At 51.7% G+C, this 69924-nt stretch overlaps 2 protein-coding genes and 1 long non-coding RNA gene across 6 annotated transcripts in view; 1 reads left to right on the top strand and 2 right to left on the bottom strand.

Annotated features, from left to right (window-relative positions):
* Nucleotides 1-6118: 6118 nt before the first annotated feature.
* LOC142069726 (uncharacterized) lies at nt 6119-13105 on the top strand. The gene is made up of 3 exons (XR_012665663.1): nt 6119-6256; nt 6573-6781; nt 10548-13105. It is a non-coding gene; the product is annotated as an uncharacterized LOC142069726 (long non-coding RNA).
* Nucleotides 13005-44052, bottom strand: LOC125627550 (gametocyte-specific factor 1). 3 transcript variants are annotated; one of them, XM_075121828.1, is made up of 9 exons: nt 43898-44052; nt 43502-43536; nt 38663-38771; nt 32747-32847; nt 29447-29573; nt 27990-28076; nt 27467-27530; nt 22640-22734; nt 13005-17374 (listed from the first exon to the last, which is right to left on the bottom strand). In XM_075121828.1, exons 3-9 carry the CDS (start codon nt 38682-38684, stop codon nt 17361-17363), a joined length of 510 nt encoding a protein of 169 aa, XP_074977929.1. In that variant the 5' UTR covers nt 38685-38771; nt 43502-43536; nt 43898-44052; the 3' UTR covers nt 13005-17360. The 3 variants fall into 3 exon arrangements, with proteins under 3 accessions (XP_074977929.1, XP_074977931.1, XP_074977930.1); XM_075121830.1 differs by lacking the exon at nt 43898-44052 and adding an exon at nt 43706-43826; XM_075121829.1 differs by lacking the exon at nt 43898-44052 and having other exon boundaries at nt 43502-43825.
* A 19376-nt stretch (nt 44053-63428) lies between these two features.
* Nucleotides 63429-69924, bottom strand: part of LOC125629868 (syntaxin-binding protein 2-like) — a 19826-nt gene continuing 13330 nt past the window's right edge. Inside the window, exons 14-20 of one of the 2 annotated variants that reach the window (XM_075121634.1) lie at nt 69536-69616; nt 69064-69202; nt 67636-67742; nt 67023-67112; nt 64698-64783; nt 64135-64292; nt 63429-63598 (exon numbers count right to left, since the gene is read on the bottom strand). In XM_075121634.1, coding sequence (XP_074977735.1) covers nt 63519-63598; nt 64135-64292; nt 64698-64783; nt 67023-67112; nt 67636-67742; nt 69064-69202; nt 69536-69616 — 741 coding nt within the window. In that variant the 3' untranslated portion in view covers nt 63429-63518. Of the gene's footprint in view, nt 63599-64134; nt 64293-64697; nt 64784-67022; nt 67113-67635; nt 67743-69063; nt 69203-69535; nt 69617-69924 lie in introns of those variants that run through there. The other variant, XM_075121635.1, reaches the window with a different exon arrangement.

Below are 69924 nucleotides of genomic sequence, written 5' to 3' on the forward strand. Positions count from 1 at the left end.
GCTGAGACAAACACCCACCCCCTTGGCACTCGCTGGGTGGGCTGGCAAAGGGGATGCAGCAGGACAGCTGCAGCCCCTAGTTTGAACAGGCTGCAACCCCAGCACCTTTCACCAGCCCCAACCCCCAAAACAAAGGCCCCTCCCAGCACCAGCAGCTCCCTCCTGGAGTGTCCAGCCTGGAGCGCCCCCCAGAAGGTCCTGGGAACAGCTCAGTAAAGAGTCCCCTGTTTGCCTTCTCTGTCTGCCCCCTGCATCAGCCCCCTACCCCAGGCCCGTCCCCCCAGCTCCAGGGAATCACACCCGTCAGCGACCTCCCTTTTTCCACCATGTGCTTTTCATTTTAGTCTGACTTGAGAAACTGGAAGAAGTGGGGGGGCAGGGTGAGGCAGTGGGATGGGGGCAGGGGGTAAGGAGGTGGGGTGGGGGACATGAGGGGTGAGGAGGGGGTGGAACTGCAGTTGTGGGTGGGGGGCATGAAGAGTAAGGGGAGAGTGGGGCTGTGGTTGGGGCAAGGAGGCATGTGGGTCAGTAGGGTGGGGCAGGGAGGAGGAGATGCGTTGGTCAGTGGGATGGGCGCAGGGAGGAAGCATGTGGGTCCAGGAGGAGGAAGCGTGTGGATCAGTACAGTGGATCAGTGGGGTGGGTGCAGGGAGGAAGCGTGTGGGTCAGTTGTTCCATGTCAGTCAGTGAATCATTCCCCCCCGCCCCTGTGTACTGCATCCCTATCGAGGACCCCCCACCCGCCAGGTGACCAGGCCATTGAACAAGCTGCAAGAGGAGCCAGTGAGTGCCCCAGCTGGCGCCAGGTGCCAGGGCGAGGGAGAAGCTCGGAGCTCTGCTCTGGCTGCATTTCTGTGCCCTCTGGCTCTGCTGGGGGTGGGGGATGTCTGTGCTGTCAGCCCTGTGCTGCGGGGAACTGGGCTGAGACCAGCTCGCCTCTGCGTCTTTTGGGCCACACCTCAGAGGCCCTCACCCCCGGAAGCTGAGTGAGTCAGCTGGGGGAGGACAGAGCTGGTGAGAGAACCCAGGAGTCCTGATGCCCAGCCCCCCTGCTCTAACCTCCAGACCCTGCTCCCCTCCCAGAGCCGGGACAGAACTAGGTTTGCCAGGTGTCCGGTTTGCAACCAGAACTCCCGGTCGAAAAGGGACCCTGGCGGCACCGGTCAGCACTGCTGACTGGGACACTAAAAGTCCGGTCAGCAGCACAGCAGGGCTAAGGCAGGCTCCCTACCTGCCCTGGCTTCGCGTGGATCCTGGGAAGCGGCCGGCATGTCCAGCTCCTAGGCACAGGGGCAGCCAAAGGGTCTCTGTGCACTGCCCCCACCCCGAGCACCAGCTCCATAGCTCCCATTGGCCGGGAATGGTGGCCAATAGGAGCTGTGGGGGCGGAGCCTGCAGCCGGGGCCAGTGCACAAAGCTGCCTGGCCACACTTCCATCTAGGAGCTGCAGGAACATGCCGGCCGCTTCCAGGAGCTGCCTGAGGTAAGCACTGCCCACACACACCCCCCGCACCCCAAACCCCTGCCCTAGCCCTATGCTGTCCTCTGAACCCCTTGGCCCCAGTCCGAGCCCCATCCTGCACCCTGAACCCCTCATCCCCAGTCCCACCCCAAAGGCTGCACCGCCAACCGGAGCCCTCACCCCTGCCCCACAACCCTCTGCCCCGGCCTGGTGAAAGTGAGTAAGAGTGGGGGAGAGCGAGTGATGGTGTCAATCAATTAAGGTGCTGGGGTATGACTAGTTAAAGAATTGTTTTCATAGAATCATAGAATATCAGGGTTGGAAGGGACCTCAGGAGGTCATCTAGTCCAACCCCCTGCTCAAAGCAGGGCCAATCCCCAATTTTTGCCCCAGATCCCTAAATGGCCCCCTCAAGGATTGAACTCACAACCCTGGGTTTAGCAGGCCAATGCTCAAACCACTGAGCTATCCCTCCCCCCCCACTGAGCTATCCCTCCCCCCAATTTTGCAATGTGCTAGGATTAGTTAGAAAATTGTTTTGTAATATTTTAGTAAAATGATGGTTAAGGTAGAGCTAAGCAAGACTCAAGTTTCACTATGTAAAGGTGGGTCCAAAAGGAAGTTCTTTGGAACCAACTCCAGGACACAGCCCCAAGGTGAGAGCTGCCAGACCTCAACACCTGCCAATCACATCGTGCGGAAGCTGGAGTCCCCCAGATGACCTGACCCTGGCTGGCAATCAAGGAAAGGTCAGCTGCCTTATTGGGAGTGGTGAGTGGTGAGCATTGTATGCGGAGCGGGTGCATTCTGTTTTGGTGACTGTCAATAAATAGAGGTTAAGGGTATTCCTGTGAAAGGCTCTTTCACTGGTAACAGACCCCACAAACCTGCAGAGTGTGAGGTTATGTCCAGAGCCCACGGAAGGGTAACGGTGGGTGCCCTAGAGCGTGAGGTTATGCCTGAGCCCTAGGAACTGGGTACAGGTTGGTGCTCCTAGAGTGTGTGAGTAACGGAGAATTGTGTGCGTAACAGTTCTTCTCACACAGAACTGGAGTCAGGATTGTCACACCCATTTAACAACAGAGGAAACTGAGGCACAGGCTAGTGAACGCTCTTAGAGCCAGCCCAGGCCTGAGCTCTGGTCCTCCACAGGGTTAGCTCTGGTCTCAGGCCAAAGAGCGCCATGCCCCTGCACCCTGCCTGTCAGGGCTGGCTGGGGCTGGGGGGACAGACCTGGTGGGGCGGGTTGACCCCTTGGCGCCAGCATGGGCAGCGTGGCCATGGGGCATGAGGCAGCCTGGACGTGGGGCACGTGGCCTGGGGGAGTGGGGAGCTGATGGGCCGGAAGCTGGAGGCCGCTGTTCTGTTTCCTCAGAGTCACTTCCACTGGCTGCAGGCTCAGGGCGTGATTCACCCTGTGACAGCCATCAGGAGCTGGCCGGGATGGGAGCAGCAGGCACGGTGCTGGGGCCCTGAGAGGCAGCCGCTGGAGATCACTGATGCTGTGTCACCCTCCAGGAGAGAGAGGTCCCTCTGCACCAGCCAGCCCCATCTGCAGGCGGGTGGGGCACAGGGTACAGCTGTGGCAGGGCTCGGTTTAGCCTGGGGAACCCTCAAGTTCATCTCCTTACTGAGGCATTGTTTGGGCCAAACATGGCTCCAGAGTCCCCCCCCCCCTCCCCCGGATTACCCCCCCTCCATGAGCTGCCCCTCCGCCCCCAGGGGTGCAGAATCCCCCCTGCCCAGGCCGCTGGCTGCTCTGGCTGGCTGCAGAGGGGATTGTTCCCCCGTGCAGTGCACAGGCCCTGCCCACAGAGCCACGTGCAGCTCCCAGGTGCTGCGCTGCCTCCTGCTGGCTGCACAGGGGTCCTGCCCATTCAGGGAGCCATGGGACTCACCTGGCCAGTGCAGATACAAGAACCTGCCCCAAAGCTTCGCTGGTGAGTCCACGGGGCAGGGAGAAACTTGTCCCTGCTGAGTTCTGTGCAGGCCCTGGGGAGCCGTGCCCTGGCACTGCCCTTCAGGCCAGGCTTCCACAGGTATGTAGGTGCTGAACTCCTGGGGTTCAGTGGGACTTTGGTGCCTAAATCCAGCCCTTAGTTTCCTGTGCCTCAGTTTCCCTCACATGATGAGGGTAGTGGCCCTGCAGTTGGGGGAGGATTGTGAGGATAAAGGCACTGAAGCCCCTGAGGGGCCCAGGCACTGGAGGTATGGGGGCCACCTTACCCAAAACTGGCAGGATGGGAGTGGTGCTGGGTTTGGGTGCGCCCTACAGCAGGGCTCAAAGAGCCACCTCTGCCTTCCTCCCCAGAGCCCACAAGCTGACTGTTGTCGCTGTGGGTTTTATCCAGTTCAATGCACCATCCTGGCATCACCGTGCAGCAAAACAACCCGCCCACTCCCTGGTGCACAGCTGAGCTAGGTGTGCTGCGGGGACCTGCCCTTTGCAGCCGGCGGGGCGTGGCCCGGTGCCAACTGCAACTTGGGGCAGCTCTGCCTGTCTGTGCTGGGGCAGCAGCGCCACTGGGCTACTGAGGCCTGAAACTGCCAGCGCAGAAAGGCCTGTGTGCCCCTTTCCTACGACAGACACCCCAGGACCCTGCGCTAGCAGGGAGCCCCGGGGTCATGGCGAGACGGGCAGAGCCACAGCCATGGGGAGAAGGAGCCGCGGCCTGTGGCCATGATAGCAGAGTGTGGGGAACGGGGTCACTCTCCGCTGGGGCAGGGTCGCCGCTGCCCTTCCCCCTGGGAAGCTGTTTGGGTCACAATCTGAATCTGGGCCTGGCGCTCTGCTCAGCTTTGAGTGACACCTCGGCCCCAGGGCACTGGGCTGGGGGGGGCAGCCCCTGGGGGGATCAGCGCCTGTGCCAGTGGGGAGGCACCTCTCTGCTCTTAAGCCACCTCCTGCACTCAGATGCCCTGTGAGTGGGGCTTGCAGGCAGGCCATGGAGGGGTCAGCCTGGGAGGGATGCTGGGGGGCTACAGAGGGTCTGGCTGGGCTGAGCTGGGAGGATGCTGGGGGGTGACGGAGGGTCTGGCTGGGCTGAGCTGGGAGGATGCTGGGGGGTGACGGAGGGTCTGGCTGGGCTGAGCTGGGAGGATGCTGGGGGGTGACGGAGGGTCTGGCTGGGCTGAGCTGGGAGGATGCTGGGGGGTAACGGAGGGTCTGGCTGGGCTGAGCTGGGAGGATGCTGGGGGGTAACGGAGGGTCTGGCTGGGCTGAGCTGGGAGGATGCTGGGGGGTGACGGAGGGTCTGGCTGGGCTAAGCTGGGAGGATGCTGGGGGGTGACGGAGGGTCTGGCTGGGCTGAGCTGGGAGGATGCTGGGAGGGTGGTGGAGGGTCAGGCTGGGAGGGATGGTGGGGGGGTGATGGAGGGTCAGACTGGGCTGAGCTGGGAGGGATGGGAGGTGACGGAGGATTGGGCTGGGCTGAAGTGGGAGGAATGGTGGGGGGGTGATGGAGGGTAGGTCTGGGCTGAGCTGGGAGGGATGCTGGGTGGGTGATGGAGGGTAGGTCTGGGCTGAGCTGGGAGGATGCTGCGAGGGTGATGGAGGGTCGGGCTGGGAGGGATGCTGGGACGGTGATGGAGGGTCGGGCTGGGCTGAGCTGGGAGGGTGATGGAGGGTCGGGCTGGGCTGAGCTGGGAGGGATGCTGGGACGGTGATGGAGGGTCGGGCTGGGCTGAGCTGGGAGGGATGCTGGGAGGGTGATGGAGGGTCGGGCTGGGCTGAGCTGGGAGGGATGCTGAGGGGTGATGAAGGGTCGGGCTGGGCTGAGCTGGGAGGGATAGTCGGGGGGTGACGGACGGTTGGGCTGAGCTGGGAGGATGCTGGGAGGGTGATGGAGGGTCGTGCTGCGGGGGATGGTGGGGGCAACAGAGGGTTGGGCTGGGCTGAGCTGGGAGGGATGCTCGGTTGTAGTAGAGCTACAAAGCTGGGGGTTGTAGTAGAGGAGAGAGGTTGTCTTCACCGTGTTGCTCAAGGATTGTCTTGTAGCCAGTTGGTGTTGTGGGCTTGTGTGGAAGAATGAGGTGGGCAGTAGAGGTGACTGGGTTGGCAGTACCAAGCTACCTGCCTCCATGGTGCTGCAACCAGCTTGGCTAGGGAAGCACAGGGCTGAACTTACAGCTGATGTCCCCAGTCCAGGCCAGGTAGGTGCATGGTGCAGTGGAACCCAATGGGTGGGGGGAGACTACCTCTCCCCCCATGGCACCCTCACAGACAGCCAATGGGCAAGGGGCAGCTGTCTATGCCCAGGGGTCTTAGTGTTTGCAGTGTAGCTGTAGCCAAGTGGGTCCCAGCATACAGGGGGGGGGGGCAGGGGGGGATCTCTTTCATTGGACCGACTTCTGCTGGAGAGAGAGAGCTTCAGAGCCACACCAAGCCCTTCTTCAGGTGTGAAGTTCTCCCAGCTCACAGCAATGGGCAAGTGCACAGATTGTTCAGCGTAAGGAGTTAGCACATGTTGTAAGTGACCATGTGAGGTGTGGTGGTGCGTTAACACCGCTGCAGGGGCAGGAGAACAAGGGGGCTGGTGGGTTACAGGTGGTTGTAATAAGTCGGAGAGCCAGTGTCTGATCAGCCCATGATTTTCAGTGTCTAGCCGTTAGGAATTGAGCCTTAACCACTAGCCCCCCCTCTTTGTCCTATGTTAACAGGCCACTTTACCTCTCCTGGCCCCTTCCACCATTTGCTAACTGTGACGGTGCACTCATATGATGTTATGAAAATATGCTAATGAGCGTGACTGTGATGTAACTGGAATATGCTTCATTCAAAAGGTCTCTTGTAAGGTATCATTACAAATCTTATAATCTACTGTGTGTGTTCATCCAATGTGTATAAATGTATCATTCTTGTATCTGAAACTAGAAATATGAAATATAACTCTGAGGTCCTATTTGTAATTACGCAAAGTGTGGGCCATTAACGGTGGCTTGGAATCTTGATGGCTCCCATTAACCAGGACAATTGGTTGTAAATGGCTCTGTTTACTTGTAAGTCTTCCTGTGTACGTGTGCTAGCAAGTGGGTAATGAAATCTTACAGTGACATGTGATCATGTCACCTGAACTGGAATCCATCTTTAACCTGGTGCTTTTCCATTTAGGACGGGTGGGAACCCAGAGAGGGACAAAGGATTCCCGCCTTGTGCAAAAGATGTATAAGGGGGTGGAACAGAACAAAGGAGGCTGCAGTCATGAGAAATCCCCTAGCTGCCACCTGAGCTGAAACAAGTACTGTACCAGGGGAAAGGATTGTGCCCAGACTAGGAAGGTGTCCAGTCTGTGAAAGAAGCTTATTGAAACATCTCTGAGGGTGAGATTTTATCTATATTCAGTTTTCTACTGTATTAGGCTTAGACTTACGTTTTATTTTATTTTGCTTGGGAATTTACTTTGTTCTGTCTGTTACTACTTGGAACCACTTAAATCCTACTTTTTTTATTTAATAGAATCACTTTTTACTTATTAACCCAGAGTAAGTATTCATACCTGGGGAGCAAACAGCTGAGCGTATCTCTCTATCAGTGTTCTAGAGGGCGAACAATTTATGAGTTTACCCTGTATAAGCTTTATACAGGGTAAAACTGATTTATTTGGGGTTTGGACCCCATTGGGAGCTGGGTGTCTGAGTGCTGGAGACAGGAGCACTTCTTAAGCGGTTTTTAGTTAAGTCTGCAGCTTGTGGGGGATGGGCTCCCACCTCATCTTTAGGGGATCAGTATAGCTGTAGTGACTGGCAGCTCCAGGGCACTGGGACAGGGACAGCCCCCTTCCCACTCCCCCCAGGAGATAGCAGCCTCCAAGCATCCTCTGGGGCAGGTGTTTATGTGACTGCTCTACCCCAGAGAAAGCCCCCAGCCCTGCCCTCCCACATGCTTCACCAAAGCCCAGCCACTGGGAGGGGGTCCCCTGGGCTGCCTGCCTCACAATGGCCCAGACCTGCAGGGCTGGGAGAGACCCTGAGCGATGCCAAGGGAACCCCCCTCTCCCTCTCCAGCAGGATGCCCAGCCCCATGGCCTGCAGCCTGGAGAAAACTCCTTAGAGCCACCCCCATCGGGAGCCAGCCGAGGACGTGGGCTCGTCCCGGAGTCACTGCTGCACTGCAGCCCCTCCACCCTGCTACTGCTACCCCCAACCCACTGCTGCCCCCTTGCACTGCCAGCCCCATTCCCTGTGCTACCCTGCCAAAGCAGGATGGCGGTGGGGGCAGAACAAGGCAGGGGCTGGGTCAGTGCAGGTCCCATTTCATCCATCTCCTCTCTGAGTCAGCCAGTTTTTCCAGCCTCTCCCAGCTGGCCTGGGTGCCATCACTTGCTGGCATGTTCCGAGGCTCCTGGCCCAGGGAGAGTTAGGTTTCCAGGCATGCCTGGCACCTGGAAATGCAGGTTCTGGTGGTGGTGGGGGGGGGCACTGGGGAATGGAGCCCCCCTGAGCCTGGCAGACAATCCCTCGGGCACCCGTTCCAGGGTGGCGGTGATGGGGTGCTCAGTGCACTCTGTAGAGCCATGTAGTTATTGATGTGGGAAGCCGTGTTCACCTCCCCAGGCAACAGAGCCAGGAAATAGAACCCAGGAGTCCTGGCTCTCAGCCCCTCCCCCTTCCTGCTGTAATCACTAGACCCCACTTCCACCCCAGAGTTGGGAACAGAGTCCTGGAGACCTGATTCGCTGTCCCTCTGCTCTAATCACTTGACCACCTGCCCTCCCACCCCTGAAGAAGGCAAGGGAGACTTGACAAAGGGATTCCCTATACCAGCTCTCCAGCGCCATCTGCTGCCCCAGCAGCCCGGTTTGTTTTACAGAGGCCCTGGCTTAAGCATTTATTTTCAAGATGAAAATTTTTTGATGAAACACAAGAACAAAATCAAAACAAGTGTTTATATTAAAACAGAAAGAAAAGGAGGACTTGTGGCACCTTAGAGACTAACCAATTTATTTGAGCATGAGCTTTCGTGAGCTACAGCTCACTTCATTGGATGCATACCGTGGAAACTGCAGCAGACTTTATATACACACAGAGAATATGAAACAATACCTCCTCCCACCCCACTGTCCTGCTGGTAATAGCTTATCTAAAGTGATCATCAGGTTGGGCCATTTCCAGCACAAATCCAGGTTTTCTCACCCTCCACCCCCCCCCCCACACACAAATTCACTCTCCTGCTGGTGATAGCCCATCCAAAGTGACAATTGTTAGTCTGTATTCGCAAAAAGATGGATGGGCTATCACCAGCAGGAGAGTGAATTTGTGTGTGGGGGGGTGGAGGGTGAGAAAACCTGGATTTGTGCTGGAAATGGCCCAACCTGATGATCACTTTAGATAAGCTATTACCAGCAGGACAGTGGGGTGGGAGGAGGTATTGTTTCATATTCTCTGTGTGTATATAAAGTCTGCTGCAGTTTCCACGGTATGCATCCGATGAAGTGAGCTGTAGCTCACGAAAGCTCATGCTCAAATAAATTGGTTAGTCTCTAAGGTGCCACAAGTACTCCTTTTCTTTTTGCGAATACAGACTAACACGGCTGTTACTCTGAAACCTGTCATATTAAAACAGAGTCATTCTGCAAAACAAATGGCATTATAACTTATTGTAGCCTTTTTTGGAGGCAAAATGTTTGAGTCTTATTTTGATGAACATCATGGAATCGTAGGACTGGAAGGGACCTTGAGAGGTCGTCTAGTCCAGTCCCCTGCACTCATGGCAGGACTAAATATTATCTAGACCATCCCTGACAGGGGTTTGTCCAACCTGCTCTTAAAAATCCCCAATGATGGAGATTCCACCACCTCCCTAGGCAATTCATTCCAGTGCTTCACCACCCTGACAGGTAGGAAGTTTTTCCTAACGTCTAACCTAAACCTCCCTTGCTGCAATTTAAGCCCATGGCTTCTTGTCCCATCCTCCGAGGTTAAGATGAACTACGCCACCATCCTCCTGGTTTCCAGAAAGGCTCAGCTGGCGCGGGGCCCTGCTACTCGGCAGAAGAGGGTGAGGGCTGGTCTACACGGGCACTTTCCAGCACGGCAACTTGCTCACTCCGGGGTGTGAAAAAACACCCCCCTGAGCACAGCAAGTGTCAGCGCTGCAAAGTGCCCGTGTAGACAAGGCCCCAGCGCTGGGAGCTGTTCCCCTCGTGGAGGTGGGTTTTTTTAGAGCGCTGGGAGCCCCACCGCTGTGCCGTGACCACACAAGCCACGTTAAAGCACTGCCACAGCAGTGCCAGTGTAGACTAGCCCTGAGACTGGGGGGGGAGGAAGAGCAGGGGGCTCTTTGTCTTCTCCCCTCCCCCCTCTCCTGGCCATGCCAGACTGCGCTGTCCTTGGGGCAAGGACCATGGCTGGTGTTAAAGGGCTGGGGTGGGACAGGCTGCACAGTGCCTGAGGCCGAGGAGCCAGGCCATTTCGTCAGGAGTCAGAGGTGCTTTGCCCTGAGGGAGGCTGCTGCGCAGGGGCACGCAGATCCCAGCTCCCCCTCACGCCCACAGGGTGGGCTGCGCTCTGCCGTGGCTGGGGAGGGGTCACTGGTGCAAGGGGCAGGCTCAAACCCTCCCTCCAGAGGTCACTCCTGTCCTGTCTCCCACAATGCCACAGGGCCATGCCTACCAGGACAGCATCTTGAGGGGTAATTGCCACCTCGCCGCCCTCCCAAGCCAAAGTGAATGGGGAGTCCCCCAGGGACCCAGAAACAAACCAGGCACTCTAAAACTCATCCTGCCATCCCCAAACCTAGTGACTCCAGCCAGCCACCCAGCCTTGGAATCTGACCTTGGCTCAGCTCACTGGGCAACATCCACCCCAGAGCTTAAACTGTTCCCCCCAGCTCGTTGTATCCGCAGTAACAGGATAAGGCCCCTAGCTTGCCCTTCTGCCATCAGCTGCAGCTTACCTCAGGAACAGGCCTGCCCTAGCGCTCGCTGATTACAGATAAAATGCCAAATTAACAGTTGGGTCGATACTTTATTTTTGCAATTAAGAAGTATACCTGCCACCCTCCCCGTACCTGCAGCCTGCAGGGCTTCGTGGGGATTATTCGCTCCACAGTGGAGTGGGTAGTGGCTAAATGCTTTTATCCTCTCAGGCTGAAACACAGACATGAGGCTGAGAAAAGCAGGTCTGCAAAGAACCCAATTTAAACAAGTCTGGAAGCAAAGCCCAGAAGGAGATTGCACAGCCAAAGCCTCAACTGCAGCCTTCCAGCCACACAGCGCCTCGGAAAGCGTGGAAAGAAAGAAAAGCAACTCTTGGCCCCATGGGGTGCCCGCCGCATGTGAGAGGAGCGAATGCAAGGGCTGCAAACGCTGCCTGCCCTTCAAAGCTCCCAGCGTTGACATTCTGAAATAAGGTTTCCATCAGGCGGTCTGTATTTCACAGCCAAACATGAAATAGACAATTTGCTGAAGCTATTGACAGAAATATGCCTCTTCTTAAGGTGCCATAAAAGGGTCAACAGTGTTTGAGATGCTTCTCCAGCCTGGTGGGATGGATGCTCAGCTTCCAGGCTGCTCTAAATGCTCCGCACATAAATAAAGGGGATTTCAAACTCCTGTCTGACAAGCACAGCTGCAGGCCTTGGAGCCATTTGTGCTTTAAAAAATGTAGTCACAGGCAGCAAAGATAAACAAGGAGTCACACACGTTATGAGAACCCCAGCTCTGCAGGGACCTGGGAGGGGTTATTTAAAAGTTTATTCCCCCACCTCCCCAAATCAGACATTTTTACCTGGATTAATTCTGGCAGGTGCTTGAAGTGTTTGTTTCCCTTTGCAATACCCAAAACACAATGTTGAAACTATTTTAAACTGATAGCTAAAAAATGTGATCAAAGCAAAGACAGCAGAGCTAATGCACCGCAGCACCAGGGAACTTAACACTTTCTTAAAGAACCTTCCCAAAGCGGAATTGTCCTAGGGACTATTCAAACTCGCTTCAGCTCAAGTTCTAAGGGCACAGCACCAAACAGCAACAGAACAAACCGATCCCAACGTAAAAGTTCTCTGCTTCTGAAAGCCAAACTCGTGTGACATGCACGGCTGACTTGTAAGCCTGCATCCTGCAAACATGTATTTAATGCTATGTGCAGAGTCCCATTCAATGGGACCACACGTGACTACAGAGAAGCACATTTAGATAAGCCTTTGCACAGCCAGGTTTAAGTTACCTTCTTTGTTAGCTCTCGGCCACAGCTGGCTGCTGACATAGATTGCCATCGCTCCAATGTAGAGTTCTGACAGTTTCCCCTAGCTGATGATGTCCTTCTGTTTTAAATTGTGTGTCACAGGCTTCAAAATTATGGGGATTTTTTTTCATTCATAAAAGATTTTAGAAATAGCTTCCAAAAGAAAAGTGTGAAGAATTACAGACAAGTGTTCAAGGAATAATCTCTGTTTAAACTAAACTGGTAACAGGTTCATATTTTCAATAACTGACTTAGGATGGTGAACTCCTTTGATTTTCACTGAGCTTAGACTCAAGTTTCTCATTCACTTTTGAAAATGGGATTTAGGTCTTGGCTATCAAGGGAATACCATGAAACTGACTGATGTGCTTTGCAGACTGCCAAGGCTGAAGATTAGGTTAGTCATTGTGATTGGTATTTTGTTTACATGTAAGGTCAGTGTCTGTGTTATTACTTTACCATAAGTTATACAAACTGAGGAAGATACTGACAGATGCAGTAGCTAGTGCACTTCCGACTCAACATCACGTTCATTAGAATTGGTAATTTGGTTCAAGCTAAGGCTCAGGGGGTGGGGTTGGTTTTGTGACAGAATAAATTAGGAGTCTTGCTGTTTTATGAGACAATGGAATTTATGTTTAAATCTTAATTTTGTATTTCCTAATATTGTTTGCATTGGAAACTGAGAAATGAGTGATGGGCATGACTGGAACTCGGGTCAATGCAGCTGTTTGGGAATAGTGATGCCAGTGGTGTAACCCCCCTGCAGGGGCACTCTTATTCCAGTAGAAGAGTGGGTTACTGGGGGTGGTTTAGCTTAAACCCCTTCCTCAATTGATATAAACCAAACCAAGGCCCTTTGGATACTGAACTCAATGTCCACGAGCATCAGACCCATGCAGCTAGAAAGTCTGAATTTTAACCATTCACTTAAACCAAAAAATATTTTCCCACACCAACAAGGCCAAAGGCTCTTAAGTAATTTAAGCACTGGAAATGTTACCTACAGCCTAAAATCTATTTGTGCTGTTCTAGGTGCCACTACTGGGGGCTCATTTTCCTCTTGCTAGACTGGATCAATTACCTCCTTAAATCAGATTTATTCTTCAATGCACCACCTTGTTAAAGGCATACACAGCTCAATCACACCAATCTCACTACAATCTAGAATTCACCAGTCGGTGCTGGAGGTAATGTAATCTACCATTCTGAGACGATGGAATTCTTGAGAGCAGACAGGGCTGCTTATAGGATTAGAGAGATGCTATACACAGGTTATTTTTCTCTTCATTTTTGTTGAAAGACAAAGGAAAAGGAAATAAAATGGCCTGCTAAAGTGGTGTAAGATGACAAGGCAGTGTGAGCAATCCAAAAAGCAGGTTTTATTGAAATACGAACAAAAGTACAGCCATGGACAGCTTTTAGGAACAGCATTTCCAAAACATGGGAAACAAAACAAAAGCTCAAACTCAGGTTATTTTCACCCCTGAGAAATCAACTAAACTCTTAACTGTGTCTCTTTTCTCTACATGCCTCATTGTTTTAGCTTTATGCAGTGTAACATTACTGCGCTGTGCAACGCGCAAACAAACGCACAGTGATGTCCCCAAAAGCACTTAAAGTGCAACCAAAGCAGCTCCTTCCACAATGCTGGTTTGACCGTGTTTGGCCAGGTTTCCCGGTAGCCTCCATTCTTCTTCAGGGGAGCTCCTGGGTAATCTTGAAAATCTGCTACCAAGTTGTGGGACCCCATTTTCAGAAGTGCATAACCAGCGCAGGAATGGTGGCCCAATGGCTATTAGCTAGTACCACTGTTGCTAATCACCCTATGTACCCATAATCAGACTAGCAAGCTGTAGGTTTTCAGCCCATCCTGAACACTTCCACAAATAAAACTATAGCTCAATGCACTTGTTTTTGTTTTTTTTTTTTCCAATAAAGGAAACCAGAGAGTAACTTTTGACAACGGGCTTCTCAAACTTCCCCTTGTTTCTAACCCTGGAGGAGCATCAAGTTGCTGGGTGGTCAGGTGAAGCTTTCTTGTAAGGAAGACCACCACTGATTTATCCTGCATACAGACATTCTGCCCCAGCTCACTGCTGTCCTGTGCCTTGAGACAGTCACTCCCACCACCGTGAAGCTGCTGCGACATGCTACCACAAGTGCAAGGGCACCAAGGAACTGGGCCCCGTCTCTCTCTGCAGGAGGCACTCTCCAAACACCAGATCTGGCTCCGATTTTGGAAAAGGGCTGTATTTCTACACAAGGTGCTGGGCAGACTCTGACAGCATAGCCCTGGTTTCCAGCTCAGGTACAAGTGCCTTTGGTGGGTCTTAACTAATCCTAACTAACCCAGGATAACTAACATGGAGAGAGGGTTGAAAAGAATCAATAGGATTGATTCCTCACAATCCAAACCCACAAATGAAAAACCTGCGGGTGTTAGAGCAGCAGAGAGCTTGTAACCTCAAGAGACAAGAGCAGCTGAGTGCAGAGTTCAGGAGCGCTTTGCCTAACTCTGCCAGAGCAGAGGGGACATCAGAGTAGGTCTCCTTTTCTCTAAGATGTCCCCTTGCAGTTGCAGTACCTTATCTGCAACCTACTAGATAAAAGGTTATAAACAGCTTGCTTCTATTTCAGTTAGGCTCCCCCAAACTGCCAGACCCCTTTTGGATATGCTTTGAAGGGGGGGTGTGTGTGTGTGTTGGTTATTTATTGCATGGGTCTTTTAGATCAAAACTCAACCCAGCTTCTGATAACAAGTTAGCTGTAAGGTCACATGTACATGTTGTTAACGCCCTACTAAGGTGGGGCAGGCAGGGTAAGGTCAGAGCTTGTCAGTATGAGTGCTGCAGGTGACAGGCTGGGACAAGACACAGCATTGACTGACAACAGGGGATTATTTCCATGATCCCATAGTGGGGGAAGGGGTACTCTGCCCTAAACCCAGCTGAGAATTTTCTTGCCCTTTAATACTGGAGAGTGGGAGTTTGAGACACATGCAGCTTTGGCCTAACTGCTCCACTGAAGCCAGCGCCTTCCACTAGTGTCACCAGGAGCAGTCAGGGTCTCTACACACGGAAGTCTCCCAGAATAGCAACATCTGTCTCAGGCCCCATGCAGTCATACTCTTCTAGAATACGAGTGCCTTTTTCTTATTTAGCTTAATCCACTTTGGAGGTGGATTAAGTTTTAAACTAAATTAGAAAACGATACTCTTATTCAGCAGTAAATGTCCACACAGGGAGTTAATCCAGAACAGCTATTTCAATAACTTTCCCACTGTAGACAAGCTTGAAGGCCAACACCAAGCCCTTTGGGAAATCCCAGAGGTAGCTCCACGCAACGCTGTTTCAATTCCTGCCCTGGTGCTGATGGGCACGCTCAGTGTCTGAGGTCTGTGCACCTTCCTGCCTCCACAAATCTTTGAGGCAATGCATCAGAATAGCTAGCCTAAAAGAAGTCCCATGACATCTGTCCTCTGGAGGTGAACATGCTGACCTAACAGCACACGCAGAATGTATTCTCTGGAGGCGCTGCAGACTGCGCCAATCTGGAGTGCGGAGGTTAGTGACATGCTGCCACTATGTACAATTGTTAGGGAGAGTTATTCTGCATACACTGGGATCTTCACAGACTAGTTTTAATGGCCAAACTAAAGATGTATAGTTTGCTTTGCTGCTAAGAAGTTGACTACTTAACTCTGCCCTCAAGAGAAATATGTTCAAGTTGCAAAGACTTAAAAAAACTACGCAACAAGTTTTATAACAGAGCTGCTGCTAATGGAGGGGAAGGTGCTACTTACCCATTTTCACAAGTTTTTAGACATTTCTCTCATCGGGTTTGCAAGTGGGACCTACTAAACCACAATGCCAGGAGTGGAACACTGAAATCCCTCCCAAGAGAGTATCTCGTGGATGCAACAATGGGTGTATGAAGAGCTCACTAACCAGAGCACATATTTATTTCTTGTCAGAATGACAGGGTGGCGAAAACGGATTTTGCTACACTTGCCTTCTGACCAAACACACTTCACTCCCTCAAAGGGCCAGCCCTATAGTTGTTTCCACGGTGACAAGCGGATGTCAAGTGCAGGATTATTCTTCCTGTACAGGATCAACCAGTGATGCTAGGCTAAGAGCAAGGAGGGGCCTTTGCTCTTTACTCAGAATATCAAATCTTCTCTTTTGTGCGGTGGAGGGAACAGGACAAGACAGGTTTGACTAGAATGTGATGGCCAGATCCTATGTCTGGCTGACATGCAGATGCTGGAGCCAGCCGGGGATAGAAATATCTTCTAGTGTAATTAATGTAAGCTAAGGACTACTTGAAACTATGCTGACTACCACAGTTCTCCCGAGACTGCTCTTTGGGCCAAGAATGGCTGGAGTGTCTGATGCTTTAGGGAGGCCCACTCCAGCACTTCTCTGCCCCAGGAGAAGGGAGCAGGTAGCATGAAACTCGTTATGCCAGCTTAATGTCAGGGAAATTCCTGGCTGCCCTCTGTTCCCTTTGCTCTGCTGGACAGACACAGATGGGACGGAGCTACAGACCAGGATCTGGCTGGATATTCTCACGCTTTAATGTTATCCAGATCACATGACACCAGGTGTTAGACTGGGGGGATGTTCCAGGATGCGTAACGTTCCTGCCACCCCAGCCCTGTCCTTACAACAATTAACGTTCCCTCACCTTCTCCATGAAGCACAAGGACACCCACACATGCCCCTGCTCAGAACTAAATGGCACTCCCTGTGACGGAGTACAAAAATCATTTGCAAGTCCCCACAGCCCAAGAGAGTCTGAGTGACACTAGAGAGGGGCACCAGGCCAGAGGTGCTCAAGCAGCAGCATGCACTGGGCATCACATATGAGAAGTGTGGTGTTAGGGCTGCCACGGTGGGAGGGCACAGTGCAACTGTTTTATTGATAAGGCAGCCACTTTTCAGCAGAATCCCACATCCCAGCTCCCTTACAGATGAACTTTTAGGCCTAATCGAAACAGCAATGAGAATATTTTGTTTTAAAGACTTTTTGCTTTGACCCCCATACACCATCTACAGTCTGAATGGCAGCTCCTTTTTCACATCTAGGTGGGTGCGCATAACAGGCAGGCCTTAGAGCTGCAGCTGATCTGACCCTGGGACACACAAACACATTTAAGGTCTCTGGAGGGAAACAGAGGGGAACCAAACATTCAGGTGCCTAACTCCCCATCGGGGAGAGATGTACCACCGAGAGCTTACCCCCAGTGTGGGCTCACATGGACCAATGGTCTGACCTGGCACAGCAATCCCTATGAGAGGGACGTACCATCAGCACCATGCAGTGGTAAACAGCTGCAACACATTTAAATCCAAAGACATGCAGGGCTTGAGCAATGATTTACGCAAACCCCCTACAGGAGGTAACTTGTAGAGCATGCTGATCCAGACAGTTTGAACTCTGCTAGCTCCTTGGCATCAGCGTGTGTGGAGTTAGTTTTTGAGGGTTTGATCTCTGATATCAAGGGTTAACAGCATTCTGTCTAATTACCTTGGTCGGGATAATTTCGGGACAGCAGCTGATACGTGAAGGACAGTTCTGCAGGAAGGTTAGGGCTGCGAGTGCTTAGCCAACACAGAGGGAATTTATAAGTCTGAGTCTCCTAACCAGCACCTCACATTTCTAAAGGAAACAGATGAGGAGCACTCAATAGCAGCCTCTTCTCTGGTCTTCAGTTACCGGCTCCTGCAATTAGATGGAAAAGCAAGAGATTTTAGATAATCAACAATAGCAGCTCTATCATCATCCCCCAGTTGTAAGCATCAGGCAAGCTGCTTTGGACTTAGTCTAGGTCCACAAGCTGCCCCCTCAGCAAAGTCAATCACTGTGTTGAAACGCAGACACTTGACTGTTCTTCCACACTCGTGCTCACAGGCAGGCAGTTTGCGGTCTCCCCAAAGCAGCGACGCAGCACTCCTCATGCTACCATCCCCAGAGCACAAGCAACACCTGTACAAGCACAGGGGAGCTAGTGTTTTGCTCCTTGGTCAGCATACCAGGGAGTAGGGGAATGGGACTGGAGGCCTGGATAAGGGCTATGGGGCCCTTTCATAAACACAGAGAAGGGGGGAGTTTATTAGACAAACTGTTCTCTGTTTACAAGCAACATGCAGGAAAAGCTCCTTAACTGGGGGAAGCAGATGTCTCACTGCTCTATATAGAGTCCCAATGTATGGTGGGATGCCGTTATTCCTGCCCCTTTGGCTGTGCTCATGCAAGATCACGACTAGTGCCCAACCTGAGCCCAGAGCTCAGCATTAGTTCCTTCCCAAAAATAGACCCAGCCTGTCTGGCTGGAGCTCCAACACCTTCAGTGGAATGAAAACCAAGCAACCGTCCTTACTGCTGTGACTTTGGGAGCCGACCCAGCAGAACAAGGCTGATCCCGTGCATCAGCCCATAGTGCAATGTTCATTAAGAAAGATCAAATATGAAGCACAGGTACATTCTGTAGGTCTCCAGGAAGCCCTGCTAGACTGGATCCTCACCACACCTTGGCTAGAAAGCTGGCTAAAGCTTTATATGACCAACTGCTCTATTTGGGCACATTAAGGGTCCTTACCACACACTTGGAGTAAGTCGTTCTGCTTTAGCTCACTCTCAACCAATCCAAATGTACACAGACACATCTGAACTCATCTCCAGTGTGTGTTTATCAATGCTGTGACCTTCAGGCACTGAGCTAAGCCATTCCCCCTTTCACCCAAGTATCCTCCTTAGAAAACCTCATCTCACAAGATTAATGTACTAGAAAATCTAATCAGATACAGGTGCACACAATTCCAAGGTGGCCTGCCCATACAGTGACAAGACTGACTGCAGGTTTTGTCTGTGAAATGTTCCAGTACCTGTCCAATGATACATGTGGACTCTCCACCTGAAATCAGGACACCTACTGTCCAGCATCTGGAAATGGTCGACTATTCCATACCACAGCCAGCCAGCCCATAGTGATGACCGTAGCAAAAGCTGATGAGCAGTCATTTTTCAAGTACCAATTTCCCATCCATGCACCTCAGCATAAAAAAAAGCAGAGGGCTGCTGACAATGCACCCTGTACTCCGTAGACACATGCACCCAGCAGATTTTATTGTGAAATTGATACAACATCCTGGGCTGCCTGGCTTTTTAATCATGGGAGGTGATAAAGCATCTGGTTGTACCTAACAGGTCTGCTTAAAAAGGAGTCCAAAAAAGGTGTTCTGAAGGCAAAATGCAAGCTTCACTGCCGCTCTAAGTACTGGAACATTTTTAAAGTTTAGTTCTGGCTTGAAAAGCGAGGATATTAGACAGTTCCCTTTACTCTGACCTGCCACTTCTGTGCATTTGTTTGTTATCTTTCTGCTTACTTTACTGACCAAACTACTTCTGCTAGCCCTGCAAAGCCAGCAAAGCTGAGAGGGAGAGCTGGCTTGTGTATAGCCAGATTAGTCAAACTGAGTTCCAGCTGCAAAATCTCTAATTCTTGGCAATGCACAAGCCAGCGTGACTTTCAGATTCTTACTTGGATTCTAAGCTCTTTGGGGAAGGGACTGTCTTTTTGTTCTCTGTTTGTACAGCCCTTAGCACCATGAGATCCTGGTTGTAACAACGATATAAATAATATCATCATGAATTTTCTGGCCTAACACCTGAGGAAAACTTGGGAATTAATCACCTCTCTCTTGTTCCCCCGCCCATGTGTTTTATGTAAGGCTGCTTTTGACAGGAGAACTGCACTTAAAGGGTAAAAAAAAATACCCTGCTTGGTACAAAGAAGGAGTCGATTAGCATGGTGTGTTACAATTTTCCGATTTTTCTTAAATCGGATTACAACCAGACTATTAGACGTTATGCTTTTGAAACGTATTCATCACTCAGCACCTCAGAGTTATAGTTACATGAATCCTGACCTACTAGCTCAAAATACAGTGATAAAAATAAACTACAGAAATAAGCTTCACACCAAGCCCCCATTTATGTGGAGTGTGTTTTGCACTGCAAATAACTGTGTCCATGATGCTGCATTCTCAGTTCATTCACACTTTCGCCTGGCAATTTACAGCAGGCGTCAAGTAACGTGTGTATTTCAATGGGGATCTCCTGCAAAAGCGGAGGCCTTTTTTTTTAAACTGGCAAATTCCTACCCAAAGTGTAAACCGTAATAATGCTATTTTGTGCTTCTCCATCACCTTTCATCTGAGGATGCTTTATAAGTTGCATGTTTATCTTCTCAGATAATTAGTAATACTTATCTTGCAGGGTAAGTATTACTATCCCTCCATTCTGTAGATGGGGAAACTGAGGCACGGGGAGCTTAAGTAACTTGCCCAAGATCAAGGAGACAGTCTCTGTAGCAAGTGGGGCTCACACTGGGAACAGATGCTCAGATCACAGAAACTCTGTCATATACTCAGAAGTAAAAGACCATAATCCTCCCTAATGTTTAAACTAATGGCTACTTCAAAGGAATTCTCTTGCAAAATCTTGCTTTCTTTCAAGCCACAGGCATCCCCGGAACAGGACAGCTTTATGGCCAGTCCGTCACGGCTACAGTTTGACAAGGGGACCAAGAAAAACGCCCAATGGGTCACACCTCCTTCCAGTTAATGCTTGTTGCTGTTTAAGGGGTACAAGATTTTCAATTAAGTATAGTGTAAGTACATGAAACTCCCTCCCTAGGATCCAAATGGCATGGAATACCACCAGGCTGTTTAATAATAGTTACCCTGAACTCAGTGCTTTGGGAATCGGGCTCTTGGGACACTGGGCAACTGAATCAGTTTTTAAAGAACAAAACCTTGTGAAAAGTCATATGTGGCAAGAGCTCGTAAGAGCTGCAATACTGGGTCAGATCATATTCCATCTTGCTCAGTATCCTGTCTCCAACAGTGGCCCCTACCAGAGCTTCAAGGGGAGTAAACACAACAGAGCAATTATGGAGTGATCCACCCCTCTCTTCCACTCCCAACTTCTAGCAGTTACAGATTGAGAGTCACCTAAAGCATGGGGTAACATCCCGTATCATCTTGGCTAATAGCTATTGATTGAGCTATCCTCCATGAACTTATCCAATTCTTGCTTAAGCCCAGTTACACTTTTGGTCACCTCAACATCCCATGTCAATGAGTTCCACAGGTTAGTTGTGCACAGTGTGAAAAAGTACTTCCTTTTGTTTGTATTAAACCTACTGCCTATTCATTTGATCAGGTGACCCCCTGGTTTTTGTATTGTGTGAAATGGTAAATAATGCTTCTCTATTCACTTTTTCTACAACAATCATGATTTTATAGGCCTCTATCACATCCCACTTAGTCATCTCTTTAGTCTCTCCTTGTATGGAAGCCATTCCAGACCCTGGGTAATTTTTGCTTCTCTTTTCTGAGCCGTTTCCAGTCCCCACAGCCTGACATCTGCGGTCAGAGATCCTCGTCCCCTCCACTAGCAGGACATGTGGTGGACAGGAAAGCACGGCAGCCATGCAACAAAGGGCTGAGACAGGGCATTCAGAGTAAGGCATGGAGCTGAAGCTCAGGATCTGACTTTGGGAGGGATAACAGCCATTTCAGCTCATCAGGGATGGATTCAGATGACTGAGAAAAAATGCCAAGTCTTGAGCCCACACTTCCCAACAACTACAATAGACTCATCCATAGACACCATTGGGAACAGACCCAGGCTTGTATATAGGGGAAAATTACCAACATTTACTCCAGGGGGAATTTTGTGCCACAACACAGTGCAGAATTTGCACATAATTTCATTCCCCCCCCACCTCCTCCCAGAGCAGAATTAGTGCTGCAAAGCTGCTGGCTGTCAGTAGCAGATGCGGGACCTAGCAGAGCCTGGCTCTCCAGCTTGCAAATACATGTCACTGCTAGGGGGAGGGGGAGCTGGACTTTTCCATGCAGGTGCAGGTCTCAGCATGTCCTGAAGGAAGGAAGTGGCATGCAGGAAACTCTGTACAAGCCTGGGACCCAGCATCAGGCTGTTTCTCCCTCTGGATCCCTGGGTTCTGGGTTGTAGGGGGTGCAGGTGTCTGGGGAACTAAGACAGCTGGACTCTGGGAAGGTACGGGGTGTGGATGTCTAAGACTGGAGGAACAGAGATTTCTCCCAAGATGGGCCCAGCTGATGTGTGTGACACACTCAGACAGGTGCCCAACAAAAGCATATCAGAGAAACAGGAACTGGGTTGTTGTAGGAGTTTCTTTGACTCTCTACTCCTGGGGGAATCTTTTTTGCGGTCTGTATTGTTACAGACATACTGGCTGACAGGTATTTTGAAATAAGATACCAAAATAATTGAAACTGGTGTGATTATATTATTATTTTGACAAATAAAATATACAGAATTTTAAAATATTGTGTAAAGAACGTTTAATTTTTTAGTGCAGAATTCCCTCAGGAATACACATTACTACACCACTATGTGGGTGACTTCCTACATGAACACTTATTCCAAACAATGGCCTTTTTAGTTTAGATTACATCCCCTTGGAAAAACCAAACCAAATGCTACAGCTGCTACACACGTGTACAGCTTCCACTGACTTCAGTAGCAGCTATACCCGAAGAGCTACAACTGTGTTGAGCTCCACTGTGCCAAACTCAGACCTGTTTGTAAGCCTCGACTTTTGTTCAACCAATAGCGGTGAATAAGTTAAATGTCAGATGCTACAGTAATGGGGGCAATACGTGGAGCCTGACAACCTTTGACACAATGCTACCTACAGCAAAATAAAACCTGGATACAGAAGACACTACAGAAATGCAGCTGCTTCTAGGGAGGATTGTGTTACAGAGCTCTCCATCTCCACTTGCTGATGGTGGTAATAAAAGCATTTCAGTTTATGGAGGAGAATGCTGACACACGGAATAAAAATACAGAGAAAAGTTATCCCGTTCCACTTTGAGCTAACATGTAGGTCCCAGCTTACAGCACGAGGAGACCACCAGCCGTTGTACTTACTGCTTTTCCAGGATAGGCTATATGGCAAGGACTTGGGTGCTCTCATGCCTGACATTAGGTTACTCTTTTGTTCCATTACCACGCTGGACCCAGGGCTGAAAGAGATCAAATACGAATTATCCTACACATGTGTACTTCTTTTAGTCAAGTACCTTTTACTATAAATATTGAAGTATTTTTCTAAAACTGAAGACAACAGAGTATGTTAATTTAAACAAATCTTCATGCAATCAGAACAGTTACTTCTCCTCGCAAAGGCTAGAGAAAAGTGAACAACATGTTGATGCCATCTACTTTGACTAAAATCCCCAGAATCAGTCATCCAGACAAGAAAGAAATAAGCTAAAGACAGCAAGAAAAACCAGAGTTAAAGCTTGATTATCAGTATTGCGCTGCCCTCAACTGTAAATGGCATCTCAGCACACATGCCCTAGTCATCTCTATACATGCAGACGTCTAACAGTGAATACCAGCGAAAATGAGATAGGGTCAGAGGCTAAAATAGGGAAAGAAAAAGTTAAAAATTACTTAGACAAGTTAGATGTCTTCAAGTCAGCAGGGCCTGGTGAAATACATCCTAAAATATTCAAGGTGCTGACTGAGGAGATATCTGAGCCATAAGCAATTATCTTTGAAAAGTCACAGAAGACAGGAGATTCCAGAGGACTGGAAAAGAGGCAAATATAGCGCCAAATCTATAAAAAGGGGAATAAGGACAACCTGGGGAATTACAGACCAGTCAGCTTAACATCAGTACCCGAGAAGATAATGGAGCAAATAATTAAGCAATCAAATTGCCGAATCCTAGAAATAGGGCAATAAGGAACAATCAGCATGGATTTGTCAAGAACAAATCGTGGCAAAACCAACCTAATAGCTTTCTTTGACAGTGTAACAAGCCTTGTGGATGGGGGAGGGTAATGGTAGATGTGGTGTATCTTAAGTTTAATAAGGCTTTTGATATGGTCTCGCATGACCTCCTCATAAACAAACTAGGGAAATACAACCTAGATGGACTCCTACAAGGTGGGTGAATAACTGGTTGGAAAATCGTTCCCAGAGAGTAGGTGGCTCACAGTCAAGCTGGAAGGGCATACTGAGTGGGGTCCCACAGGGATCAGTTCTGGGTTCGGTTCTGTTCAGTATCTTCATCAGCAATTTAGATAATGGCATAGAGAGCACATTTATAAAGTTTGCAGACAATACCAAGCTGCAAGGGGTTACAAGTACTTTGGGGGATAGGATTAAAATTCAAAATGATCTGGACAAACTGGAGAAATGGTCTGAAGTAAATAGGATGTGCAACACTCCATAGTCGTCATAGTATTATTATTAGGATGATTATGGCATAATTATGATGTTTTGTACAAGATCGGTCATGTAAGGTGTCACTGGAAAAATTATGATTTGCTGAATATGATTATCCTATTTGTATGCATGTATCATTTTTGTATCTGAAGTTATGAATATTGACTAGGTATCTGTATTTCAAAGGGGCTTACTCTGGAAAACACCCACAGCCAGCCTTTCAGGTACAACAATGAAGAAGCCAAACAGTGCTAATGGCTCATCAACAAAGACAATGGGCTGTGGAATAACTTAGCCTTCCTGTGGAAGGCCAGTCTGTAAGTTATGGCTGCTATGACTCTGCAAGGGCATGTGACCAGACCATGCTTCTGGACTCCATTTGGGGTACCTGAATTTTTCCACAAACTGGTCTGGGAACCAAGTTTGAAACAGAGCTCCTGCCATATGAAAAAGCTATATAAGGCAAGGATTGACATCGTTGGTTGTTCTTCACTTCCCCACAACTCAGAGAGAAGCTCTAAAAGAAAGAGTCTTGGAACAGGGTAGGAGATCCCAAGCTGCAAAACAAATGCAGCTTGTCCCTTAAGAATCTGCAAGCCTGACTGTATCATCAACCAGGGTGAGAATTTGTTAATTCAGATCCAATCTTTCTAGTATTTTCGGCTTATAGTTTGCAGTTCTGTTTATTTACTAGGTAATCTGCTTTGGTCTGTTTTCTACCACTTATAATCTCTCTTTTGTAGTTAAACTTTTTTGCTTTATCTAAACTGGAATGGCTGTGATCAAAGTGTCTGGGGAAAAATCTCAGCCTGGTTAACACAAGTATGCATTGTCCTCTCCACATTGAGGGAATGGCGAACTGGGTAATAAATTCATACTGATTGGGGTTTTGATCAGGGCGGGATGGTACAGCTCTGGGGTCCCAGACTGGGGGTTATTTTGGCTGTAGCCTCTCTATTGCTGGATCATGCAGTGGCTGTCCAAAGCCTGCATGAAACTGCAGCTGGGTGTGTCCCTGCCTGTGTGAATGCTGCTGGGAGTGTAGGTCTAGGAGCAGTCTATAGCCTGTGACAGCAGCACAGTGCTGAGAGGGAGCCCAGGCTGGTGAGTCAGTGGGCTCAGTGGAACCCCAGTCCCAGGTGGCACCCCTGGGGGAACCCGTCACAGGATGAAATTCAATAAGAACAAATTCAGAGTACTCCACTATCAGTTGCACACATACAAAATGGGAAATGACTTGCCTAGGATGGAGTACTGAAGAAAAGGATCTGAGGGTCAAACTGGATCACAAGCTAAATAGGAGTCATTCTGAGATGCATTAGCAGGAGTGTTGTAAGCAAGACGCGAGAAGTAATTCTACTGCTCTAGTCCATGCTGATTAAATGTCATCTGGAAAGGGGCGGGGTGGGAAAACCTGGATTTGTGCTGGAAATGGCCCAACTTGATTATCATGCACATTGTAAGGAGAGCGATCACTTTGGATAAGCTATTACCAGCAGGAGAGTGGGGTGGGAGGAGGTATTGTTTCATGGTCTCTGTGTATATAATGTCTTCTGCAGTTTCCACAGTATGCATCCGATGAAGTGAGCTGCAGCTCACGAAAGCTTATGCTCAAATAAATTGGTTAGTCTCTAAGGTGCCACAAGTACTCCTTTTCTTTTTGCGAATACAGACTAACACGGCTGTTACTCTGAAATCTGGAGGATTGTGTCCAATGATTGGTGCCACATTTCAGGAAAGATGTGGACAAATTGAAGGAAGTTCAGAGAAGAGCAACAAAACTGATTAAAGGTCTAGAAAACATGACCTATGGGGGAAGATTGAAAAAAATTGGGTTTGTTTAGCCTGGAGAAGAGAAGACTGAGGAAGGACATAATGGTTTTCAAGTAGATAAAAGGTTGCTACAAGGAAAAGGGAGAAAAACTGTTCTCTTTAACCACTGAGAATAGGACAAGAAACAATGGGCTTAAATTTCAGCAAGGGCGGTTTAGGTTTGACAGGAAGTTTTTCCTTTTGTCCAAGTGGTTGAGCACTGGAATAAATTGCTTAGGGAGGTTGCAGAATCTCCATCACTGGAGATTTTTAAGAGCAGGTTAGACAGACAGCTGTGAGGGATGGTCTAGATCAGTGGTTTTCAAACTTTTTTTCTGGTGACCCAGTTGAAAAAAATTGTTGATGCCCGTGATCCAAAGGAGCTGGGGATGAGGAGTCTGGGGTGTGGGCTGCGGCCAGGAATGAGGGGCTCAGAGTGTGGGAGGGGGTCAGGGCTCTGGGCTGGGGCTGCAGGAGGGGGCTCTGGGTTTGGGGGGTTCAGAGCTGGGGCAGGGGTGTGGTGTTACCTGGGGAGGCTCCTGGTCAGCGGTGCAGCTGGGGTGCAGAGGCAGGCTTCCTGCCTTTCCTGGCACCGCGGACAACTCTGCACCCCGGAAGCGGCCAGCAGCATGTCCGGCTCCTAGGCGCAGGGGTGCAAGCAGCTCCACATGGCTCTCGCCCACAGGCATTGCCCCACCCAGCTCCCACTGGCCGGGAACTGGCCAATGGGAGTGCAGAGCCAGTGCTCTGGGCGGGGGCAGCGCATGGAGCCCTGGGACTCACCCCCCACCTAGGAGCTGGACCTGCTTCTGGTCGCTGCCGGTCGCTGCCAGGGCACAGTGCAGTGTTGGAACAGCCTGGGACTAGCCTGCCTTAGCTGGGCAGCACCACCGACGGGACTTTTAACGGCCCGGTCAGCAGTGCTGACGAGAGCCGCCGCGGCCCAGTGCCTTTCATTCCGCAACCCAGTTCTGGGTCACAACCCGCAGTTTGAAAACCACTGGTCTAGATAATACTTAGTCCTGCCATGAGTGCATGGGACTGGACTAGAGGACCTCGAGGTCCCTTCAGTCCTACAATTCTATGTCACTGTTACAGGCTGTAGAAGTTCATATGTTGATGACCTCTGATTAGACAGGTAAGGCACAGTACAATGATTTGGGTGTTCAGGGGTGAAACAGAGATAATGACCAGACACATTATGCTTCATTTTCCAATCCTGCATTGTGATTACACAAACAACAAAATGATTATTTCTGACTCAGGTCATGAGAGATTAGATTAGCTGTCAGAAGTTTAAGCCTAAATTGCTTAACAGCTGACATCAGTCTGCATTTCTATCAAGCCCAGCAGAACAGTTTAGTGTTTAATAACCCCCCCAACAAATATAGAACCAGTGGGGATTGAACCCAGGACCATCAGCACTAATAGTACTACAGTAGAACTAGAGGAGTAACCATTATCTGGTAGCAACAGTATGTTCTTATACTCTCCTATGGATCTGCCACTGAAAGGAGACAGGAAACATTGACCCAGGGGCACAGGAATGTTGAGTCACGCCAGTGGGAACGCCCCCACCAACACCCCAAAAATAGGATTCATAAAGTAAATTGCATCTTCCCAACAACACAGCAGCATGAGTTCAAAGTAGTTTGAAAGCACATCTTTTATGGAAATCACTGTCACAAGAAATACACCTTTTGCTACCTGTTGTTTATGCCACTACTGAACGTGCCCCAAACGAAAGTAGAATTTGATTGCTCCTGTAGATCTGCCAAAAGGAAACAGACATCATTGTGGCTCAGTACCGAGTAACTTCTGCAAGCGTCATAGCAACATCAAATAAGAAATATGGCAGAGACGCTGCTAGGTTTACAAAACGGAATGAGAATTTTCTAAGGCTTGGCATAAGTGACAGCAAAGCAGACATTTAACTGAGAAATATAAAGTGTAAAGGTTATCATCAATTTCCATTTTCATCAAAGCACAGATGGTGCAACAGACTATATGGAAAATAACAGAAGTTTTGTAGAGAATAGAAGGCATGTGGAAGAGCCTGTGAAGCAGGAGAACTTCATTTGTTCAGGGACAGTACAATTGGGTGTCCCACACATGATCTGTGCAGAAGGATCTATGGGACCTCTCTCTCCTAGTCCATGTGACTTCTTCGGGGACAAGAAGAAGGGAACAGCAGGCGCTGACAGCCCATGTCATCAACCTACTTCCTTACCTCTATCCCAATCTTCGTCACATGGGGGCGGCTGCCACATGCTGACAATGTTCATCTTCTCTCCCTGGCAGTTATTTGACTGACTCACTTAAAGCAAAGAAGAGTCTTAGTGAGAAAATCTTTTTGGACAAAATAAAATCCTATTTTAGGTACATTAATCATTTTTTGACCTAGCTGCAGAATAGCTCTAGGCCTTGGCGAGGAGCAGCATACACTGGAAGCTGATCAGGTACTCCCCTAGTCTTAGGAGCAAAACTCTTGAGGCCAGGGATGGGCATCTTGAAGGTAGCAAAGGGATACAAAATCCATGAGAACCCTTTGGTGGGCCATAGAGGCTATATATTGTCTAACTCAGAAAGGTTTGCTACAACACCGAATGTTTGGCAAGCCAAATCAAATGATCTGGCAGGGTGGATGTGGCCCCCATTTGCCAATGCCTGTTTTAGGCCTTTTCTAAAGCTAAACAATTCTGCACACATTTTTCAGCAATGGTGCAACTGCTCCAACATACGAATTGGGAGAGGGTTCAGGTGTGTTTCTACTGTCATGTCACAAAAATCTTCTCAGGGTTTTTTCACTACTGTCATGCTCTAAGCCCTGTCTACATTAACATGCACATCATTGTTATCTTCCGTACAACTCTACATTTGCCAGAGAATAGGTACGTTTTCCAGTGTAGTGATAGCCATATAGATATCAGTGGGGGGAAGAACTGGAACACGACCCACATAACCAAGTGATTTAGGTGCTGGGCTGACAGACCTGGATAGTGAACTCCTCATCACAGAGCAGACAGCATGGGCAGTGGTAGGGAAGCTTCTCCATAGTCCCCTCCCCAACTTGCCCCACTCTGAACTGGAGGAACCCAACTTCTGTTGGGAAAGTTGTTCAGCCTCCCTGGCTCAATCATGGCTTTTCTGCTAAGATAGTCAAGTAGGATGTAACAGAAGTGAGGATTGTTATGGTCTAGACACTTGTCCATTAAGAACTGGACTGAGACCAATTTATTTCACATATGCCACTAGACAGGCTATAAAGATTTTTGGTCACTATCAGGTCAGATCTGCACTGGAGACCCACCCCTCTCATGGCCACTATCTGTCCTCTCTAAGCCATCCAGATTCCCAACTAGATCTCATTCAACACACACAGTTTATGGCATAATGCACAGTTCCCATTTTAATGCTAAAATCTCTGGCAGATAACACATGTAATGCAAGCCAGTTGCCTCTCAGATGCTTAGGAGAATTTGCATGGACACAGAATGAATGAAACTCAAGCCTTAAAGGATTCCTACTGCTTCAGGATCATGAAGCACTATAGGTAAAGGGTTGCTTATGGAATAATAGAGCATTAAAACAATCTAACATTAACAGCAGAAGTTACGTTAGAACTCTGTTAGCCCAAGAGTTCCCAAAGTGAGTTTACAGAGCCAAAGGAGTCTAATATTTTCTCACCAATGTCTTCCTCAATGCAGCTTTTGTCATCACAGCTTGATATATGATGGCTGATCTCAGCTCTGGGAACCTGATGGCGGGCATTAAAGGGGCATGTGGCTAGCTGCTTTGCAATTTCAGGGTGGTTCTAGAGAAACAGAAAAAGCATGCGCTATCTCACTGAATTCACCCAAACCCTTGTGTTTTCTAATCACTAGAGAAGGGTTTGTGCAATCTGCATCCTGAAATAGGTTGAAAAAATTAAAACAAGGAAAGTCAAACTTAGTTCAGGTCCTGAGCACAAAAGCAGTGGAAAAACAGCAAAGCATATGCATCCTTTATGATACAGCCTATGTTTGTTTATTTTCACATTTAAACTACGCCCTGCATTTATCTGATTGAAGATCAGCCCCAGAACAAGCACAGTGAAACACATGCTGCAGTGTCATCACTGGCATGGTTCAGTGCACAGATGAAATTGCCCTAAAAACCCTACATGGGGAGTAAGTGCTTTGAAACCCTAAATAATTCAGCCACTTTATTTTTAAATTAAGTAAGCGACAAACTAGAGAACAAGAAGAAAGTCAAGGAAAGTGTGAATGATGGAGGCAACCTAGTGACAGAGGATGTGGAAAAAGCTAATGTACTTTTTTTGCCTCCGTCTTCACGAACAAGGTCAGCTCCCAGACTACTGCACTGGGCAGCACAGCATGCGGAGGAGGTGACCAGCCCTCTGTGGAGAAAGAAGTGGTTCGGGACTATTTAGAAAAGCTGGATGAGCACAAGTCCATGGGGCCGGATGCGCTGCATCCGAGAATGCTAAAGGAGTTGGCAGATACGACTACAGAGTCATTGGCCATTATCTTTGAAAACTCATGGCGATCGGGGGAGGTCCCAGATGACTGGAAAAAGGCTAATGTAGTGCCCATCTTTAAAAAAGGAAAGGAGGAGGATCCAGGGAACTACAGGCCAGTCAGCCTCACCTCAGTCCCTGGAAAAATCATGGAGCAGGTCCTCAAGGAATCAATTCTGAAGCACTTAGAGGAGAGGAAAGTGATCAGGAACAGTCAGCATGGATTCACCAAGGGCAAGACATGCCTGACTAATCTAATTTCCTTCTATGATGAGATAACTGGTTCTGTGGATGAAGGGAAAGCAGTGGACGTGTTATTCCTTGACTTTAGCAAAGCTTTTGACATGGTCTCCCACAGTATTCTTGCCAGCAAGTTAAAGAAGTATGGGCTGGATGAATGAACTATAAGGTAGATAGAAAGCTGTTTAGATTGTCGGGCTCAACGGGTAGTGATCAATGGCTCCATGTCTAGTTAGCAGCTGGTATCAAGTGGAGTGCCCCAAGGGTCGGTCCTGGGGCTGGTTTTGTTGAGTATCTTCATTAAGGATCTGGAGGATGGTGTGGATTGCACCCTCAGCAAGTTTGCAGATGACACTAAACTGGGAGGAGAGGTAGATACACTGGAGGGTAGGGATAGGATACAGAGGGACCTAGACAAGTTGGAAGATTGTGCCAAAAGAAATCTGATGAGGTTCAACAAGGACAAGTGCAGAGTCCTGCACTTAGGACGGAAGAATCCCATGCACCGCTACAGACTAGGGACCGAATGGCTCAGCAACAGTTCTGCAGAAAAGGACCTAGGGGTGACAGTGGACGAGAAGCTGGATATGAGTCAACAGTGTGCCCTTGTTGCCAAGAAGGCCAATGACATTTTGGGATGTATAAGTAGGGGCATTGCCAGCAGAGCTAGGGACGTGATCATTCCCCTCTACTCGACATTGGTGAGGCCTCATCTGTGTCCAGTTTTGGGCCCCACTCTACAAGAAGGATGTGAAAAAAATTGGAAAACGTCCAGCGGAGGGCAACAAGAATGATTAGGGGACTGGAACACGTGACTTATGAGGAGAAACTGAGGGAACAGGGATTGTTTAGTCTGCGGCAGAGAAGGAGGAGGGGGGGATTTGATAGCTGCTTTCAACTACCTGAAAGGGGGTTCCAAAGAGGATGGATCTAGACTGTTCTCAGTGGTACCAGATGACAGAACGAGGAGTAATGGTCTCAAGTTGCAGTGGGGGAGGTTTAGGTTGGATATTAGGATTAAAAGTTATTAAAAGTTGGATAACTTTTTCACTAAGAGGGTGGTGAAGCACTGGAATGCGTTACCTAAGGTGGTGGTGGAATCTTCTTCCTTAGAAGTTTTTAAGGTCAGCCTTGACAAAGCCCTGGCTGGGATGATTTAATTGGGGATTGGTCCTGCTTTGAGCAGGGAGTTGGACTAAATGACCTCCTGAGGTCCCTTCCAACCCCGATATTCTATGATAAGTCTCTGCCTGCGCTAGAGCTTAAGTCTTTGCAGTTAATTTAACCCTTCTGAAACAGGAGGGAAGTTACTCAATGTTCCAGCTGAGGCCACATCTACATTGGGAGCATTTTGCCAGTATAGGTAAACTAGTGTGGACATAGAAGAGCACTACTGTCCCCCACTGAATGAAGAGCCTTTACCCTTAGAAAAGAGCAAGAATACAAAGAGGAAGAACCCACTGCTCAGGCTTGCTCTGCATGGCTTTTCTATCACTATAGCGATGTTGGCTAGGGGTGTGATTCCTAACCAATACAATCATACCAGGACATCATCTTAACACGTGGATGCAGTTATACCGGTATAAGTGTGCTTATACCAGTACAACTAATATACACTAGCACTGGAGAGCTTAAAATAAGATACTAGACTGAGAGGACAAAAGAAAGGAGCAGATTCTCCTCTTAAATATACAGCATTCTCGCCCAGGATAGAAGACTGAGAAGAGGGACTTGCAGACAGATGTACACTGAATAGAGTTATTAGCAATATAAAAAAAAGATGGCTTAGCAGCTCTCCTGCTCTGATTGCAAAGTAAAGAATTAACTGCAACATCAGATCACTTCTGCTTTGGCCAGCCAGAAGGCATCCATCTAACACTGGCTGCATGGCCTGAGTGGGAAGTAAATACCCTGGTCCCATGAGTGAACTGTTGGAAGAGAATAGGATCCCATCACTGAGCTAGGTATTCTGAAGAACCTGTTTCGCCTTTCTTCAGGGTAAATGCACTGATCTGAAGGGCATTACTAAATATGAACTGGATGCTTTTACGAAGTGGTAAATGGATGAGCGATGTAAATATGAAATAAAGACGGCTTCTTCCAGCCTAATAGCAAGTGAATGCATCCTTCTAGCAAAAGGCAGCACAGCGTACTGAGCTCACCATGCATTAGCATTTACAAAAATATGATTTCCCAAGTGCATTAGAGACCTTAACATCCCATCCTACCTTCCTGCACTTTATAAGATGATAGGGAAACCGACAGGCCCTGATTTGATGATAGTTATCATAGGGACATTGTATTAACCTCTCTGGATCCAAAGCATCAACTGGAAGAGAAGGAATAAAAAGACAAAAGAAAACATTCTGTAAAACAAGATCTAAGTTCACCATCAACACAATTAACAAGAGTGGAAACATACTAGGTACTGGAGCTGCCCTCTAATGGGGTTAAGCTATCAATTTTTAATAGCCAAGACAAAAATGCCAAACTGCTAAGTTGGCACTCACTGTGTGTACCCAACCAAATTCACTTCGGATTTTGGGTGAGTGGAATATTCAATTAAAAATGAGGAAAGTGCAATCAGTAGGGCAGAGTGGCCAGTACATATTAATGACTATACTTATGCAGAACAGTGAGCTGGAAATAAACATTACTATAAAAACCCTTGAAGCTACCAAATTAGCTAGTTGTACAGCAGTGACATGCTAAGGATTGGCAGAAGCACGGCATTCTGAAGTAAATCCTTTTGCATTTACCTTCAGACTCCAAGGCCATCTCTGCTGGATTAAGAAAAAAATCAAACTCAAACAAACATGTCTGGAGTTAAGGATGCAACTTGCACTACAGTGCACTTGGCCCTGTAAAGTGCAGAGGTTGGCAGGTGCTTAAGAGCCCAACACTCACTGAACATAGTGAGGGTCTAAGTCACAGGCACTTTTTGAAAATGTTCCCTCCTAGTCCATACTATGACCCAGAGACAGGCACGAGTCACCTTAATCACTTAACAGTTACACAGAAGGGACAAGGTAGGGGAGGACCAACTTCTGATAGTGAGAGACACAAGCTTTCAAGCATACATGGACCTCTTCTTCAGGATTCAGTTTGTGTCCATGCAGCAGCTTTCTTGCCATCACAAATGTGTCTCCCCTCACACCTTCCATGCTATTTATCCACGTTTGTATCAGTGTACAGAGGGCATGCACAGAAAGGAACATGGGCCAACAGACTGTGGGAGGTTTTCTAGATAGCTGGAAGTAAGGGGGATGGGCCAGATTGAAAAAACACTGATTTATGTAATCAACCTTTTTGATACCAGGGACCAGCTTAGAATCATAGAATATCAGGGTTGGAAGGGACCTCAGGAGGTCATCTAGTCCAAACCCCTGCTCAAAGCAAGACCAACACCAACTAAATAATCCAAACCAAGGCTTTGTCAAGCCAGGCCTTGAAAACCTCTAAGGATGGAGTTTCCACCATCTCCCTAGGTAACCCATTCCAGTGCTTCACCGCCCTCCTAGTGAAATAGTGTTTCCTAATATCCAACCTAAACCTCCCGCACTGCAACTTGAGACCATTGCTTCTTGTTCTGTCATCTGCCACCACTGAAAACAGCCTTGCTCTATCCTCTTTGGAACCCCCCTTCAGGTAGTTAAAGGCTGCTATCAAATTCCCCCTCACTCTTCACTTCTGCAGACTAAGTAACCCCAGTTCCCTCAGCCTCTCCTTGTAAGTCATGTGCCCCAGCTCCTTAATAATTTTCGTTGCCCTCCGCTGGACTCCCTCCAATTTGTCCACATCCCTTCTGTAGTGGGGGGACCAAAACTGGACGCAACACTCCAGGTGTGGCCTCACCAGTGCCAAATGGAGGGGAATAACCACTTCCCTCGATCTGCTGGAAATGTTCCTACTAATACAGCCCAATATACCATTGGCCTTCTTGGCAACAAGGGCACACTGCTGACTCATATCCAGCTTCTCATCCACTGTAATCCTCAGGTCCTTTTCTGCACTGTAGCAGTGCATGGGATTTCCTTCCTTCGTAAGTGAAGAACTCTGCACTTGTCCTTGTCCTGGAGTTAAGGATGCAATTTGCACTACAGTGCACTTGGCCCTGTAAAGTGCAGAGGTTGGCAGGTGCTTAAGAGCCCAACACTCACTGAACATAGTGAGGACCCATATCAGATTTCTTTTGGCCCAATCCTCCAATTTGTCTAGGTCACTCTGGACCCTTCCCTACCTTCCAGCGTATCTACTTCTCCTCCCAGTTTAGTGTCATCTGCAAACTTGCTGAGGGTGCAATTAATCCCATCATCCAGACCATTAATAAAGATGTTGAACAAAACCAGCCCCAGGACTGACCCCTGGGGCACTCCGCTTGATATCAGCTGCCAACTAGACATGGAGCCATTGATCACTACCCGTTGAGCCCAACAATCTAGCCAGCTTTCTATCCACCTTATAGTCCATTCATCCAGTCAACACTACTTTAACTTGCTGGCAATAATACTGTGGGAGACCGTATCAAAAGTTTTGCTAAAGTCAAGATATATCACATGCACTGCTTTCCCCATATCCACAGAACCAGTTATCTCATCATAGAAGGCAATCAGGTTGGTCAGGCGTCACTTGCCCTTGGTGAATCCAAAGCTTGCAGCCTTTCTAAACAGTGTCAGGGAGATCTGAGGGACAGGCCATTGAGAAAGACTGGCACAGGTACTTAGGACAAATGGCTACTTGTGACGAAGTGGAAAATGTCCTAGTGTTTGCATGAATACTGTGCGCGCCTCAGTTTTCCCTATGTGTTGCACAAGTATCTAGGTGGTGGGATAAGGGTGTGTGACCTTTGCAGATACCCTGAGAGGGAAGGTGCAAGTGCCGTCTAGCTCCCTGGGCCCAGACAATAGTTGTATCCTGGCAACTGACTGCCAGGCCAGACTCCTGGTTTTGGACTCAGGAGGAGAGACCCATGGCTCTGGGTCTCCTCAAGTTGAACTTTGCTGTAACTTCCTGCTTTCTGTGCTAACAAGATTCTGCTCTATGCTGTGTTCCAGACGACTAATAAACCCTTCTGTTTTACACCGCTGGCTGAGAGTCACTCCTGACTGCTGAAGTCGGGGGTGCATGGCCCCTTTGGAGGGCGTGTAAGGTTTCCCCAGGTGTCCTATTCAGGTGGCTCACTGCAGGCGTGAGACAGGGATGCTGAATGCTCCGAGGTCAGAGCAAGGAGGAGCTGAAGCCCAGGAGGCTTGTCCTAGTGAGAGTGTGCCCCGAGGGGTAGTCACACTGCAAGAGGGTCCTGGTCCGGGGGCTACTCTTCACCAGACTCACTGCAGCTGCGCTAATGTAGGGCAGTAGTGTAAATACACTATGAAGACCAGAGAGTGCTTTCCTGTCAGCATAATTACTCCACCTCAGTGAAAGGTGGAAGCTATGAGAGAATGAGAGTGTGTCCCACTGACTTAGTGCTGGTGCGGACAGCTCAGGGGGGTGGCTTTTTCATATCCGTGACCGACATAAGTGACAACAACTTAAGCGGAAGCGTAGACAAGCCCTGAACTTCATTCAGTGGTTCCAGAGCACCAAGCCCGTGCATCCATGATCTACTATAGGGGGAAAAAAAGTCCCCAGTGCATCAAACCAACACCATATACCTGGCTAGGCCTCTGGAGAGGGCAGCACCCTTTCCTGACCATGGTACTAATTAGGGCTGTCGATTAATCACAGTTAACTCACGCGATTAACTCAAAAAAAATTATTAAAAAAATGAATCGCAGTTACATTTCAATTGGTATTCTATTGCGTATTACACATTTGTGGACGTTTTCTACATTTTCAAATATATTGATTTCAGTTACAACACAGAATACAAAAGGTACAGTGCTCACTCTATTCTATTTATTGCAAATATTTGCACTGTAAAAATCATAAACAAAAGAAATCCCATTTTTCAATTCACCTCATACAAGTACTGAAGTGCAATCTCTTTATCATGAAAGTGCAACTTACAAATGTAGATTTTTTTGTTACATAACTGCACTCAAAAACAAACCAATGTAAAACTTTAGACCTTACAAGTCTACTCACTCCTACTTCTTGTTCAGTCAATCACTGAGAGAAACAAGTCTGTTGACATTTATGGGAGATATGCTGCCCACTTCTTATTCACAATGTCACCTGAAAGTGAGAACAGGCACTTTTGTAGCCGGCATTGCAAGGTATTTACATGCCAGAGATGCTGAACATTCGTATGCCCCTTCATGCCTCGGCCACTGTTCCAGAGGACGTGCTTCCATGCGGATGGCACTTGTTAAAAAAATAATGGGTTAAATAACGTGTGACTGAACTCCTTGGGGGAGAGCGGTGCGCCCCCTGCACTGTTTCACCGCACGCTGCCACAGATTCCCTGTTATAGCAGTCGTGGATGATGACCCAGCACATGTTGCTCATTTTAAGAACACTTTCCCTGCAGATCTGACCAAACGCAAAGAAGGTACCAATCTGAGATTTCTAAAGATAGCTCCAGTACTCGACCCAAGGTTTAAGAATCTGAAGTGCCTTCCAAAATCTGAGAGGAACGAGGTGTGGAGCATGCTTTCAGAAGTCTTAAAAGAGCAGTACTCCAATGTGGAAACTACAGAGCCAAACCACCAAAAGAGAAAATCAGCCTTCTGCTGGTGGCATCCAACTCAGATGATGAAAGTGAACATGTGTTGGGCCACACTGCTTTGGATCATTATTGAGCAGAACTCATCAGCATGGACACATTATCTCCTGCAAATGTAAACAAACTTGTTTGTCTTAGCAATTGGCTGAACAAGAAGTAAGACTGAGTGTACTTGTAGGCTCTAAAGTTTTACATTGTTTTATTTGAGAATGCAATTTTTTTGTACATAATTCTACACTTGCGAGTTCAACTTTCATGATAAAGAGATGACCTAATACAAGTAATATAATGCAAAGTGAAAAACACTATTTCTTTTGTTTTTTTGTACAGTATAAATATTTGTAATAAAAAATAAATATAAGTGAGCACTGTACACTTTGTATTCTGTGTTGTAATTGAAATAAATATATTTGAAAATGTAGAAAACATCCACAAATGTTTAAATGGTATTCTATTATTTTTAAGTGTGCGATTACATTTTTTAATTGCTTGACAGCCCTTGTACTAACAGGATATTAACCATGTTGCGTCTGTAGCAAAACGCATTTTGGAGCCAGCCACTGGTAATAAAGTCAATTATGAATTATGGCAAGGACAGGGCCTTAATAAGAACAGTCACTTCACTGGGATGATCCCCAGGAAACTGATTTAGGCCCTGGCTGCACAAGACATGACTGTAGCTTTATAACCAGTTTGTACCCCACACAGCAAATTTGATCTGCTAGTTGGATCCTCCATTTCTCCAGACCACAGACATGCTGCAGCTGGGGGACATAGTCCACTAGGTCAATGTGGGAACCCACAAACCATGATGCACACTGTGGAGGACTGCAAAATGGCAACTTCCTGGAGGTCTTCATGCCTTGAACATGACTGATAAGAACGCTGCGACTTGGCCGGATTGCATACACTAAATAAATAAAACGAACCACACACAGCTGCAGTTACGCCCCCACTCCAGCCTTCCTGGCTCACAAAGGTTGGGCCATGATGTAGAGTATCTGCACCCAATACACTGCCTAGAAGCATTTGTCTCAGAACACCCAGTCCCCGACCCAACAACTACATATTATCCAGCCAGTCTCACACCCACCTTGCAAAACCTAGGTATTGTTTCTTGCTGTGATATTGACCCACATCATCCTTTATTGCCTCTAACGTTTGTGTGGTTTTGAATTGCAAGACCACCACTGCACCTGGTTTTGGGTCCCAGAATAAAAGAAGTTGTGAACTGCTGCTCTAATACACAGAAGCATATATTCACCAAACTTAATGCCTATAGCGGAAACTTACTCCACTCCCTCCTTTAACCAAGTTTAAAATATTTTCATACTTGCAAAGATCTAAGCTGTCTCTCACTGTATCTTTGCAGGAACCATGAATAGAAATATAGAATTGTAGGACTGGAAGGGACCTCGAGAGGTCATCTAGTCCAGTTCCCTGCATGAATATTAGAAGCCAGCAAAGAAACACTTACCATAGTTGCCTTCTAAATCCATTTGACTGATGCTGAAAGAACTGAAGGTTTGTTGGAGAACGCTTTGAGCCAGTCTCTGAGTGTCACTCTCCTCCTAAAAATATCAACCCTACAGACGAAAAATGAGGAGATTCACAGATTTCTAAGGCCAGAAGAGACAATTATGATAATCTAGGAGTGGTTTTTAACCTGTCACCTGCAGACCCCTGGGGGTCCACAGACTATGTGTAGGATTTCCAAAGGGGTCCTGCACCTCCATTCAAAAATTTTTAGGAGTCCTCAAATGAAGAAAAATTGAAAACTACTGATCTAGGCTGACCTTCTGTAGAACACAAGGCATAGGACTGCCATGAATTAATTCCCATTTGACCTAGAGCAGATCCTTTTGAAATCAAAATTGGATGTCTTTGTTAGGGGGCTTATGCCTTCACCCACTTACTTCCCTGGTCCTTCTCGCATGAACAGAGAGCAACAATACCCAAAGTCCAAAGGTGCAAACAATTCAATGTTTATTGGGGTGAACTTCCAGCAAGCATGATTCCAGTTTCCTTCCTTAGTGTCCTCCTTCCCAGCTCTGACACCATAGAGCCTTACACCTGTTCCCATTCCTGCCCTTAGCAAAACATGATTCCAATTTTCTTACCCCCATTCCCTGTTCCCATCTCCCACACCCACCCGCACCCCCAGGACCAAGTCTCAGATCCAGTCTCTAAAGGTGGTCTGTTAACTCTGCTTTTGACTTTAAATCCTGTTGTGCCAAATCATCTTTCACTACCCCTAACTAATTTACAACCCTTCAGCAGCCCTTGCTGAAGCAGCACCAAACTTGAAGCAGCACCAAACTTGAAAGATTACTGGCAGCTTCCCATAATGCTGCCCTTACTTCAAACCTCTCATAAGCAGACTGAAGTGCCTCCTTTCCATGGAAGGCATTCAGTGCCCATGGGAAGGGACCTTCTTCCACTACCCATATACCAAGGAGGGTGGGCTCCTCAGCCAACCCCCATCCCTCTGGGTCCCCTAACACTTTCTCCATTTCCTTTTTAATCTCATCCCAGGTTGACCCCTGCACCTGGTATGGGTCCTGGTTCTCCCTTATCCATTTATCCAAAAAATCCTTTACCCTGGCTTGCCAGAACCCGCAACTACCATCACGAGAGTTTGCAATACTCCCTCCAAGCAGCTGCGCAGACTGTTGGGGAGGGGGACTTACAGGCTGCCACTCACCTATCCAATGCGATGTATCCAAGTGGAGAGAAAGAAGGAAAAAAAAAAAAAAAAAGGGTTTCAAAGTGCAACCTGCCTTTCCACACTCTTGTTTTTCTGAAGTTTTAATGGAGGGTACTTTGGATACTTATGTGAGATGTCAAGAAGGAAGTTTTTGTTTAACGATAAAACCCAGTTATATAAATGTAACTGTATGTGCAACTCTGTGGAGTCACATTGGATGTAAGCTTGGTAATTAAATTTTCCAAGGGGGTCAGGTAGAGTGGCTACTATCACCACTATGCTTCTGTCCCCAGAAGCCTTTACAGCTATTCTGAGGGAAAATGGGCCCTTTTCCCACAGAAATGGTATAAGGGACTGCTGCAGGCAGCAGGCAGAGAGAGAATCTGATCAAAATTATCTGACTTTTGGGTAATGTAATCAAAATCACTAAAGGATGGAAGGGGATTCTTTTGGAACTTAACTTGGCTGCCCCTGGTTGTGTCTAGTTGTACAAGATGGAAGTGTAATCGGGGTACAGTTGTGTAAAAAGTAATCACAGTGAAAGGAGGACGTTAGGCAAAAGAGAATTTTGTGTGTGTGTACAGTGCTAAAATCTGAAGCTGTGTCTCAGCTATTACCTGAGAATAAACTTAAAGCTTGGTACAGCAGAGAAACTATTGCAAACTTGGTCTGTTGTACAAGAGGGGAAACTGAGGTACACCACCTCATGAATTTCATAAATGAGCAGTGAGTGGGGTAATTCACTAGCCTGACTATAGAACAAAATAAGGACAGCCTGGAGGTAATTCTTCTGTTTTTCCTGCTATTAGCAAGGAAATTTGTAAAAGAAAGTGGTATTATTATTATTAAGCAATAATCTGTCCCTACCAGGGGGGTGGAAACTGTTTCTTTTGTTTTTCAGACACTCTACAAGCAAGCTGGCGCCAGCAGGAAAAATAACCCAGAATACCATGGATCTATGTTTTGTGTTGTTTGTCTGTGGTGTTTGTCTTGTTTCTAGCATTATTGTGTTTTAGTGAACAGAAAACCTCATGACATGGGTGGGGGATGGCTTCAAAAGGCTGACCTTGTGGGGGAAGATGTGTATGGGAATGCAAAATGCTCAACTAGGAGGCCAGCATCTGTGTAATAGCTACTGTGGTACCTGGAAATGGAATGGCAACTAAGGTGGCCCCCACAAGCCCTATGGAACTAATGAGAAGGGGAGGAGCTCACTGGGAATCAATGGAGGGGTGTGTAAAATAGTGTAAATCAATAGAAGATGTTTGGATGTGCCCCTCTCCTGTGACTATAGAGGAGCCTATGCAAGGGGTGGACAATTGGGTGTAATGTGTATAAGGTGTTTTGCTGGGAATGTACATATTACTGGGGGCACAATTACACCAGCCCATAACCAAACTACACACATCTACATGCTGCTATCTGGACTTTGGTGCACAAATGGATCTGTGAATCTTATTGCTGTGAATAATCAAACCAGGGCATACTGCCTGATTCCATACCAAGTGGTCAAGCTGGTTTGGACAATATCCCATTTCTCTGTGAACATTCAATGGACTTATGATATGGACAAAAGCATGCAAAACTTGCAGGAGCAGCTTGTTGCAACTACCAGCAACGGGACAAATAAGATCGTGACCTCGTCGAAGGAGGAGAGGCAGTGTTTTGGTGGTGTCTCGGATGTTGGATCATACTGCAGTGGTCAGGACTCAGTGTTGCTGTGGATTTTGAATTGTTACCTGTACTTGTGTTACGTTGCATAGGGAGATAACCTATAAGTAATGTAATAAGCCCTCCAAACCCTGCAGTGTACTAGACAACCCGGACCCAGCCTTCTCGGGCCCACTATAATAGGAAGTCTGGAACACTAATTGGAATAGGTGTGGTATGCCCGTATGAGAGAAGGTGCAGGGCACTATACTACACAAGGGGCAGTGGGACAAATGGAATATCGACACCTTCCACCTTGATGCCTGGCCCTATCAGGAAATGTGTCGCCATATGTCCTATGCTTTTCCAGGGATACCTGGGCAGGAGGATCCCAAAAGAAAAAAAAAAAGGGTGGAGTGTTAGGATAAAGATATTCAGGCCAGTCTGCAAACGCCTGTACTTTAAGAATTTAGGTGTATTCTTATCACTTGGCTAGTTATAGAGGTATAAAAGAAAGAATCAAAACCACTGTCTGCCAGTGTAAGGGCTCTCTCTTACTGTGACAGTCTGAGGCCCTGTTCTTAGGCTAAGGCCTTTGGCTAAGCAGCAGAGGCAGCCATAAGCTAGGAAGCGAACAGTCACATCCTCACATTCCAAACTAGTCACATTGAAATAAGGTGCTATTGGGCTGTTAGGCACTATCAGGACAGGATTGTATGCCTATCACTTCAAGAGAAAGGGAAGTGCCTAGAAAATGTAAAAGGAAACTTAGTTTGATAGCATCCTGTCTGGCAAGAACTCACTTACCAATAGCTGGGATGTGGAATCCTCACTTCTGTATTGTTTTGTCATTATAGTTCCCACTTTGCTGTTGTTTGTCTGTATAATCTCTGTCTGTGACTGTTTCTGTCTGCTGTATAATTAATTTTGCTGGGTGTAAACTAATTAAGGTGGTGGGATATAATTGGGTACATAATCATGTTACAATATGTTAGGATTGGTTAATTAAATTTCAGGAAAATGATTGGTTAAGGTGTAGCAAAGCAGAACTCAAGTTTTACTATATAGTCTGCAGTCAATCAGGAAGTAGGGGGGTGGGCGTGGGCATGCAGGTGAGGGAGATGGGAACAGGGAATGGGGGTAAGAAAATTGGAATCATGTTTTGCTAAAGGGGGAAATGGGAACAGGGAATGGGAGTAAGGAAGTTGGAATCATGTTTGGCTAAGGGTAGGAATGGGAACAGGGACCCAGGTGTAAGGCTCTGTGGTGTCAGAGCTGGGAAGGAGGATACTAAGGAAGGAAACTGGAGTCATGCTTGCTGGAAGTTCACCCCAATAAACATCGAATTGTTTGCACCTTTGGACTTCGGGTATTGTTGCTCTCTGTTCATGCGAGAAGGACCAGGGAAGTAAGTGGGTGAAGGAATAAGCCCCCTAACAGTCTTTCTAAAATTTGATGGAGAATCTACAACAGTTAGTAATTTTTCCAGTGGTTAGTTATCCTCACTGTTAAAAATAAACCTTATTTCCATTCTGCATTTTTCTAGCTTCAACTTCCAGGCACTGGAAATAACTTTAAAGTCATTTCAATTTATCCATCACAGCTATTAAGTGTCAAAGATCAACTGCACTACAGCAAGTGGTAGACTTTACATCTACGCTGTACATGCATAGGATACAAGCTTATTCTTGGGGGCCCACGTATAATGTAGGGTACCGGGAACCACGTATTCTTGTGCTCCACAGAGAAAAGGTTTCCTCCAAGATGCTAAAATCCACAGATTTTTGTCTGAAACATCCTCTTTTCCCAATACATTTAAGAGGATTCAAAGAACCAGTTCCCAAGAAAAATTAAGCCATGTATTTGGGCAGCTCAGTTATCTTTTCTTATACACATTTAAAGTAATACTCCATCCTGAGCCCCTCCACCTGCCTGAGAGGTCAACACGTTTACACCTACCTTGTGGCTCATGATCTGTATGAAGAACTTTGTTCCTGATGTTTAAGTTAAAACAAACAAAAAACGCAAAGAGTTAGATTCTCTCCTGTCTTCACTGCAATTCATACAATTTGAATGCATCGGTCATCTAAAAAAAATCCTTCCCCCCAAGATTATAAGTCTAAATAAGACAGAATTTAAAGGACTGCACAGTCTAGAGACAACCTGAATCTCAGATCTGGTTGCCCATCAGAAAATATGTTTGCTACCCCGCTGGCCCAGCCGGGGAAAGGGAAGGGCTACCCGGCCGGGGGGAGGGCGAGGGAGAAGGAGGGGATGGGGAAGGGCTACCTGGCCGGGGGGAGGGAAGAGGTTACCGCCCGGGGGAGGGGAAGGGAACCCGGCGGGAGGCGTTACCCAGCAGACTTTGCGCCGAACCGGGGGCGCGTGGTCTCAGTGCGAAGGCGGCTCCTGCAGCTCCGGAGCAGGCACCGCGAAGCTCCCGCGTCCCGCGCCGTGAGACCACAGCGAGGCTCCAACCCCCCGCCCCCCTTCAGGCACCACAGCGAGGCGCTCACCCCCCCTCCCCTCAGGCACCACAGCGAGGCGCTCACCCCTCCCTCCCCTCAGGCACCACAGCGAGGCTCCAACCCCCGCCCCCCTTCAGGCACCACAGCGAGGCTCCAACCCCCCCTCCCCTCCGGCACCCCAGCGAGGCTGCTCAAGTCAGCCCGCCCACGGAAGGGGCGGAGTGGGAGGGGCCTGAGCACTCGGCACTCGGCGCAGGGGTTAGCTGGCGCCCCCCAGGGTCGGGCTTGGATTGGAGCAGGCCGTGTTGGGAGGGCGGGGCGAATAGGGGGAGTGCGGCTAAGGGGCCATGGTGCAGGCTGGGACAGCAGTGGTGGCAGGGGATGGAGCGCAGCCTGGATGGTAGAGCAGTGCATGCTGGGAACGTGGGTCAGAGGTGGAGCAGTGCAGGCTGAGACAGCAGCTGAGGGGCAGGAGCAGTGCATGCTGGGAACGTGGGTCAGAGGTGGAGCAGTGCAGGCTGGGACAGCAGCTGAGGGGCAGGAGCAGTGCATGCTGGGAACGTGGGTCAGAGGTGGAGCAGTGCAGGCTGGGACAGCAGCTGAGGGGCAGGAGCAGTGCATGCTGGGAACGTGGGTCAGAGGTGGAGCAGTGCAGGCTGGGACAGCAGCTGAGGGGCAGGAGCAGTGCATGCTGGGAGCGTGGGTCAGAGGTGGAGCGGTGCAGGCTGGGACAGCAGCTGAGGGGCAGGAGCAGTGCATGCTGGGAGCGTGGGTCAGAGGTGGAGCGGTGCAGGCTGGGACAGCAGCTGAGGGGCAGGAGCAGTGCATGCTGGGAGCGTGGGTCAGAGGTGAAGCAGTGTGTGCTGGGACAGCAGCTGACAGGGGAGCTGTGCACTCTGGGAGTGCAGCTTGAGGGTCTGGGAGCTGTTTATGCTTAAGGTTACCAACTGTCTAATTGCACAAAAACAAACACCCTAGCCTTTCTTCTTCCCCTTCCCCCCCCTCACTACATTCCCCCTCCCTCGGTGGCTCGCTCTCCCCCACCCTCAATCATTTTCGCTAGGCTGGGGCAGGGGATTGGGGTATGGGAGGGGGTGAGGACTCTAACTGGGGGTGCAGACTCTGGGGTGGGGCCAGAAATGAGGGGTTCAGGCAGGAGGGGGCTCTGGGCTGGGGCAGGGAGTTGGAGTGCAGGAGGAGGTGAGGGTTCCAGCTGGAGTGCGGGCTCCAGGTTGGGGCTAGGGATGAGGGGTTTGGGGTGTAGGAGGGGGCTCCAGGCTGGGGGCCAAGGGATTCAGAGTGTGGGAGGAGGCTGTGGGTTCAGGCAAGGGGTTGGGGTGTGGGGGAGAGTGAGGGCTGGGGCTGGAGTCTCTGGGGTGTGGCCAGGGATGAGGGGTTTGTGGTGCAGGAGGGGGCTCCAGGCTGGGGCTGAGGAATTCAGAGTGTGGGAGGGGGCTGTGGGTTGAGGTAGGGGGTTGGGGTGCAGGAGTGGGTATGGACAAGTTAAGGAAGTATGGGCTGGATGAATGCACTATAAGGTGGGTAGAAAGTTGGCTAGATTGTCGGGCTCAACGGGTAGTGATCAATGGCTCTATGTCTAGTTGGCAGCCGGTGTCAAGTGGAGTGCCCCAGGGGTCGGTCCTGGGGCCGGTTTTGTTCAATATCTTCATAAATGATCTGGAGGATGGTGTGGATTGCACTCTCAGCAAATTTGCGGATGATACTAAACTGGGAGGAGTGGTAGGATACAGAGGGACTAGACAAATTGGAGGATTGGGCCAAAAGAAATCTGATGAGGTTCAATAAGGATAAGTGCAGGGTCCTGCACTTAGGACGGAAGAACCCAATGCACAGCTACAGACTAGGGACCGAATGACTCGGCAGCAGTTCTGCGGAAAAGGACCTAGGGGTGACAGTGGACGAGAAGCTGGATATGAGTCAGCAGTTTGCCCTTGTTGCCAAGAAGGCCAATGGCATTTTGGGATGTATAAGTAGGGGCATAGCGAGCAGATCGAGGGACGTGATCGTCCCCCTCTATTCGACATTGGTGAGGCCTCATCTGGAGTACTGTGTCCAGTTTTGGGCCCCACACTACAAGAAGGATGTGGATAAATTGGAAAGAGTTCAGCGAAGGGCAACAAAAATGATTAGGGGTCTGGAAAACATGAGTTATGAGGAGAGGCTGGGGGAGCTGGGATTGTTTAGTCTGCAGAAGAGAAGAATGAAGAGGGATTTGATAGCTGCTTTCAACTACCTGAGAGGTGGTTCCAGAGAGGATGGTTCTAGACTATTCTCAGTGGTGGTAGAGGACAGGACAAGGAGTAATGGTCTCAAGTTGCAGTGGGGGAGGTTTAGGTTGGATATTAGGAAAAACTTTTTCACTAGGAGGGTGGTGAAACACTGGAATGCGTTGCCTAGGGAGGTGGTGGAATCTCCTTCCTTAGAAGTTTTTAAGGTCAGGCTTGACAAAGCCCTGGCTGGGATGATTTAATTGGGTATGGGTCCTGCTTTTGAGCAGGGGGTTGGACTAGATGACCTCCTGAGGTCCCTTCCAACCCTGATATTCTATGATTCTATGACTCCAGCTAATGGTGCAGGCGGGAGCTCTGGGTTTGGGGGAGGGGCTCAGGGCTGGAGCAGGGGGTTGGGGCACATGCTTACCTCAGTGAGCGGGGCTAAGGCAGGCTCCCTGCCTGTCCTGGCTCTGCGCTTGACCTGGAAGTGGCCAGCAGCAGGTCCGGCTCCTAGGCTGGGGGCTCGGTGCGCTGCTCTCACCCGCAAGCACTGACACCCCCTACGCCCCCGCTCCCATTAGCTGCAGTTCCCAACCAATGGGAGTGTGGAGCTGGTGCTCGGGGTGGGGGCAGCACACAGAGCCCCATGGCTCCCGCGCCTAGGAGCTGGACCTGCTGGCCACTTCTGGGGCGCAACGCAGTGCCAGGACAGGTCGGGACTAGCCTGCCTTAGCCCTGCAGCACCGCCGACCGGACTTTTAACGGGACCCTTTCCAGGGTCCCTTTCCAACTGGGCGTTCCGGTCAAAAAACAGACACCTGGCAACCCTATGTACGCTGGGAGTGTGGTCAAGTAGGGAGGGGTGTCTGCTCATGAGCTATGGGCTGCCCTGCTTAGACTAAGCTGCCCGGCCCATGCTGGGGCCTCTGGAAGTTGTCACTTCAGTCCCATGATGTGCTTTTGCTCTGAAATGTGACTAGCTAAAAATGGCAGCTCCTTAGCTGGCCTGCTCTCTCTGTCTGTGTCTGTGTCTGTGCGCGCGCGCATCTCCTTAGCTGGCCTGCTCTGTGTGTGTGTGTGTGTGTTGGAATCAGAGCTGTGACAAAAGTGAGCAGGGGGAGGATTTGTTGCATTTTGCTCGTCTTAACTCTGCAGAGCCAGCCCAGCTACATGAGAGAGCGCTCAGGTGTAGTCTGCATCATCATCATTGTTATTTATTTGTATTAGCATAGTGCCCAGGAGCCCTAGTCATGGACAAAGATCTGTTGTGCTAGGCACTGTATAGTGATTAAACAAATGCAACATTAACAGAATTAATATATTGCCGCTATATAAATCCACACTACATCCATATCTTGAATACTGTGTGCAGATGTGGTCGCCCCATCTCAAAAAGATATATTGGAAATGGAAAAGATACAGAAAGGGGCAACAAAAATGATTAGGGGTATGGAACAGCTTCCTTATAAGGAGAGAGAAGACTGGGACTTTTCAGCTTGGAAAAGGAATGACTAAGGGGGGATATGATTGAGGTCTATAAAATCATGACTGGTGTGGAGAAACTAAATAAGGAAGTGCTATTTCTACTTCTCATAACACAAGAACTAGAGGTCACCAAATGAAATTAATAGGCAACAGGCTTAAAACAAACAAAAGGAAGTATTTCTTCACACAATGCACAGTCAACCTGTGGAACTCCTTGCCAGAGGAAGTTGTGAAGGCCAAGACTATAACAGGGTTTAAGAAAGAACTAGATAAGTTCATGAATTAGTCAGGATGAGCAGGGATGCAAAACCAAGCTCTGAAGTGTACCTAGGCTCTGTTTGCCAGAAGCTGGGAATGGGCCAACACTAGGTAAGGAGGAATTCTAGGCTACCCTGAGCTGTATGGTTATGACACTATCTGACCCCCCTGCTGGGTCCCAAGGCCATAGAGCCATTCAGCCAAATGGATGGTATTGAGATGGGGGACTATGACCTGTTCAAAGAGGCTTTGCTGCTGAAGTATGAACTGACCCCTGAGGCGTACAGGAAACGATTCCGGGGTGTACGCAAGACCCCAGGTGTCACAAGGAGGTCGCCAATCTGCTGGGGGAATATCTCCGTAGGTGTGGGAAGGGCACAGGGGCCACTACCACAGAGGAGGTGTGTAACCCGGTGGGGTTGGGGCAGCTGTATGACATCTGCCCTCCAGACCTTAAGATGTGGTTAGTGGACTGGAAGCCTAAAGATCTGCGCAGTGCAGGGGCACTAGTGGATGAGTTTGTGAACAGCAGATGGGGGCAGGAGGGAGCTCCACATCAGGAATTATGATGTGATTGGAATAACAGAGACTTGGTGGGATAACTCACATGACTGGAGTACCATCATGGATGGATATAAACTGTTCAGGAAGGACAGGCAGGGCAGAAAAGGTGGGAGAGTTGCACTGTATGTAAGATTGAAACTGCAGAAAAACCTGAGTGTCTCTGGATTAAGTTTAGAAGTGTGAGCAACAAGGGTGATGTTGTGGTGGGATAGACCACCGGACCGGGGGATGAGGCTTTCTTCCAGCAACTCACAGAAGTTACTAGATCGCAGGCCCTGGTTCTCATGGGAGACTTCAATCACCCTGATATCTGCTGGGAGAGCAATACAGCGGTGCACAGACAATCCAGGAAGTTTTTGGAAAGTGTAGGGAACAATTTCCTGGTACAAGTGCTGGAGGAACCAACTAAGGGCAGAGCTCTTCTTGACCTGCTGCTCACAAACTGGGAAGAATTAGTAGGGGAAGCTAAAGTGGATGGGAACCTGGGAGGCAGTGACCATGAGATGGTTGAGTTCAGGATCCTGACACAGGGAAGAAAGGAGAGCAGCAGAATATGGACCGTGGACTTCAGAAAAGCGGACTTTGACTCCCTCAGGGAACTGATGGGCAGGATCCCCTGGGAGAATAACATGAGGGGGAAAGGAGTCCAGGAGAGCTGGCTGTATTTTAAAGAATCCTTATTGAGGTTACAGGGACAAACCATCCCAATGTGTAGAAAGAATAGTAAATATGGCAGGCGACCAGCTTGGCTTAACTGTGAAATCCTTGCTGATCTTAAACACAAAAAAGAAGCATACAAGAAGTGGAAGACTGGACAAATGACCAGGGAAGAGTATAAAAATATTGCTCAAGCATGCAGGAGTGAAATCAGGAAGGCCAAATCACACCTGGAGTTGCAGCTAGCAAGAGATGTTAAGAGTAACAAGAAGGGTTTCTTCAGGTATGTTAGCAACAAGAAGAAAGTCAAGGAAAGTGTGGGCCCCTTACTGAATGAGGGAGGCAACCTAGTGGCAGAGGATGTGGAAAAAGCAAATGTACTCAATGCTTTTTTTGCCTCTGTCTTCACGAACAAGGTCGGCTCCCAGACTACTGCACTGGGCAGCACAGCATTGGGAGGAGGTGACCAGCGCTCTGGAGAAAGAAGTGGTTCGGGACTATTTAGAAAAGCTGGGAGAGCACAAGTCCATGGGGCCGGATGCGCTGCATCTGAGAGTGCTAAAGGAGTTGGCAGATGTGATTGCAGAGCCATTGGCCATTCTCTTTGAAAACTCATGGCGATCGGGGGAAGTCCTTGATGGCTGGAAAAAGGCTAATGTAGTGCCCATCTTTAAAAAAGGGAAGGAGGATGATCCTGGGAACTACAGGCCAGTCAGCCTCACCTTAGTCCCTGGAAAAATCATGGAGCAGGTCCTCAGGGAATCAATTCTGAAGCACTTAGAGGGCAGGAAAGTGATCAGGAACAGTCAGCATGGATTCACCAAGGGCAAGTCATGCCTGAGTAATCTAATTGCCTTCTATGACGAGATAACCGGCTCTGTGGATGAGGGGAAAGCGGTGGACATGTTGTTCCTTGACTTTAGCAAAGCTTCTGACACGGTCTCCCACAGTGTTCTTGCCAGCAAGTTAAAGAAGTATGGGCTGGATGAATGGACTATAAGGTGGATAGAAAGTTGGCTAGATTGTCGGGCTCAACGGGTAGTGATCAATGGCTCCATGTCTAGGTGGCAGCCGGTATCAAGTGGAGTGCCCCAAGGGTCGGTCCTGGGGCCGGTTTTGTTCAATGTCTTCATAAATCTGGAGGATGGTGTGGATTGCACCCTCAGCAAGTTTGCAGAGGACACTAAACTGGGAGGAGTGGTAGATACACCGGAGGGTAGGGATGGGATACAGAGGGACCTAGACAAGTTGGAGGATTGTGCCAAAAGAAATCTGATGAGGTTCAACAAGGACAAGTGCAGAGTCCTGCACTTAGGATGGAAGAATCCCATGCACCGCTACAGACTAGGGACCGAATGGCTCGGCAACAGTTCTGCAGAAAAGGACCTGGGGTGAGAGTGGACGAGAAGCTGGATATGAGTCAACAGTGTGCCTTTGTTGCCAAGAAGGCCAACGACATTTTGGGATGTATAAGTAGGGGCATTGGCAGCAGATCGAGGGACGTGATCGTTCCCCTCTATTTGACATTGGTGAGGCCTCATCTGGAGTACTGTGCCCAGTTTTGGGCCCCACATTACAAGAAGGATGTGAAAAAATTGGAAAGAGTCCAGCGGAGGGCAACAAAAATGATTAGGGGACTGGAATACATGACTTATGAGGAGAGGCTGAGGGTACTGGGATTGTTTAGTCTGCAGAAGAGGGGGGATTTGATAGCTGCTTTCAACTACCTGAAAGAGGGTTCCAAAGAGGATAGATCTAGACTGTTCTCAGTGGTGGTAGATGACAGAACGGGGAGTAATGGTCTCAAGATGCAGTGGGGGAGGTTTAGGTTGGATATAAGGAAAAACGTTTTCACTAGGAGGGTGGTGAAGCACTGGAATGCATTACCTAGGGAGGTGGTGGACTCTCCTTCCTTAGATATTTTTAAGGTCAGGCTTGACAAAGCCCTGGCTGGGATGATTTAGTTGGGGATTGGTCCTGCTTTGAGTAAGGGGTTGGACTAGATGACCTCCTGAGGTCCCTTCCAACCCTGATATTCTATGACTCAGAAGGGGGGTCACACAGAGACCTCTCCAGGGTGGGACTCCAGGAAGCCCAACTCACTGGTGCCCCTGAAGGCCGGGGCAGGCTGACCCCCCGTGGGACTTGAGGGACCTGAAATGTAATTACTGTGGCCAAAAAGGACACAAGGTGGCTCAATGACTGAAGATGGAGGAAATGGCAGCCAAGCAGAACCCGTGGGGGGTCAACCGAAGCCCACCAAGAGGGGGCACCGCGGGTCCAGGGGGCCGCAGTCGACAGGGCTATGCTGGGAGTGGGGGAGGGGACACTGAGTGAGGGTAGGGCTTGACGGTGCTGGGCCAGAGCCTCTGTCCCAAGGTGGGGAAACTGAGGCACCACCAACCAGGGCTGTACCCTCAAACCCAGCAGCCAAATTCCAGATGGAGCTTCAGGAGGATCCCTCCTTAGAGAAGCCGAGGGCCCTTGCTGGCCACAGTGGTGCAGGATCCCAGGGGGAGGACTGCCGGGAGGGATTCCTGTACCGGGAATGAGCTGTGTCAAGTTTCCTTCCCCACTCTGAACTCTAGGGTACAGATGTGGGGACCTGCATGAAAACCCTCCTAAGCTTATTTTTACCAGCTTAGGTTAAAACTTCCCCAAGGTACAAAATTATTTTACTCTTGGATTTCCACTGCCACCACCAAACTTTATCTGGGTTTACTGGGAAAACGTAGTTTGGACACGTCTTTCGCCCCAGAATCCTCCCAACCCTTGCACCCCACTTCCTGGGGAAGGTTTGGTAAAAATCCTCACCAATTTGCACAGGTGACCACAGACCCAAACCCTTGGATCTTAGAACAATGAAAAAGCATTCAGTTTTCTTACAAGAAGACTTTTAATAGAAGTAAAGGAATCACCTCTGTAAAATCAGGATGGTAAATACCTTACAGGGTAATTAGATTCAAAACATAGAGAATCCCTCTAGGAAAAACCTTAAGTTACAAAAAAGACACACAGACAGGAATAGTCATTCTATTCAGCACAGCTCTTTTCTCAGCCATTTAAAGAAATCATAATCTAACACATACCTAGCAAGATTACTTACTAAAAGTTCTAAGACTCCATTCCTGTTCTGTCCCCGGCAAAAGCAGCACACAGACAAACACAGACCATTTGTTTTACTCCCTCCTCCCAGCTTTTGAAAGTATCTTGTCTCCTCATTGGTCATTTTGGTCAGGTGCCAGCGAGGTTACCTTTAGCTTCTTAACCCTTTACAGGTGAGAGGATTTTTCCTCTGGCTAGGAGGGATTTTAAAGGGGTTTACCCTTCCCTTTATATTTATGACAGGCTGGTTCAGGGCCAACTGAACCTTGGAAAGCCAGGAGGCAATTGGTGGTCCTCCCCCAGAGATACCACCACAGACTGTTGTACTTGGCCCATAATATTCCCCTTTCAGGGAATCTGGTGCACCAGGCAGAGGCTGCTGCAGAACTTTTAGTGGCCCGGGGCCTTTGACGCCGTCCAACAGTATTGCAGGTCCTGGGACTCCTGCCAGAGGGTGGGGAAGGCCCAGGATAAGTGTAAAGCAGCTCTGAGACCTCTGCCCATCATAGAGGAGCCTTTCCAGAGGGTGGCCATGGACATAGTGGGGCCCCTCAGCAGGGCAACCCGGTCGGGGAAGAAATACATTCTGGTGGTGGTAGATTTCGCTATGCGCTACCCCGAGGCAGTGGCCATGTCGTCTATGGAGGCAGACACCGTGGCAGACGCGCTGCTCACCATTTTCAGCAGAGTGGGGTTCCCCAAGGAGGTCCTTACAGACCAGAGGTCCAACTTCATGTCAACCCTGCTCCAGTGCTTGTGGGAGAAGTGTGGGGTCCGACACACCTGGGCCTCAGCATGTCACCCTCAGTCCAATGGGCTGGGGGAGAGGTTCAATGGGACCCTAAAGATGATGCTGAAAACCTTTATGGACCAGCACCCACAGGACTGGGAGAAGTATTTACCCCACCTGCTGTTCACATACAGGGAAGTGCCCCAGGAATCCACAGGGTTTTCCCCTTTCAAGTTGTTGTATAGGAGGAGGGTGAGGGGACCCCTCGACTTGATGAGGGACGAGTGCAGGGGGAAGGCCTCCCCTGATGGAGTATATACTGACCTTTCTGGAAAAGCTCGTGGAGCTCATGGGCTTGGCCAGGGGAAACCTAGCCAGGGCACAGAGGAAGCAGAAGGTCTGGTACGACCGCTCAGCACGTGCCTGCTTCTAGGCTACCAGGGACCAGGGGATACTTCTCATCCCCATGAGGAAGCACAAGCTGCAAGCTGCCTGGGACGGCCCCTTCAAGGTCATCAGACAGGTAAATGAAGTGAAATATGTAGTGGAACTGTCCATCTGGGCACACAGCCACCAGGAGCACCATGTCAACATGATGAAGCCATACTGGGACAGGGAGAAGTTGGGGCTGGCTGGGTGTGGGCAGTGGGAGGAGAAGGGAGAGGATCCCCTGGTGGGACTCCTCCCTGAGGTGGGGGCTGACCCCTCGCTGGAATCAATTCTCCTCTCAGACCAGCTAACCCCTGCCCCGCAGGCAGAGATCAGAGAGGTGCTGCCTTCACACCGGCAGCTGTTCTCCAACTGGCCTGGGCTCACTAACCTGGCTGTTCACCGGGTGGAGACGGGAGCCAACCTTCTCATCAGGTGTTCCCCATTCAGGGTCACTGGGAAAACAGCCCAGGACCTGGAGAGAGAGGTTGGAGACATGCTGGCTTTAGGGGTGATCCAGCTGTCCTCCAGCCCCTGGGCCTCGCCCATGGTGCTGGTCCCCAAGGAGGACGGGTCAATCCGGTTCTGTGTGGATATCGGAAGTTCAATGCCATCACCGTGTCCGATGCCTACCACTGATAAAATCCTAGACAAGTTGTGGGGGCGCTATCAAATCCCCCCTCACTCTTCTCTTCTGCAGACTAAAAAACCACAGTTCCCTCAGGCTCTTCCCATAAGTCACGTGCCCCAGCTCCCTCATCATTTTCATTGCCCTCCGCTGGACTCTCTCGAATTTGTCCACATCCTTTCTGTAGTGGGGGCCCAAAACTGGACACAATACTCCAGATGAGGCCTCACCAGTGCTGAATAGAGGGGAATAATCACTTCCCTTGATCTGCGGATAATGCTCCTACTAATGCAGCCCAATATGCTATTAGCCAGTCGGTCATTCGGCACCAGCCAGGGGAAGGTCTCACACCCGGGTCATTCTGGATCAGAAGCGTGTTTGGGGAGATGGGAGCTGAACACGGACCCCTCTCCAAACTCCCAGCAGCCCCCAGGGCCTCGTCCCTGCGATCCCTCTACCACCATGGGCACAGGGACCCTCAGCCAGCCCCCCCATAGGGCCCAACAGCGGGGAACCCAGCCCCTTACCTGGCTGGTCCCTCCCACGGCCTTGACGCTGGCCCCAGTTCAGCCCCGTTCCCCCACTCTGCAGGGCTCTGGAGAAGCCTCCACTGGCAGCTTTGCCGCTGGCGCTCTGTGGCAGCTCCTGCCGAGGCCCCAGGACCCAGGCCGGGCAGCGCTGCCCTCCCAGGGGGCTCGTTAGCCAGGGCCATGCAGAAGCCTGGGGCCCAAAAGCCAACCATGGCTCGCCAGCCGGGAGCGGGTTTCCTTGACACCTGGATACCCCAGGGGGCCAGATCCTAAAGAGCAGGAGGGGAAGATGCAGAAAGAGGAGAGCTGTGCCCAGGGCCGTGGAGCGGGGGGATGGGACAGAGCGACGTTTAAACCAGAGGGGCGGAGGGCGTGCCCCATCTTCCTCAGAGCCCTGGCCCCAGGGGTGGGGGCTGGAAAGTGACTTGCCTTGCCCCAGAGTGCCAAGGCCACTGGCTGTACCGGAGAGACAGGGCAGCTGCAGGAAACCGCCCCCCCCCCTCCCCCTCCGAGCCGGGCTCTGTGGGGCCAGGATTCAGGCCTGGGGAACTTTGGGCCTTGTGGAGGGGACTCCAGCACTGGGGAAAGGGCCAGCTCGACTGCCCCAGAGCCCAAGGCTTGCATCACAACCCCATCCCCCACGCCAACGGCCCTGCCCTGAAGGGACCCATCTAGGGGCAGAGCAGAGCTCAGGCTCTAGCCCCAGCGTGCCAGTCCCACAGCCGGCAGGCAACGCGGGTGCTGTCCCAACAGGAACTGGACTGAGCCCCTCTCCACAGTCACCACCCACTGTCAGACACTGCTCCCCTGGGACAGATTCGAACCCGTGCCCCAGAGGGGAGAGACGCCCCCTACACCGCCAGCCCAGAATATTATTATTCATCTTACATAGCACTGTCCAGCAAAACACTTCCCAAAGGAGGTCAGTGTCATCATCCCCACTGTACACATGGGGAAACTGAGGCAGAGGGCAGGGAAGGGATTTGCTCAAGGTTACCCAGTGGCAGAGCCAGACATAGACCTCAAGTCTGCTGCATCCCAGTTCAGTGCTTTACCCACTAGGCCACACTGCCTCCCTTGACTCTGTGGCCATAGCTCGGGAGCGGCTTTCCCTCCACGCACTGCCAGGGGGAGCCATGAGATGTTTAGTATTGTCTGTCCCAAGTGTGGGGAGGCACGAGCCACCCCGGGTCCCACACAGGTGCCTCTGTCCAGACAGCACAAAGGCTGAGCGGTCCCATCAGCTTTGGTGCCCCTCTTGCGCCCCAACATTCAGAAGTCACTAGTCAGGCCTCAAAATCATGAGATTTGCTTAAAAAATCACAAGATTTTAATATTCATTTGCATTCTGGCACGGCTGTGTTTGGGAGGTGCGAGGTCTGGGGCTTCTCCTCCACGCCGAGGGTGGGCACTTTATCTAACGAAAGCGAAGATTCTTCGTTACTGATCCCATTCCAACTCACCCACCCACCCACTGCTGGGCTCACCATGCAATGATGGGCATTGGCAACGCTGGCCATTTAAGGGTTAAAGTGTGACGGGGTGTTGGTCTACCCTGGCACTAGAAGGGCAGCAGGAAGAGCAGCAGCCCCACAATTGAGCTGCCTTGGAAATTTGGGGGGGTGCATGGAACCCTTATGGTTTCACCCCTTGCAAAAAATTTTCAAAAGCCAAAAATATGTATGTGTGTGTGTGTGTGTGTGTGGTTTTTTTCATCCCCTCCCATCCACTTTCCAGTGGCAAATGAGAAAAGGACAAAGGGCAGAGAAATGGGGGAGGGAGGGGTAATTTTTCGAAGGCTTTTTTTAAATTGCTCATCAAAAACCTGAAATGTTTAGAAAGAAGCAAATTTTTTCTTCAACACTGTCAAGAAAAAGGCCAATTTACCAACAAAAAAGCTCAGGCTTTAGTTAAAAGAGGAGCAAAAGAAGCAGGGCTGAAATAGGTACAGAATATAATGAAAGGAGGGGGGTGCTCCTATTTGCCCCCCCTTCACCTGCCCCAGTGTTGCAAGGGCAATGGGACGCTCTGTGAAAGCAAATGTCAAGGGAAGTTACATAGTTAGCCAGGGGAACTCACTGCCACTAGATGTCACTGACATTGCGAGCCTGGCAGGATTCAGACAAGGATGGTGGGGGTGGGGGAGCAAGGGTGTCAGGACAGAATTTAGAAAACAGGGCACAAGGCCACTGCTGACTGTCAGGATGAGGGAGATATGCCCCCCTCCCCCGACTGGTTATGTCATCATTAGCCACTAGGAGGGGGTTCTTGCACCTTCCTCTGAAGTAGCTGGTGCTGGGGTGGCTGGCCCCATTGATCTGATTTGGGGAAGGAGGCAGCAGGGAGAGGGCAGGGTACTGGGCTAGATGGGTCCTGTGACGCTAGCAGACCAGGTGCCAGCTCATGCCCAGGCCTCACTAAACACTGACAAATGCAGAGCTTGACCCAGCCTGTGTGTTAGCTGTGTGAAAACAGCTGCTGATCAGCGTGTGTGGAGTGTTTCGACTTGTGGAATTGCTTGCAGGATTGATCTCTCCCATAACCTCTGTAGCCCGGGGTATAAAGTTAGAATGAATGTTTGCATCATAAACCTCTGTAACTGCTCTACACCACTGAGTTTGCAAGGCAGCTTGCGTCCACCTAACACTGCGTCTACACTAAAATTTGGCTCCCGCTGATGTAACTCACCTGCTTTGCCGACTTAATCATGCCACTTCCCCCAGTCAGCGTAGTTAGGTCAATGCAGCGTCAGTGTACATACTGCGTTGCTTACATCGACTGTCCCGCAATGCCCCACACTGACAGTACAATCGATACCACACACCACAGACACAAAGAGCCAGGTGTACACACACACAAGTGCTGTAACTACTGTGGCGGCTCCATGCAGGGCAATTTGATTTTGTAGTGTAGCCGTGGCCTGTGTAATTCCCCCAACAGGGGAGAAGCATGAATTAGTGTAAAGTGCTGGGCCTGCCCATTGAAACCAAACGAGCCATTGCGAAACATCCTTACTGATTGCCTCTGTTGTTAGATATTTCACTGCGTGTGTGTGTGTTCTCCCTGTGTGCTGCCCCAGCTCTGTGCAGACAGCCAGCACAGCAGACCTTGAGTGAACCGCCCAATGACCACAAGATCCGTTAAGGGACGAAGGCACCCGGCCAGGTTTATTGTTGACAAGGCATGCTAATAGCACCTGGCAGACTCTACGAGGATACTAAGACACGTATGCCTGTGACAATGGACGCAGCTCAGTGAATGGTGGGACTTTCCATTGCCTTCTTGGCTGGACCAACACATTCTCTCAGAGATACCCTGATACAAACAAGCTGCCCCTCTGACTTAGATACTGCCCTCTGACCTGGCTAGTTATTGTCCACTTTTTTTGTACATGTTGGTTTGATTAAAACATTTGTATTTATTACGTTGCTATTTGACCTTATCTTTTAGGAGGGCTCAGTGTGTTCCTGTTATCCTTGGGGAATGTTTTTGTGCCATTCTTGATATTGTGGTTTTTGTACCACGCTTCTGGAATGTGTTTGTGTGAGTCCTTTGTGGCGAGCACTGTCCAGGACTGCGCGTTTCTGCACGATCAGCGCTGGGCTGGCCAGATTCTGGGAACGTGCAAGTGGGCAGGGCCTGATGTTTGCTCACAGCAGGGAGAGGGGATACTGGGCTGGATAGGCCCTGTAGGAACCAGCCAGGCTGAGTTTCCTGCAGGGCAGAGGGAGGTGACTGGGCCTCGTTAGATGCAGCCTGGGGGGCTGGCTGTGGTGAGGGGGTCTTGGGCTTTGGGGGGGTTCTCTGCAACAAGCTGTCTCTGTGACTGATGCTGATCACACTACGCTGCCCCCTTCTTAAAGCCCAGCCCAGCAGCTGGAGCCCACCCAGTAATTAGGAAATGAGATTTAATTTCAGGCAACAAAATGCCACGAAAGTGGCGGGTGAGCCGGCTTTGGGCTGTGCGGTAAGATGATAAGCAGCATCACACGTGCTGGTTGGTTGCATAAGTGTGAACTTGGCTCAGGCTGGTCGCCTTCCCCACCCCCCGCCCAGCCCTGGAGGTTGGGGGCCGACTCTGGGGAGGGCTGGGGAACGAGATGCTGGGTCCCTGCCCGGGAGAAGGGGTGTGCGCTGGGCATCATTCTGGGATTGCTCAGCCCCCAGCATGGCCTGGCCCAGGGCAGGGACCCAGCAGTCCATACCCACAAGGGATGGGCAGGTTGGGGACAGGGCTAGCTCAGTTTGGGTTTGGTGAACTCTGATCTTTAGACAATATTTCCTCTAGGGCCCATTGGATGCACCCGTACTGCCTACAGGGGGCACTGCTGCTGCATGGGGGTATCACCCACCCGCACCTCCTGCCTCCCACTGCCCCACCCCAAATCACCCCGTGGCCCCTCCACCCATGCACTGTATACAGCTTGCAGATACTGTAAACCTCTCCCCCTCCCTGCTACCCCCACTGCCTCCCCTCAGCCCTGCTGTAAGCCCCCCAAGTCACCCCGCTCTGCCCCAAACAATCTCCCTCCAGCAGGGTCTGCATGCAGGTCTCTGCAGGATGAGCTCTTCTGCAAGCCTGGCGCAGCTTCACCTGTCCCTGGGTCCCAGCTCCGCCCTAGTCATGATCCCCCCAATCCAGGCCCAAAGGTCTTGGGGGCCCTGGCACAGCTGGCACTGGGAGACAGGGGCATCTTGGCACCCCATTCCCACCAGCCCCCAGGGCTGGGACCAGCAGTGATCAGCTCCCCCAGGCCCACTGCATGGGCTGATGTGTGCAGCCCTCTCCAGCTGCCCTCACCAGGGCCTGGGGCAGAGCATGGCAGAGCCAGGGCAGAGGGGTTGGGCCTGTCTGCTGGACCCACCCTCCCTCCTGGCACCGACCAGGCCCATGGCCAGCTGTCTCAGGCCTGCACCCCCCTCCTGCTTCTGGGGGCAGGCTGAGGGGTACAGCGTGTGTGGCTGGGGTGCCCCTTGCTCAAGGTGCAGGCCCGGGGTGCACACGGAGCCCCGGTGGCAGCCCAGCTGTAAGGGCAGCCATGGGGGGAGCTGGCGAGCCCACAGTCGGGCAGGTGTCTCCACCGGAGCTTTTTAATTCCGCGCCCCCAATTTGCCGCCCACCTGCTTGGCAGCCGCGCAGCAATTATCCAAATGGCTGTTAATTGCGGCTGATAATTCCCCACGGGGATCAGGGATGGAAAGCTCCGCAGCTGAGCAGATTGGGGCTGGGCCCGAGCAGCAGATCCCAGGTGCCAGGGTCTCTCACCCCGTCCACAGCAGGCACGCAGTGCTGGCCGTGCTCGTGTGCCCAGCAGGGAGACAGGAGCTGGCCCAGGGGGAGGGGAAACGGGGCCTGCTGGGCTCTATGGGACTGACCTGTGCCGGGGCACATTCCCCAGCAGGCTGCGTGTGCCATTATTAGCAGGAGTATGAGGGGAGAGAAGGATGGGCAGAGCCAGGGGGGCTGGGAGGCAGGACTCCTGGGTTCTGTGCTGAGCTCTGGGAGGGGAGTAGGGTCTAGGGGTTAGATCAGGGGCTGGGAGGCAGGACTCCTGGGTTCCATGCCCAGCTCTGCCCCCAAATCCATGTGAGTCACTCCCACTCTGGGTGCCTGTTATTGAGGTTTCGTGTCACATGGGTGCTGCTGGGCATTTTCCAAGCCCCCTGGGGGGCTGGGATCGTCTTTTGCCAAGCCTGGGGCACTCTAAGGCTGGCAGGTGCTGGGGAGCCATGGCAGGGTGAGATGGGTAGGGGCACAGGAGGGGTGCAATGCAGAGTCTGGGCTGCAGGGGGGCGCATAGGCTGAGAGTGTCTGACCTGGCAGGTCCCCTCCTGCTGCAGAGAGGAACTGCATTTTCTCCCTCTGCCTGTCTCCCACCCAGGGCAGCCCCCAGCTGGGCTGGGAAGCAGCCGCCTGCCCTCCCGTGAACCAGCCAGGGGCACTGGGCTTGAAGGGGTGCTAGCCTAACATGGCCTAGGCCAGGCCCAGATGATCACAAACAGGGCGCGCCCAGCCAGGCCATCCCTGCGCCAAACCTGGCTCAGCCCAGGCCCCAACCCATGGCTGCACGGTCAAGTCAGTGCCCTCCAGCTCCCCGCCCTCCCCAGCTGCCTGCAATAGCCGTGCTACTCCCCCCCTCCGCCCCCGCCCCCCGCCCCAACTGGCCTGGCTGGGACACCGCAGGTCAGGGCGGGAGGGGTCACAGGCAACCAGAGCAGTGACTCTGTGCATCACAAAAATCTCCCAGGACCTGGGTAAGCTGGGTTTGGTCCTTGGCACAGCACAGCTCACAGGCCTGAAGCCTCCTTCCCACCTCATGGGGTGCGCGACCATGTGTGGCTGGCTGAGTGCCCCCTGGGCACCAAGGGAGCAGGGGATGGGCTGGGAGAGGGCAGGAGGGGCCACAGCCTGCGAGCAGGTTGAGAGGAGAAGTTAGACAACCCCCAACCCTCATGAGTGATGGGTCTGATCCCCCACCACGGTCACCCCTGCTCTGGGCCCTGATCCCCCATACTCCTCCGGGACCTGGGGCAGGTCCTTGACCTGGCACTGGTCTCTCACTGTCTCCAGCTGGTGGGGGTGGGGTTGCTGAGGGCGCTAACCCCCATGCCCAGTGACTACAGAGGCAGGACGAGTCTCCGAGCTGAGCCGGGGGAGCAGGGTGCGGGAAGGGTAGGAGAATGGGGCTCTCTCACAGCCCCTCCTTGGCTCCTTTCACCCTCCAACGAGGGGGGGGGGGTTGGGGACACTGCCACTGCACCCCCAGCTGTTGGCACAGGCTAGAGGGTGCCAGAGGGGAGCCCTGGCCTGGCTGGCGGGACGAGCCTACACAGCTGCTCACACAATGCAGTTGCCAGCGCAGGAATAGGGCCCCAAGAGCTGGGGGCCAGCAGCAGCCGGGGTGGTGGGACCCTGGGGCAGCTCTAGGCACAGGAGGATGGAGGAGGTGGGGGTTGGGGCAAAGACCAAGCCCTAGAGGGGGACCAAGGAGGTAGGTGTTCTGTCCCACATCTGAGCGGGAAGCAGGGGCTAGTGGTTAGAGCAGGGGCTGGGACGCAGAGGGCTGGGTTCCAGCTCTGATTCTGGGAGGGGCAGGGGCTGGGTGGGTATGGTTCCCTGTGGGGGCCAGCGTGGGGGCTGGGCCCTGGTGCTCGCTCAGTGCCTGTCCCAACCCCACACTTGATGGGGACCCCATAGCTAGCTTGAGGGGACTCCTGAGGCTCCCTCCTGGTCCCCCTCACACACGGACCAGAGGCAGAACAAGGCACTAGGAGCAGGGGGCCACAGGGAACTATGTAGGTTCTGGGGCACGGCTGGGTGAGCCAGCACTGCACCAGCAGGGGGCGACCACAGGCCAGAGCAGAGCTGCCCCCAGGCCCTAGTCCAACAGTGAAAGGAGCAGCCACTGCCCCACCCTGCTCCCAGGTGCGGGGAGGCAGCGCTGGCCTGGTGACTCGGAGCCAGGACACCTGGGACCTGCAGCAGGGCTGGAGGGGGAGTTGGGGAGATCCCGCTCCCTGGGCCCTCAGCCACCCGCCCCGCCCTGTGCCCTCCCTTCCCCTGCCTGTGAACAGCAGCAGAGACCTCGGCCAGCCTTTGGCAATGCACTTCATTGGCCCAGGCACATGCCCAGCAGGGCAGTAGCCGGGGGCAGAGCCAGCACTGACTTTGTGATAATGGGTGGGGGGGGGCAGGGGCTCAGAGCTGCGAACAAACAAACTCTCCCCCTGCGCCCCCCACCCCCTGGAGGTCACTCCCAGTAAAGGAGGTCACTGCCTTTACCTGGGATCACTCCTGCCAGCGCTTGCCCCAGCACAGCCCGCCTGGCAGGCAAGAGGGAGAGGATCTCTAGGGCCCGTGGGATTCAGGGGGTGAGGCTTGGCTCAGGGCTTGATCAGACCCAAGGGGGCTGGAGCTGGCTGCCTCAGATGGAGCTGGGGCTCCAGGTGCCCAGGGCGTGGCTCTGATACCCAGGGAAAGGCAGTGGGGAGGTGTCTGCCACTGGGCAGGGGCATTTGATCCAGGCCCATCAGGTGGCGAGCCCGCTCTGCCCTGCTGCTAGGGTGACCAGACAGCAAGTGTGAAAAATAGGGACAAGGGGTGGGGGGTAATAAGAGCCTAGATAAGAAAAAGCTCCAAATATCAGGACTGTCCCTATAAAATCGGGACATCTGGTCACTCTACCTGCTGCTGACCAACCCTGGACGCGCCTCCTACGCAGTCCTGGCTCCACCCCCACTTACTTGGGCACTCTGACTGCAACTCCTGCTAGGACCCCTCCCCCCTTCAGGAGCCGAGGTCCCCACTGGGGGACAGGGCCAAGAGGCCAGGGTGCCAGGCTGTGATGGGAGGGGTGCAGGGAGCCAGGGCTGGGCCAGCACCTCAAGGCGGTGAATGGGGATGATATGGGGGCAGAAGGGGGGGGTCTCTTTAACTCTTTTCAGACTGGACAGACACAGCCTGGGGCTCAGTGGCTGGGTCACACCACCCCCCCCAAAGCCAGATGCTGGAAGCAGCCTCTGTGCGCCCCCCATCGCTGGCAGAGGGGTGACAGGAGGGGGAGGGAAAGGGGCTGTGCTTTGGGTCCCAGGGAGGGGAGGTAGGAATGGCTGAAGCTGGTAGATAATGGAGCCTGACTCTTCTCCTACCCAATCGGGGGCAGGGTGGCCACGGGGCACAAAGGGTAATGGCCCTAGAGGCTGTGCCAGAGGGAGGAAGCCTGGCCTGCCCCCTGCCCGAACAGCCAAGCAGCCTGGGGGTCCTCCCCCCGCCCAAGAACTGACACCGCAGCCAAGAGTAGGGGGGAAGATGCCTTGTTGAGAAGAGCAGGTGGAGCTGGGGGCAGCAAACTGTGGGGGGCAGAGTCTCTGGGGGGAGGGGGCTGCTTCTAGGCCTCCTCGGGGTCCAGCTGGTTGAGGGTTTGGATGTCATCCAGGAAGAGCTTGGGGGTCAGGATGTGACTGGAACCTGGGGGAGAGAGAGGTGGTTGGCAGTGGTGGGCACAGTGAGGCAGGTATGTGGCTGGCATCACCATCACCCCCATCCTTGCAGCTGGACCCTGCTCTAGTGCAGGGGGGGAGGGACTGTCTCCTATCCCCCTTGGCCTGGCACCGCACCCCTCGTGCCGCTGTACCCTGCACAGCCAGGCAAGAATCCATGCGCTGACAGTGTTCCTCACCCTTGGGTCTTCGAGGGGTGTGTGCAGGGGGTGAGCCATATCCCTATGGGAGTTACTGGGGGTGTCTGACTGGGGCCCCACACATGGTCCCTGGGCAATGAGAGGCCTGGGGAGACAGAGGCCAGGAGATCAGGCGGCTAGATACAGGCCATGTGGGGCAAGCACATCTGTTCCCAGGCCCCTGGGTGTGGGAGGACAGAGGGTAGCATGGGAGCCCTGTGGGTGCTGGGCAGGCAGTTCTAGGGTCTCCCCCTCCCAGGGGGTCCCAACTCTCCCTGACCTGGGCATTCCAGCCGCCCTTTCCCCCAGGACTCGCCCCACTCACCGATCACCACCTCCCACTTGCCCTTGATGGCCGGGGTCACTTCGTAGGCACAGCGCATCTCAGACATGGACACCCCACCCAGCACGTAAATGATGAGGCGCGGGCCCGTCCGGTACTCGGCCGCTGGCTTGTTCTTGTGCCAATGCCTAAAGCGGGCGCTGGGGGGAGAGAGGGGCAGTGTGGATACCAGGGGCTCGCTGAGGGAATGCCAGATGGAAGGGCAGGGCCTGGAGGAGGCTGCGGGGCAGGCCCTGCCCAAGGGAGTGGGACAGGAGTCCCAAAGCAGGCAAGAGGGAGTAGGGGAGGGTGGCACCTGCGCTGGGCTGGGGGTCTGTCTAAAGCTCGGCCAGTCCCTTTCCTCCATCCTGGGCCCTGGTGTGTTGAGGGACTGCTGGGGCGCGGGGGACATGGTAAGAGGGTTCCAGGGCTCCAGGCTCTTGGACATCCCCTCCCCCGTAGAGGGCAGGGTCCTGACCACACACTCCCAGGCACAGAGGCTCCTACACTCTGGGGTGTGTGTGTCAGGGCTCTGCCACCCACAGCCCAGCCAGGCTCAGCCTTACCTGACAGCAGCCTGGGAGCTGGTGGTAGGGACCGGGTCCGACAAAAAGGGCCACAGATTCTTGTCCAGTTTGTCCTCAATGATGTCCTGGCAGGGGGTGGGGGGGTGGGGGGAGGACAGATCAGCAGGGGCCAAGCAGCAGGAACCTTGGATCTGGTGGCCAAGCCAGGCCCCATTGGGGTGGAGGGGCTGGGACGGCTCCTCACTGAATGATTGACAGTCCCTGGGGGGAGCAGCCTGGGGCCCCCTTTCCAGGGGGGGGCATGGGGAGCCAGCAAAGAACACGCTGACTCCTCCAGTGATGCCCCCCCATCTCCCCACATCCCCCTCAGCTGCTCAGTGCCCTGCTGTGAACTCCCCACCCATCCACCGTTATGAGGAGGGCGGAGACCTCCTGCAGCCAGATCCAGGGCCCCTCATTTGGGGGGTGGAGGGAGAGAGGCAGGGGGCTGCCCTCAGTGCCCCTTTCCTGCTGCGGGCAGATCCAGGCCCTGCCTCTTGCTCCATGAGGTGTGTCCCAGGCACGCAGGGGGCCCAGGATATGATACATCCTAATGCCACATAATAGGGGCTTTTACATTAGTCTGCTGCATTGACTTGTACAGGGAAGCTTAAGGCCTGCCAAGTTGTGGCTGGCGCAGAGAGGGGGCACCCCGATTGGATTAGGTGTGGGATTGAGGCTACCGCAACTGCCTGCCCCAAAATCCCACAGGAGGAATCATCACAACACTGGAACAAGGGCCTGGGAGCCTCCCACCTGTGATCTGCCAGGGACAGGAGCTCCGGTCAGGGGGTTAATTCTTGGCCTGGAGGAGCCCCAAGCCAGTAGGTTGAAGGCAACTTAGTGTGCCCCCCCACCCTCTTGAGGAGTGCCCCACAGGACAGGGCAATGAGGGGCTCAGCCCCCTGCAAGGGTTAGGGGATGGAGTGACCATGTCACCTCTCACAAGCTAAGCAGGTTTGGGCCCAGGCAGTGCTTGGATAGGAAACCTCTAAGGAAAAGCTACTGGGTGCTGGGGGGTGCGAGTGAGTCAGCAGAGTGAGTCAGCAGAGTGACCCCAGTGCGGCGCTAGGGGACGCTGTACTGCAGGGAGCAGGCGGAGGGCTCAGCAGGGGGGCACTCTCCCCTGGCAGTCAGTGTTGACCCCAGTGCGACGCTAGGGGGCGCTGTACTGCAGAGAGCAAGCGGGGCGGGGGTCTGCAGGGGGCGAGACCAGTACTGTGCTGCAGGAGTTCATCCTTTAGATGAGCGTCAAACAGCTGCTCCTCACTGGAGGTTAGGCCAAGGACCCTGCCAGCCATTCAGATTCCAGTGCCAGTCATGACAGTGTGCTGCCTGGATCCCCTGCACTTCCAGCCCCACACACTGATCACCTCCTGCCCTAGACTCTCGGGCAGCGCTGCTGGGCGGCTGTTAAGAGCTGCCTGCCACTCCTTTGGAAGAATTCAGCTCCGGTGAGGGACCGCTGTATAAACCGCCCATGGCCCACCCCAGAGGTGGCAGCATCTCAGCACCGAGTAAGACAACTCCCCTGCACTCGTGTCTATGATTTAAGACCCCTAAGGACGGCAGCAGGAGAGGACTCTCTGATGAGCCCCTCACATGGCTACAGCCCTGCACAGATACAAAAGTGTGGATGTGCATCAGCCCGCGATCCACAAGCCGCCTTTTACCTGTATCCGCATCCTCACCGGCAGCAGCTAGCGAGGTTGGGGAAGGGGTCTCGCAGGGAAGGGGCAGCGTGGAGGGGGCGGGGTCTTGAGGAGAAGGGGCAGTGTGGGGGCAGGGTCTTGAGGAGAAGGGGCAGTTTGGAGGGGGTGGGGGCTTGGGGGAAGGGGTGTCTCATCACGTGCCCTCCTGGGGGGTCACGAGCAACAGTACACAGCAGCAGCAGAGCATGTTGCATCACAGTGGGGTGGAGGGGTGGGGCGCCGGGGCCCCACCCACTCCAATCCCAAATCCTGCTGCCCAGGAGCTGGTGGGGACACTGGTGCTGCTCGAGCTGCTGGACAGGAAGCAGCGTGGCGGAGCGAGTAGGTGCTGGACAGCCCCGACTCCGACCTGTCGCCCAGCCACTGGCTGCGGGCCAGCGGCCCCGAGCGCGCTGCGTCCCCCAGGCTGCCTGAGCCGGACGCCACGGGCCAGGCGCTGCTGGGGAGTAGAGCCCTGCACGGTTGTATCTGCAGCTGATCCACTATCCGCAGAAATGGTGCACAGATATGAAGGGCTCTACACATGGTTGACCCCAAACCAACCCCTCCCCCTTGGGCCCAGCCTGCCAATTGCAACCCCACCCCCAAGGCCAGGAAGCAGATGGCCCGGTACCTCCATGATGTCCTTAAGCATGGGGGTCCAGCGGGAGAGCTGGTAGCTGGATTCCAGCCGCACCTTCCTCTCCGGTCGCAGCTGCCCGCTCTGGGGGAGGAAGGGAGAGGGGGTGAGAGGCAGCAGGGAGGAGGTGCGGGGTGGGAACGGGGGCAGACAGGGAGAGTGCTGCCTACCTGAGTCGCGCCAGCCAGGCTGGCAGGGGAGAGGCAGAGAAAAGAACAGAATGGATCACTGAGCGAGAGAGAGAGAGAGAGAGAGAGGAGGCGAGAGAGACTGATGGGAGAACAATGCTGCTTCCCCCCATTCGCCGCATGGCCACCCCAAGCAGTGGTCACCAGTTCCAGCTCGCTGGCGATCTGAGGTCCTGACTTCCAGTATCCTCTGCAGGGGCAGAAGAAGTCACCCCAGATGGGGAGTAACTCAGGGGTCACCCTCATATGGGGAGGGCGTCACCCCACTGTACAGGGACAGAGGCCACCTCTGTGCTGGGAGTAGGTCACTGCCATAGAGGGGCACCTCCAGGATGGCCTGGGCTCCCCTGTGCAGCACAGAGCTGCCCCCTGGCATGGGTACAGCTGCTGGCCCCTGGCCCCTGGCCCCAGTCCCTTACCCCAGGCGTGAGAGAGATGCCCAGGAACTGCAAGTTGTTGATGATGTCTCTCTGCTGCTGGATGTTGGCATGCTGGATCAGCTTGGTGAGGTTCTCCTTGTCCACACCTGCAAGGGGACAGACAGGTCAGTGCTAGCACCCCGGGACGCACCCACAGCCCAGGCACATGAGTCCGTGGCCCCAGGAGTCCTAGTTCCCCGATCAAATCCTGAGATCCTGCTCTTCCCACCCCTCTCAGAGCTGGGGGTAAACCCAGGAGTCCTGGCTCCCAGCCCCCCTCTAACCCACTAGACCCCACTGCCCTCCCAGAGCTGAGGATAGAACCCAGGAATCCTGGCTCCCAGCACCATCCGCTCTAACCCACTGGACCCCACACAGTTAATGATCGAATTTAGGTTCTTGCTGCTCCTCCCTCAACAGGTTCTCTCGGGCGCTGGGGTCAGGGGTCTCTCTAGTTCCCCCTGGCAGTGCAATGGGAGCCCCCATCCCCCTGATCTGGGCTCCTCCTTCTGCGGCCAGTCAGGTGCAGAGTCAGAGCCAAGGCCTGGCTCTTAAAGGCTGTGAGGCCTTGAGCTGGAGGGAGGGCAACGTGCCCCACCCCTGCCCCCCCAAACCATTTACTGCTGCTTAGTGCAGACGGGGAGGCCTGGCAACTCCACAGCACCCCCTGCCAGGAAACTGGGCAGCCAGGCAGCCAGAGGAGCCCCATGAGGGCACCCTGGCCTGAGCAATGGGCACAGGGGCAGTGCCTGAGCAGGGTTACAGGAAGGGCCCCGGAGCAGGGCCCTGCCCCACCGAGCCAGCATGGGATAGGAACCGATGGGGGAAGAGGGACTGTGCCAAGTGTCAGGGTAAGGGAGGTTCCCCAGGCCCTGGTGAGTTTGGGGAAGGGGCTGGATGCGGCAAGAAGCAGGGAGCTGCTGCAGGGATGACACAAGGGGTGGGCAGGGGACTGGTTGCAGGAGGCTCAAAGACACAACATGGTATCTGAACAGCCTGCAGGAAGGGAGGGAAGTCCCCCCTCCCTGCAGAGAACGGGCTGGGGGGCTGCTCTGGGTGTGTGTATCCATCCTCCCTCCCTCCCTGCAGAGAACGGGCTTGGGGGAGCATGGAGGGCGGACACTGCTCGGAAGACAGTAGCAGGGAGCAAAGGCCGCCAGATCTGACCCCAGATCGGAGCATGGGCGTGGTGCACTGGCAGGCTTTCAGGCACCGAGAGGTGGGCAGAGGGAAGACAGGGCTGTAGAGCCAGGCTGGACACAGGCCCTGGGAAGCGGCTGGCCGGGGGGCGCCCTGCATAGCAGGAGGGCTTGCCAGTCTGAGCAGTGCTATTCCCCACCAGCCCCACAGGCCTGGGCCCCACCTCCAGGAGCACCCCCCTGCAGCAGCAGGCCCCGCAGTGCTCCCCCTGCAGGCCTGTGGCATTACCATTCTTCAGGAAGATGTAGATCAGGATGATGCGGATCTTGTCGTAGGCCTGCACGCTGGGGTCCAGCAGGACAGGCAAGATGATCTTCATGGGGTCCTTGATCTTCTTCCCGTCCACGTCCGTCCCCATAGCCAGGTCCTGGGGGCAGGGGGAAGGGGGCGCACACACAAGGCCCAGGTCAGGCCACTCTGCTTCCTCCCGCCCACGCAGCAGGATGGGAGATGTGACGGCCCCCTGACCCACAGCTCGCCTACCCCGTGCCAGGGCCCCCTCCTCCCTGGGGTCAGCTCCCTCTGGGGTGAGCAACTGGCCCCCAGGGAGTAACCCGAGCCCCATGTCCTCCTGCACCCCTGGTGCTGCATGGAGGGGCTGACCCTGGCTCCAGCGAGCCTGCAGCTCTGAGACCCCTCTCTCCGGGCTGAGTCCATGAGCCAGACTCTGCCCCAAGCCAGGCTCTGCCCACAGACCCACCTGCTCCAAGCTGCACAGCTTCTCCACTGTTCCTTTGAAGTGCTGCATGCAGTGTTCGGCCAGGTTCAGATGCGTGGAGTACTGCGGGGAGAGACCGGGGCACAGGGGGAGTTTACCGTATCACTGGCTGGTCCAGAGCACCTGCACCTCCCAACCCACGAGGAGGGCCCCTCGGCCAGAGGGGCAGCCTCAATTGGCTGTAGAAGCCGAGCATATAGGGATTGTTTTGCCCAGCCACCATATAGGGCTGCCACATAGGGATTGATGTGCAGCCACCTCTGGGGTGGAGCGGGGCAGCGGGAGGGGAGGACCAGAACGAGGGAGCAGCTTCCAAAACAGCCCACGGCTTCTCTATTAGTCACCATGAGGTTGGGGGCTTGGAGACCAGC

The sequence above is a fragment of the Caretta caretta genome, chromosome 20, assembly GCF_965140235.1.
Source record: "Caretta caretta isolate rCarCar2 chromosome 20, rCarCar1.hap1, whole genome shotgun sequence".
In the NCBI taxonomy this organism is placed as follows: domain Eukaryota; kingdom Metazoa; phylum Chordata; order Testudines; family Cheloniidae; genus Caretta; species Caretta caretta.

What these genes read in the sequence shown, in the direction of transcription:
- LOC125627550 (XM_075121828.1), bottom strand. Translation starts at nt 38,684, where the DNA reads ATGGATTTAGAAGGCAACTATG. An exon ending in ATCTTATAAAGTGCAGGAAG is followed by an intron (nt 29,574 to 32,746) that starts GTAGGATGGGAT and finishes CTGTTTCTCTAG; the next exon opens with AACCACCCTGAAATTGCAAA. An exon ending in CTGCATTGAGGAAGACATTG is followed by an intron (nt 28,077 to 29,446) that starts GTGAGAAAATAT and finishes CTTTGCTTTAAG; the next exon opens with TGAGTCAGTCAAATAACTGC.